We start from the raw sequence: 72089 nt of genomic DNA on the forward strand, positions 1-72089 counted from the left end.
GTGAGGCTGCCTCTCTCCGTCCTCATAACTCATCTTTACTACGTGTTATTGGTCAGCGGGCCAGTCTAAATATGCACAGGTTTACCATATTGGTGGGCTGGATGTTGGTGTTGGCCTGTCCTCGTCTCAGGCCAGCGTTGCTGACGTCTTCATCACCAGCACCAGCACACGCACACGTCTTCATACACGCACGCACACACGCACACGTCTTCATACACGCACACACGCACACGTCTTTATACACGCACACACGCACACGTCTTCATACACGCACTCGCACGTCTTCATACAAGCACACACGTCTTCATACAAGCACACACGTCTTCATATACACACACGCACGTCTTCATACAAACACACACACGCACGTCTTCATACAAACACACACACACGTCATCACACAAGCACACACACACACGTCATCACACAAGCACACACACACGTCTTCATACAAACACACACACACACGTCTTCATACAAACACGCATGTCATCACACAAGCACACACAATACCACACTGGTCGCCGACCTATGAGCTACGTTGAAATCCAAAAGGAACTGGACCTCACGTCCCTGGAGAGAGAATAAACGGGAGACATAATCACCACATACCTGATACTCTGGTAGGACACATGGTGTACTAGGACTCACTGCCCGGGGACACTAAAGCCCCGAAATCAACTCTAGATAACCTCAAGATACGTCAATCATGACGGCTTTTTAATATTACTCAACAGTATGTAAGGACTATGAGGTTGTTTATAACGATAAACTTGGGTTATGAAGTTTCCAAGCTCGTTAGCTGTTTAATAAATGTAAACAACGCCTGTATGATTAGGAATGATGTATAGGCTTCGTAAGTTTATACATAAATGCATAAATTACATAAATGCTTGATGACTCTTGGGTACACAGGAATACGTATACCAATCAATTGATGATAGTCGAGAGGCGGTGCTGAAGAGCTAGAGTTCAATCCCCCGTATACACTAGTTGAGTGCAGGCTGGTGAGGACGAGGCCGGGTCTGAGTGGGAACTATAAAAGGGGTTACAAAGGGTCAAAGGAGTGCAAGGTGCGAATAATTGGTAATTATAATCAAGTTCCCTTTTATTGCTTATTCATTTATCAGTGTGTTTGTTTAACCTTTAAGCTGCTACAGCCTTAAATATCAACTTAGCTTTTTTGTTTGATATGTATCTTAATATGTAAAGAAAGCAATGGAAACAAATTAAATGGTAATAGAAGACAATATGTGAATGCACTTTTGAGCCCCCACAAGACTTCCCCCGGGTGCTACATATCCTCTTCCTCGAATGCACTTTTGAGCCCCCACAAGACTTCCCCGGGTGCTACATATCCTCTTCCTCGAATGCACTTTTGAGCCCCCACAAGACTTCCCCGGGTGCTACATATCCTCTTCCTCGAATGCACTTTTGAGCCCCCACAAGACTTCCCCCGGGTGCTACATATCCTCTTCTTCGAGGCTGAGGGTCCCCTACAATCACAACCAGAGGTGGTACCCCCAATATACAGGGTGTCCCAAAAAATGTATGCACACTTTAACAGCTGAAATCTCAGTTGATGTTTCTTTATTTTCATATTTAATTTTCAGCAAGATGAGGCACCGCCTCATTACCATCATAATGTAAGATCCTACCTTGAAGAGATCTTGCCAAACAGGTCGAGGGGATGAAAGGGTTCCGTAGAATACCCTGGTTTACCAGACCTCATACCTCCAGAGGTATTTTAATCAGGGATACTTAAAATATAATTGATACTAATAAAATATAACTGCAACAGTAGCTGAATTAAGAGTAGCTATTGAACAAGAATGCACTTAAATACCTAAACGAAATGAGTCTTGATGTTTGCGATTCCTCTGCTTCGCGTTAACAACTGAAGCCCTGCGCGTCAAACTCAACATTCATCCAACGACAGCAGCTGCATTAGATGCAAAATACACAGCGACTACAATGATTAGAAAAGCAGTTGAGGAATGGAACTCACTAGTGAGCATTCTGCATCTATATCCGCCACCAAGATAATGTTATTAAAACAAGACTAAAACCAGTGCACTAAAACAGAAGCTGAAAATCAACGGGAGAAAAGGAGAAAACCCCACCTACCCTCTACTTAAAACTTTGACCCAAATATCACAGCAACAAAGTTATTGCAAATAACAGAACCCAATTACGGGCTCACCTATAGCCCGTGCTACATGGACATTTCGTCCAGAGTAGCTAAATCTAAAACAACAACAACAACATTATTCTCGCCCACTGCTGAAGAGGATCCCGGGATGGGATCGAAATATAAACTTTACGTTTCCTCAGGTTTTCCAAATAGTGGGTTATTATTTTCTTATAAATAAATATACGATTGGTGACTTGGGAAAGGTAAGGTCATCATAAAGATTGATTGTTGCCGTCGGAGGCGGCTAGTTTATTGTGCACCCCATACTCGTCCTGTGAGCGGTAGCGCAAAAGCATTACAGAGGGCACAAAAGGTCTTTATCAGACCTCATCTTAGATTATTACATAAACAATTTCTTCTATCCTTCACACCTTATAGTTACAATGTCAGCTAGTTACAGAGAAAGTGCTATTACAAGAGCTACATATTTATAGTAAGTCATCATACATTAATGGTAGGTCTTATCGCTAATACATAATAGTTTGGCCAATGGGGATATTACAGAGTCATAGGGGAGCTTCTGTTTATTATTAGTCCTCACAATACACTACTTGTTTCTGAATCTCATATGTCGTTCATCTACTGGAAGCGAAATGTGGATACAGTGCAAGGATTTCAGGTAATTTATCCATGGTAATAAGATAGGTTGCCATATCAGTACAGAGTGAGCTTAGATTTATCTCTAAAAGGCTCAATTTTACAACAATCCAAGATATAGTGTTCGAGTGTGTGTCCCTGTCTATGTCCACACACTTTACACTTTACTTCATCTAGATCCCTATACAAGCCGAACTGCCAGAGATACTTGTAGCCAAGTCTTATACGAGCTGTGACAACGTCTGTTAGTCTGCTGACTTTGTTACTTGCCCCATACACATGTTTTACTTCACACATTTCATTGTGATGAACAATGGACCTGCTAGTTCCAGTTTGCACTGTTCTACTGTCTTCAAATCCATCCAGGAGTTCTCGTCTAATGACACTTTTAAGGGACCTATTTGATAACTCAAGATTCCGTTCAATACTGTATTTACTGCAGCCTTAGCAAGGGCGTCAACTTTATCATGTTCCTGCATGCCAATGTGAGAAGGAATCCACAACATTTTTATATTTACCCTCTTGCTAAGTATTCTTATATATCAACGTCTAGCTTCCAAGACAAGCACTTTATTACTTGATTGCAAACTGTTTATTGCTCGTAGTGAGGAAAGGGAGTCAGAAATAATTAAGCTGTCTACTTCAGTGTTGTCAATAATTTCGAGTGCTACCAGTATTGCTACCAACTCGGCTTGCATTGTGGATGCCCAGTTACTAATTCGGATATTTCTTTGAATTGTGCTGCCATCGGGCTGATGAGCAATAACAGCACTTCCTGCCCTCCCTGTAGCTGTATTGAGTGATCCGTCAGTGTATATGGTCTGTGCAATGTTGTTTTCAGCTTGTATATTGTGAATGTGTTCTATGGTGCTTAATTTAGCAGCAAGCTGAGCATGAGGGTTGCTTGTGATTAGTTTCTTGGTGGGGTATGCAGGGGTCAGGATGTCAAAAGGTACTATCTGCCAGGGTGGAAGGAAGTGCTGTACTCTTTCATCTGTATATACATCGTGCAGTCCCGTCATTTTAATATGAGTGGCAGTTCTTTGAATCCATTTAGACTAGCTAGTTCCATTTCGTATGTGTTCTAACAGTGCAACTGACACAATGTTGTTTTTGTTATCACGCAGCAGCTTTAGTCCCATCATAAGATTAATTTCAAATATTCTATCTCTAATGCTAAGTATATTTAATTCTTTCCGCATGTTGAGAACTTTGGTAGTTATAGGACAGCCAAGTATAATTCTGAATGCTTCATTTTGCATTTTTTCCAGTCTATCAATACTTTTGCCATTCTGCAGGACCAAAGCTGGTGCATGATAGTCTATCAGAGACCTTATATACGCTAATACATCATTCTTGCTATTCTAATATTAACACCATATTTCGGGCTGTACCCCCACTACAGTTTTGAGAGCCTTGAGTTTGTCTCAACATTGTTGATGTAACTTATTGACTGCAGTTGAGGTACAAGGAACAGAGACACCAAGGTATTTGAAAGAAGAGACATAGTCTATTGGTATGTTGTCTATCTTAAGTTTTCGTGGTCCACTTTTGCGGTTGCCAATTTGTCTGTTAAATACCTTAGTTTTAGCAGCGTTGATTACAAGACCAAAGCTCTTACAAGCTGTATGTATACAATTTAAGACTGTTTGTTTGCATTTCGCGGTGGGTTTTAGTATGCACAAGGATGTCATCTGCATAGCTGATAGTGATGTTTGCCGGACGATGAGAAAGCACTAAACCGGTACGACTATTATAGCACTTGGAATGGATATGAGGATAAGGAGCTGAGATATGAGGAAGGCAACGGCTCCGCCAACCACTTGGACTTCGGGGGATAGAACGCCGACCCTGCAGTAATCAAGGTCGGCCACATGGCCACATGGACTACGGACTAGTCCATGTGGCCATTTCTACGTAGCCACATGGACTAAGGAATAGTCCATGTGGCTTACCACACGAGATGGGGTGATGGTCGCGTTGCTGGGGATCTGGTGTGTTGGGGCTCATGTTGTCATATTTACCGTGATGTTTTGGTGAGATCGATGGTGCTGATGTTTGGATGTGGGAGGTTAGGTTAGTGTGGGGGTGTTGAGGGAGGGGGTATGGGGGGTGTTATATTGTGTGGGTAGGTTCCTCAAGTGGTGGCGGTGATCCGGCTCATTGTAGCCTTCCTCCTTTTGTCATTTCAGATTTGCTTCCGTTATGTTGTGTGATAACAGGTATATTGGCGCTGTTGTGTGTGTGTGTGTGTACTCACCTAGTTGTACTGGCCTATTTGCGCCTACAGGATCGAGCATGGGCTCTTTGGTCCCGCCTCTCAACTGTCAATGTGTGTGTGTGTGTGTGTGTACTCAGTACTCACCTAGTTGTGCTTGCGGGGGTTGAGCTCTGGCTCTTTGGTCCCACCTTTCAACCGTCAATGAACAGGGTGTGTGTGTGTGTGTACTCACCTAGTTATATATATATATATATATATATATATATATATATATATATATATATATATATATATATATATACAACTTTAGAACACTTTCCCACCAGGAGACTCGAACCCTAGCCAGCACAGAAGCCTTCCAGCAACTGGCATAACAGGTACGCCTTAACCCACTCCACCACCTGCTCAGACCCTTAAAAGAGATGGTAATTTCGGAGTATTTAAATACTCCGAAATTACCATCTCTTTTAAGGGTCTGAGCAGGTGGTGGAGCGGGTTAAGGCGTACCTGTTATGCCAGTTGCTGGAAGGCTTCTGTGCTGGCTAGGGTTCGAGTCTCCTGGTGGGAAAGTGTTCTAAAGTTGTATACTTCACTCTCGTGTTTAGGAGAGTTGTGCCATATATATATATATATATATATATATATATATATATATATATATATATATATATATATATATATATATATATATATATATATATATATATATAAAATATTCGGTGTGTGTGTGTGTGTGTGTGTGTGTGTGTGTGTGTGTGTGTGAGTGTGTGTGTGTGTGAGGTGCAAACATAGCGTCACCTCCCGATCCCTCTCATATCATCAGACTTTCTCTCATCTTCAGTACTAAAGAGAAAACAGAACTGCAAATAAGTTAATTTTTTCCAGCATGATAATCCCTACTCTGAAGGACAGGTTTATCAGTCGACAACATTTTAATGATAACATTTTTGAGCCACACAGATATGTTAGTATTACTACTAGTGTTGGCAGAACAGTGAACAAGATTGTGTTGAGACTTCTCGTCAGTTAAGCCGTCATTGTTAAGACAGAGATTAAGTGAGGATAATATCAACACTAATTATTGGTGCACTTTACGTGTGTTATCTTGGCCTACTGTAGCGTGGCGGGGGGGGGGGGGGGGGGGGGGGGAGGGTTGCACGCTTGGTCGCGCTCTGTCCGTGCGCACACTCACACACATATATACACACACACACAACACACACACACACACACACACACACACACACACACACACACACACACACACACACACACACACACACACACACACACACACAACACACACACATACACACAACACACATACAACCAACACACAATCAGCCAGTTATTATGAGTTCATTAAGCAACACGTACAGTGCATCACTGAGAATTTTTGCCAACGTTAATTCGTGACTGGGCGTGCAGGAATGTGGTGTTAGAAGATGCGTGAAGCAGAAGCAAGACAAGGAGCGGGAGTGCTTGCTTCAAGACACATCTCATAAGGTCACATTTGATGTACTGAAGGTTTAAAGGCGCTCTGGTATTGGACCGAATATTTTCGGTTCATTGTCTTGCATAGTTTGAATGCCAGTGGAGTCCTCGATGAATATAGCGTCGCCCAATTTTGCTGGGTGAATGGTCTGGGGTGCAGGACGGACATTGGCTGGTCGGTATCGCCAGAATTCAAGAGCGAACAGTATGATCTTACATACTGACCCGCACAACTGATCATATATACCTCTTAGGTATAGAAGAAAGAATATAGATGGTGGGAGAGATATATTATATATTATAATATTTTAACGCATTATGTACTGATTGCAAGATAATTAACATATGTATTGTATTCATTATACTCTGCCGTAAAGGGCAAAAATGTATAAATTTATACTGAAACCTCACAATCGTAAAAGGCCTGACCCTTTCTCGACCCCAGTAGGAACTATCATATTTGTAATTGTTCATATTGCTAGGCTCCTCCCACCAACTGACCACCCGCATGCCAGTGAGAAACTATTATAATATTTTTACTAAAGAGAGAGAGAGAGAGAGACGGAGACAGAGTACAGAGACAACGATGGGCCTGCAAAGACACTTGGTAGACCCGGACAAAGACAGAAACAGACAAGGCAAAACACAGAGAACATCACCCAGACAGAAATAGGCAGAGATGAGGAGAGAAGGAAAAAGACGGAGGGGGAGGGGCAATGTTTGAAGAGAGGGGAAAGAGAGTTGGGGAGATAGGTAGAGAAGGGGGAAAAGGTGAGAGAAAGAGAGGGAGAGAGAAGAGAGATTGGGAAAAAGGGCAGAGTCACCCCCGGGACCAGCCGGGCACCCCATCCCTCCCCATAATAAATATGAAAAATCCTTATGGGATTTATTTCAGTTACTCTTTTCCAAGCCGAGTAACTGAATGTAACGTACGTAAACGTTACTTTCTCACGTAAAGTAAACCCAGCTATTGACATCTTTTGGAGTCACACTGTTAGGTAATGGGACCGCTGGTAGTGGTGGTGGTGATGACTTCACCAGACTGGCGAAGATATATAACATTAACCCAATATGTCCATGGGGGACATCTCCCGTCACGCAGAGTTCAGTCGCACCTCCACAGATCTCCAGTATCAGCTCTTGATACTGGTAATGGCTCGAAAGGGCCACCACTTACGGGCTATTCATGCCCGTGCCACCTTTTGGGTGGCTTAATCTTTATCAATCAATCAATGTCCATGGGGGACATATTGGGTTAATCCATTTGTGGTGTGTACTAGTAACGAAGGACAAGAACTCCTGAGCCGAGGCTCCACAAGTCGGGGGAATTGTACCCTTGGTGGTCCAGTGGGCAAGACCTGTGTCTCAGGTGATCTAGGACGTGGGGTTAGATTCCACCCCCCCCCATACTCCCCTACTCCAAAGACTTGCTTGTGAGGGGGGGGGGCACCTATTATCAATTAATTGCCTATTGTGAATGCACCGTGTGTGATACTCATTTGTATATGTCGAATGGGAGCTGTTGTGATGAAGGTTGCTGTATATCATGAGGGGGTGGAGGTGGGTTCGATCCCGTAGCACAACCCCCTCAGTATTCGTAGATTCGTGACGCCATTGTGCAGGGTGGAGACCCTTTGTTGGGCTTTGACCAAGAGAGCTGTCTTTATTACGTAAATTTGTCGACGTCACTCTTGGGCTTAGCCTTGTATACATCTCCCTCGGGCTTAACGGAAGGTCATTATTATGTGTCGCTTGCATGTGCAATGATGTTGTAGAGGGTAGTGATGACCTCAGAGGTAGACCTGCAACTGTTCGCCTCAGAGGTAGGCCTGCAACTGACGGCCTCAGAGGTAGGCCTGCAACTGACGGCCTCAGAGGTAGGCCTGCAACTGACGGCCTCAGAGGTAGGCCTGCAACTGACGGCCTCAGAGGTAGGCCTTGCAACTGACGGCCTCAGAGGTAGGCCTGCAACTGACGGCCTCAGAGGTAGGCCTGCAACTGTTGGCCTCAGAGGTAGGCCTGCAACTGACGGCCTCAGAGGTAGGCCTTGCAACTGACGGCCTCAGAGGTAGGCCTGCAACTGTTGGCCTCAGAGGTAGGCCTGCAACTGTTGGCCTCAGAGGTAGGCCTGCAACTGTTGGACTCAAGAGGTAGGCCTGCAACTGTTGGCCTCAGAGGTAGGCCTGCAACTGACGGCCTCAGAGGTAGGCCTTGCAACTGACGGCCTCAGAGGTAGGCCTACTCTCCCAGACGACAGAAATACTCTCCACCCTGCCATCGGTGATACCATTACCACCATCACCACTGTCTTCACGGTCATGCAATTATTAAATTAAAGTCCCATTACTACCACCACCACCACCACCACTACCATAACCACTACCTCCACCACCACCACCACCACCATTATCACCACCAACACCGCACCATTTTAAACAGTCATGGCAAGTCTCATTACTACCAGAATTAGCATCATTGTCAATAGCATCTACACCACCACCACCACTACCACCATCACTAACCGCCCCCGCCCCTCCTCCCCCCACCACCACACATACCTCCACGATTACTCTCACCTCTAGAACCACCACTATCCCCACCCTACAACCACCACCACCACCACCATTCCTTAAGGCGATCATACATAAAGTGTCAAGTTCCCCAACGAAAATAATTACCTCAAAGACAGTGACAGATTCACCAAATTTCTTCCTGGTGATGAGTCGAGGGTCCTCCTTTGTGAGGGCGGAGTGACCCCTCCAAGATGGCCGAGAGGTTATCCCGTAGTTATCTTATCCCGTAGGTTATCTTACCCCCTGCCCGCTCTTCAGATTTGCCACTCCGTTATAAATACAACTGTTTTCTCTAACCAGAAACTTAAAAAACCTATTCAACCCACAGAATCCATCGAGGCCGATGGATAGAAAACGTCCATATTCCGGTGCTTTAATTTGTATTAATTCGTCGTATTTTTTAACGGATTGGTCGATTCCGTAACAGTAAAATAAAGTGATGCATTAAGCAGGAGGTGATAGGATTCTTTTTAGTCCCACATCTCGCTTATATGGGCCATGACACGTGAAATATATGATCATGGATTGATGATAATGCTGTAATATATCTATTGTCTGATATATTTATATATAAGGGAGGAATATCAGGAGATAGCGGATGGAGGGGTGGGGGGGAGGGGCGTAGTAATGATTAGGATTGTAGAGTGAGGTAGGGGGGGGGGACCCGGGGTTATGTCTTATAGTGAACCTCATTTATATCTTCTAGTGAATCTCGCTTGACACTGTTCCTCCTTTATATCTTATAGTAAACCTCCCTTATATGTTATAGTGAACCTCACTTATATCTTATGGTGAACCTCCCTTATACCTTATGGTGAACCTCCCTTATATCTTATAATAAACCTCCCTTATATCTTATAGAAGGGAAGGGAATTATCAAGGGAAAGCGCCAAGTCATTACGACTATATAGCACTGGGAAGGGGTCAAGATAAGGAATTGGGATGGGACGAGGGAAAGGAATGGAGCCCAACCACTTGGACGGTCGGTGAACCTCACTTATATCTTATAGTGAACATAACTTATATCTTACAGTGAACGTCAATTATATCTTATAGTGAACCTCACTTATATCATATAGTGAACCTCCATTATATCTTATAGTGAACCTCACTTATATCTTATAGTGAACCTCACTTATATCTTATAATGAACCTCACATATATCATATAGTGAACCTCGCATATCTTAGTAAACCTCTCTTATATCTTATGGTGAACTTTAGTTATAACCAGTACCGAGTCTCACTTATTTGTTATTTGTATCACATTTGCCATCTTCCAGAAGTTGGGTAACTCTCCCTTCGAATTTAAATCTAAAAAATCCTAGCTAGAGATATTCTGAGGGTCTGTGTCACTTCTGTTAACAACACGGGTGACATCTGGTCCCACATCTTTATGGTCATCTAATGACACTAGTTGTCTCATTACTTCCTGCCCAAGCACTTGGGCTTATGCTGCGACGGTCTCGCTTCATGCAGGTCGGCGTTCAATTCCCCACCGTCCAAGTGGTTGGGCACCATTCCTTCTCGCTGTCCCATCCCAAATCCTTATTGGATTTGTCATCGACTATATATTGGTCCCAGTGCTATATAGTCATAATGGCTTAGTGCTTTCCCCTCATTAATCCCCATTCCTTTCATTTCTCTTATGTTATCTCTTATACCTTTTGTGTGTACTCACCTAGTTGTGCTTGCGTGGGTTGAGCTCTGGCTCTTTGGTCCCGCCTCTCAACCGAACCTGATGTACAAGTTCCGAAGCCTACTGGGCTCCGTCATATCCACATTTCAAACTGTGTATGGAGCCAGCCTCCACCACATCACTGCCTAATGCATTCCACTTGTTAACTATTCTGACACTGAAAAAGTTCTTTCTAACGTACCGGTGGTTCATTTGGGTACTCAGTCTCCACCTGTGTCCCCTTGTTCGCGTACCACCCGTGTTAAAAAGTTTATCCTTATCTACCCTGTCAATTCCTTTGAGAATTTTGTAGGTAGTGATCATGTCTGTTCATACTCTTCTGTCTTCGAGTGTCGTGAGGTGCATTTCACGCAACTTTTCCTCGTAACTCATGCTTCTTAGTTCTGGGACTAGCCTAGGGCATACCTTTGAACTTTTTCCAACTTCGTCTTGTGCTTGACAAGGTACGGGCTCCATGCTGAGGCCGCATACTCCAGGATTGGTCTTACATATGCTGTGTACAAGGTTCTGAATGATTCCTTACACAGGTTCTTGAAGGCTGTTCTGATGTTAGCCAGCCTCGCGTATGCCGCAGATGTAATTCTTTTTATGTGGGCTTCAGGAGACAGGTTTGGTGTCATATCAACTCCTAGATCTTTCTCTCTGTCCGTTTCATGAAGTACTTCATCTCCTATTCTGTATCTTGTGTCTGGCCTCCTGTTTCCACTGCCTAGTTTCACGGTCTTGCATTATGTTTCCACTTCCTAGTTACATTACCTTGCATTTACTCGGGTTGAATTTTAGTAGCCATTTGTTGGACCATTCATTCAGTCTGTCTAGGTCATCTTGTAGCCTCCTACTGTCATCCTCGGTTTTAATCCTCCTCATAATTTTTGCATCATCGGCAAACGATGAACGGTTCTATACCCTCTGGGAGATCATTTACATATATCAGAAACAGTATAGGTCCAAGGACTGAACCCTGCGGGACTCCACTGGTGACGTCTCGCCAATCTGAGGCCTCACCCCTTACAGTGACTCGCTGTCTTATGTTGCTTAGGTACTCCCTTATCCAGTTGATTATAGTAAATATTTTGCTTATGAATAAGTACATATGTGATATATTAATTTATTGTGAATATTTGAGTTTACCTGAAAAGCTGAATAGAAAACCACGACCTAACCTAACCTTCTCAGTATGTTAAGATATGCATTTTATTGCTTCTTAATTACAATTAGTACTTAACCTATACCTATATTGATATTACAGTTTTATAAAAATAATAAAACAAAACTAAAATATTTAAATAAATTGTAAAGTAACTAAGGATATTGTCAAACTTTGTATAAAATCTCTATTGTTTAATAAAACTGAAAAAGAAATTCCTAATATTTAAAACTTTTGTAAAGTAAATCGGGAGAATGAGTCAGTGCAGTGAAAAAATATAACTTTGAATATACACATATGTACTTATTCATAAGCAAAATATTGACTATAAGCAATAAGTCAAATATGTGCTGTCTTGTGCGAGAGCGGGTTGCCAATGAAGTACCTTCTCTTTGTGTGTGTGTGTGTTCTCACCTAATTGTGCTTGCGGGGGTTGAGCTTTGGTTCCGTGTGTGTGTGTGTGGCTATTTACGGTTTGTTCATGCAGAATTAAGCTATTAGCTCTTGGACTCCGCCTTTTTAACCTGTTATTCCTCTATTATGTCGACTACATATATTTCTCTCTAACACACCCACACATCCACATATCCCCAGAAAGCAGCCCATAGTAGCTGTCTAACTCTCAGGTACCAATTTACTGCTAGGTGAACAGGTGCACCAGGATGAAAGAAACTGTGCCCATTTTGTTTAGGCCTCTGTCGGGGATCGAACCGGGCCCTTAGGAGCGCTGTCCATTCAACCGCGAGGCCCCATATATGTGTGTGTGCGCGTTTGCTTTGATAGTGAATGAACCTGTCATATACACTGTATTTATAAACGTCTTTCGTTAAAAAATATTTGGAAAACGATTATTTTCGTTACTGCGTCGTTAACTGAGGGTGATTGGTGGGGGCAAGGTGAAGACACTCACTGGTGTGGAATAAGAAGCACCCGCGACTTATATATCTTGGACGCTTCCCAAGAATTTCAAGTTTTAGTTTCAACAAGTAGCTTCTTGGTCCCACTCTCAGTCCTGATTATATGTTACAGAGCACATAATGGGTTTGGACCAATGAACATATTGGTTAATGTTAACACATGTATAAATACAACCTTATTAGATACATATTTCATGACATCCGTCTGGACCGTTGGGCTGTAATTATTGGTGTTGCCCTGCGCCTTGCCGCCCCTATCTCCACCGACCACCGGTGTATTTGCGGCCATGCACGGGCAGACCAATACGGCAGCCATGGTCTCATCTGTCGTAAGACACAGGGAAAGATTGCCAGACATGAAGCAGTCAATGACATTACGAGAAGTCCGGCTATAGCCAAGTGTCCAGAATAAAGAGAACCTCAAATATGCAGACCTGACAACAGTCACAAGCACCCGGATAGTCATCGTGCAGCCGTGGCGGGATGGTAAACAGGTTGTGTGGGACTACACGTATGTGTATATTCAGTGTCCGTTACTGCTTGAACTATTCTTGCAGCAGCTTTAGCGACTAGGCGCTAAGAGGAGTTGCCTAAAATGATTTGTCAAATCCTCCCCCCCCCCCATTTGTCCCTGAGAGCACAGAGGGACGCACCAAGGGACGTTATTACAGGGTAAAAATAAGGTTGTGGTAACGTTGTACAGTATGTTTGGATGGTGGCACCGAGGACGTTGCAAGTGAGGCATGTGTTAAATCATGGGTGTTGCGTGTGGAGGTGTTGTGCAGGAGCACGGGGTGCAGGGCTCACTATACTGTGGTTGGGTCTTAGTCCCGTGGAACTGCTTCTTGATCCGGGAGGAAAAGACGATGCTTCTTTATCTTACTCATGTTATGGTTGTCACAATGTGATGAGATTGGTGTTCCAGCTACTGCTGAGATGACTGCCTTACACTCCACCCGCTGGCCGCCCGCTGCCCGCCCGCTGCCCGCCCGCTGGCCGCCCGCTGGCCGTCCACTGGCCGCCCGCTGGCCGCCCGCTGGCCGTCCACTGGCCGCCCGCTGGCCGCCCGCTGGCCGCCCGCTGGCCGCCCGCTGGCCGCCCGCTGGCCGTCCACTGGCCACCCGCTGGCCGCCCGCTGGCCGCCCGCTGGCCGCCCGCTGGTCGTCTGCTGGCCGCCCACGTGCCGCCCGCTGGCCGCCCACGTGCCGCCCGCTGGCCGCCCGCTGGCCGGATGCTGGCCGTCCGCTGGCCGCCCGCTGCCCGCCCGCTGGCCGCCCGCTGGCCGTCCACTGGCCGCCCGCTGGCCGTTCACTGGCCGCCCGCTGGCCGCCCGCTGGCCGCCCGCTGGCCGTCCACTGGCCGCCCGCTGGCCGCCCGCTGGCCGTCCACTGGCCGCCCGCTGGCCGCCCGCTGGCCGTCCACTGGCCGCCCACGTGCCGCCCGCTGGCCGCCCACGTGTCGCCCGCTGGCCGCCCACGTGCCGTCCGCTGGCCGCCCACGTGTCGCCCGCTGGCCGCCCACGTGCCGTCCGCTGGCCGCCCACGTGCCGCCCACGTGCCGCCCGCTGGTCACCTACACACCATTTGCAAATCACTAAACAACTCCGTCACATGAGGTTTAGAATATATCTGGGCCCCAGGTGGCCTCATTACCTGCCAGCGTCAGCAGGCGTGCTTCTCACAGTAACTACCTGGTGGCGCTGTAGTAACACACGCACCGCCAGCGATTGGCTATGGGTTCGAGTTCTGGCCCTGGGGGGGTGGGGGAGGTTGATTAAACCCTAATCCTTAACTGTTCATCTATGTTCACCCAGCAGTAATTGAATAGCTGGCTGTTAATAGATTGGGAGGCTGTGTTCTACAGAAAACTGCTCTTGTACCCTCCTGTGTAAAACTACTAGTGTAAGGCTTACCATGAGCTATGGGAAGGGAAAGCTCTCAGCCTCCTAACAGGAGTCAGCAGTCGACTGCTCCTGTACCCTCCTGTGTAAAGAAAGAAAGCACACCTCACTAGCGTCTCTAGGTGTGAATTACCACCACAATGACCATGAGACAAGGCGCGGGCCGGGTATAGATAACATGGGAGACAGCTGGATTGATTTTATCATATTTTTGTGGTCAAACCATTCCTTTCCGGTATGTAGTTGGGTCTGCATTTGCTTCTCTGGTTCAAGAACAATGGCGTCGCTGCACGCTCTCCCAGAGAGCTGAGGAGAGTCATGTGGAGTCGTCGCCAGGAACAATGGGCAAATGTTCGCTAGAGCGGCCCCCACTCCCTTTGTTTATTCCTGCCGGCCCCAGGGTGAGCTCGTCTCTACACCCGCCCACCACAAACACCTACGCATCAGCGTCCACTTACTGTGTACTGAAAACAAAATATTTGCTCATATATATGATTATATGTTAGAATTTGGTGTATAGTTAAACCTAAATTAGGTTAGGTTAAGTTGTTTAAGATTCGCTACCTGGAACAAAAAGTTCCAAGTAACACGGGCTATGGAGAGCCCGTAGTGCCTATTTTTTTTTTTTTTTTAGGTTAAGTGTTTAGGTTCTGTAAAGTTAAACGTTGTAACTTTATTTTCTTTTATATTTATGTATATAATAGTCCTTTTATTCTTGTAAAGCCACTAGCACGCATAGCGTTTAGGTCCTTAATCCCTAGTTTCCCCTAGAATACGATCCTACAAATCGTTGAACAACCAGGTGCACATTCACTGCTGGGTGAACAGAGGCTACAAATAAGGATTGGCACCCAGTCAATCCTCCCCGCCCAGGATACGAACCCAGGCCAATTCGCTGGTGATGCGGGGCGAGTGTCTTACCACTGCGCCACGGGGACTGCATAACTGTAGCAGTAACACTGTTACTTGAGTGAAGCATTTACAGAAGTGTGATTCAAACAGATAATTATTCATGTTCGTTAATTTTACGTACTTGTGATTTTTTTTATTACACCCCAATTAGTCTATATATTTGAACTGGTTGGCACAGCGACGGCCTAGCTTCCTGCAGGACCGGCGTTCGATTCCCGATGGTCCATGTGGTTGGGCACCGTTCCTCCTCTCTTGCCTCATATCAAAACGCTTATAGTGTCCCAGTTTCCTAGTGTCTACTATATCGTCCTCAAATTCCAGTTTGTGTTCTGCCTTATAGCAAGTCGTAGTCCCAAGGGCCCCGGGTTCAGTTCTCGGCTGAGGGAGAAACACGTGCCCAGAGTGTCTTTCGCCTGATTCCTCTTATTATAATCAGTTCTTAGTGTGTGTGTGTGTGTGTGTGTGTGTGTGTGTGTGTGTGTGTGTGTGTGTGTGTGTGTGTGTGTGTGTGTGTGGAGTGAGTGAGCCCGGTTTGTGGCCGTCTACGGGAGCACAAGCCTCAGGGTGTTATTGGTTCACCAGGTGGGTTGACGGTAATGTTGCTCAGGGCGGGCCTGTGTACCGTGCCCTGAGGGTATGCTGGGGTACACTACTCTTGGGTACACTACTCTTGGGTACACTACTCTTGTGGTACACACCCCTGGGGTACACTACTCTTGGGTACACTACTCTTGGGGTACACACCCCTGGGGTACACTACTCTTGGGGTACACACCCCTGGGGTACACTACTCTTGGGGTACACACCCCTGGGGTACACACCCCTGGGGTACACTACTCTTGGGGTACACACCTCTGGGGTACACACCCCTGGGGTACACTACTATTGGAGCGTCTAGATACTCCTCATGATTGTCTGGACGCTCGAGCTAACTAGTGTCTGGACGCTGGTGCTAACTAGTGTCTGGACGCTGGTGCTAACTAGTGTCTGGACGCTGGTGTTAACTAGTGTCTGGACGCTCGTACTAACTAGTGTCTGGACGCTGGTGCTAACTAGTGTCTGGACGCTGGTGCTAACTAGTGTCTGGACGCTGGTGCTAACTAGTGTCTGGACGCTGGTGCTAACTAGTGTCTGGACGCTGGTGCTAACTAGTGTCTGGACGCTGGTGCTAACTAGTGTCTGGACGCTGGTGCTAACTAGTGTCTGGACGCTGGTGCTAACTAGTGTCTGGACGCTGGTGTTAACTAGTGTCTGGACGCTGGTGCTAACTAGTGTCTGGACGCTGGTGCTAACTAGTGTCTGGACGCTGGTGCTAACTAGTGTCTGGACGCTGGTGCTAACTAGTGTCTGGACGCTGGTGCTAACTAGTGTCTGGACGCTGGTGCTAACTAGTGTCTGGACGCTGGTGCTAACTAGTGTCTGGACGCTGGTGTTAACTAGTGTCTGGACGCTCGTACTAACTAGTGTCTGGACGCTGGTGCTAACTAGTGTCTGGACGCTGGTGCTAACTAGTGTCTGGACGCTGGTGCTAACTAGTGTCTGGACGCTGGTGTTAGCTAGGCCCAGCTGTAGCACAGTGGTTAACGCAGTCGGCTCACAACCCGTTATACCCGAGCCTAATATTTCCTAAGGTTCCTTTCACCTAATACATCTGTTCACCTAACAGTCAAACAGGCACCCAGGAGTTAGGGAACTCTTGTGGGTTGCATCCTGAGAAGGGCCGGTCGTTGGCCTAAGAGGACCTATTCCAGAAATTGGGAACCTTTTGTACTTGCTTGTAAGATGATGTTAAAGATTCGCTACTTGGAACAAAATGTCCCAAGTAGCACGGGCTATGGTGAGCCCGTAGTTACTTTTGTAAGAGACCAGGGAGTGACGTCACACCACAAGACGTGCAAGAATCGGGTTGATCGCCCCAACATGAGCAACATGTTGATGAGGTTCGTCAAGAAGTCGTTCTCGCGTCTTAAGACGACTCATTTTTAACGTTATCGATCAGTCCGTCGAAAATGCAACATATAAAATCAATGTTAAGCGTTGTAATATTGACGGTTTCTGTGCTCCGGCATCAATATGTCAGGCCGGTTGATGGAACTGGTATGTTTCTGGCGGGGGGGGGGGGGGGGGGGGGGGGCCTGGTCGAGGACCGGGCCGCGGGGACACTAAAAAAAAACCCGAAATCAACTCAAGATAACCTCAAGATAACCCTGTCAATTCCCCTGAGACTGTTTAAACTTGAAACTGTGTGTGTACTCATCTAATTGTGCTTGCGGGGGTTGAGCTCTGGCTCTTTGGTCCCGCCTCTCAACCGTCAATCAACAGGGCGTAAAGGTGTGTGTGTGTGTGTGTGTGTGGGGTGTTTGCGCGCGTGTGCGTGTGTACTCACCTAGTTGTGCTTGCGAGGTTGAGCTTTGACTCTTTAGTGCCGCCTCTCCACTGTCAGTCAACTGGGGTACAAATTCTGGAGCCTACTGGGTTCATCAAATTTACATTTGAAACTGTGCATAGAATCAGTCTCCACCACATCACTGCCAAATGCATTCTATTTATTAACTTCTGACACTAAACAAATTCTTTCTAATATCTTTATGGCTCATTTGGGCACTCAATTTCCACCTGTGTCCCCTAGTGCGTGTGCCCCTTGTGTTAAATAAACTGTCTTTGTCTACCCTATCAATTCCTTTGAGAATCTTGTATGTCGTGATCATGTCCTTCCAACGACGTGAGGTTTAATTCCTGTAGTCTCAACTCATAGCTCATGCCCCTCGGTTCGGGCACTAGTCTGGTGGCAAACCTCTGAGCCGTCACCAATTTAGTTTTATGCTTGACGAGTTAGGGGACTCCATGCTGGAGCTGCATACTCCAGGATTGGTGTGACATACGTGGTATACAAGGTTCTGAATGATTCCTTACACAAGTTTCTAAAGGCCGTTTTTATGTTGCCCAACCTGACTTATGCCGCTGGTGTTATCCTCTTGATGTGGGCTTCAGGGGACAGGTCTGGCGTGATATCAACCCCCAGGTCTTTCTCTCTCTCTGATCCTAGAAAAATTTCATCTCCCAAATGATACCTTGTATCTGGCCTCCTGCTCCCTGCACCTATCTCCTGAAGGCCGTGTGTGTGTGTGTCTGTGTGTCTGTGTGTGTGTGTGTGCGTGCGTGTGCGTGCGCGCGCGTGTGTGTGCGTGTGTGTGTGTGTGTGTGTGTGTGTGTGTGTGTGTGTGTGTGTGTGTGTGTGTGTGTGTGTGTGTGTGTGTGTGTGTGTGTGTGTGTGTGTGTGCGTGTGTGTGCGTGTGTGCGTGTGTGTGTGTGTGTGTGTGTGTGTGTGTGTGTGTGTGTGTGTGTGTGTGTGTGTGTGTGTGTGTGCGTGCGTGCGCGCCAATGGAGTAACACATAGCTGGCGGCGCCATCTTGGGGCTGCTGGTCCCGGCTACAAGGAATCTTTTATTGCATGCAAATTAGCTTTTTCCAGTTTTTAAAACCTACAAAATGTCAATAATTCTTTGTTGCCTAGTTTTTTGCACTCGAGTCAGCCAGACAGTCAGCCACAGATACAGTCAGTCAGCCAGTCAGATAATTAACGGACAAGCAGGCAGTCACTCAAACACTCACAACCAGGTGAGTATAGCGATAGATAGATAGACACAGAGCCAGGCAGATGAAGGAAGGCGTAAGGTTAAATAAACAGACAACCTACCGCAGACAATGTTGTCTCCACTACCCACCAAACACCGCCTCAACCCCTACTCTTACCTAAAACGTCGGCAAATGTCCAAACCGTAAACAATGCGACGTATTAGTAAAGCTAAAAGCACCGTAGTAACGTGTCCTATGCGTCAGCCTCAATAGGTTAGGTGGGTTGCTTGGGTTCGTCCGTTTCTGGATAGGCAAAACAGTTGCTTTTTTAACGGAGTGGTGTACGAGAGGTCGTGGTGGACAGTTCCCACGAGGACGGCCTCGAAATTGAAATTGAAATAAGTTTCTCATATATTTTGTGTCATCAGCAAACATTGATAGGAAAGAATTTACCCTCTCTGGAAGAGCATTTACGTGCAACAAGGACATGATACATTCCTGGTACTTACCCTGTGGGATTTTGCAAGCAATATCGAACCACTCTGATATCTGGACTCTCATTCAGACTGTCAAAAGTGGCTTAGATACTTCCATCTAGTATCTTCACTTCTCTCTGTTTCTCAAACTTGTGCACAAAATTCCTTTGGGGACTAAAATTATGTGGTTTACCCGCCTTTTTCTGGCTTGCCTAATGAATGTTACCGGGTCATGCTGTTCCTGTTCAGGTCATGCTGTTGATTCGCTGTTCGAATCCTGTTCGGGATTCGTGGGGCAAGATAAGCATTATAATACATCTTCTCTCCAGATGTTCAGTCAGTCTCTTTTTTTAGGGCCTTCTCCATCACTTTGCTTGGTATGAACGTTAGGGTTAACGGTCCTTATTGGTGCCTTTTGTTTCTTTCTTTTTTGTATACTGGTGCTTCAGTGGCCGTCTTCCAACTTGTGTGTGGTTGTTACACACACACAAGTTGTGTGTGTGTGTGTGTGTGTGTGTGTGTGTGTGTGTGTGTGTGTACACTTACCTGTTAGTGACTGCGAGGAAATGCGGTGTTGCTCATGGACTTCTGTGGTGTTCCTTTGTACCTGACCATAATAAATCTATTATAGCGTCTAACAGCTAACTCTCTCGTTGTTTCCTTTGCCTTTCATTCTTCTCCTTATCCACCTTATTCTCTTAACTCCTCCTCCTTCTACCCGTCCTCCTGCTCTTCTGTCTATTACACTCTGTAACTTATAAGGGGGGAATGCACAGTAAGGTAACAGCAAGAGGGCTTATCACTACCCGCTGTGAAGGCACTGAACCGGTTTGCACAACCTCCCCTTGAGGGATACCTCCTCTCCCTCCATCTCTCTCTCTCTCTGTTATTACCTTTCGTGTGAGCCTTTGTTGTAATCTCCAGCCATTATCTTGTCTTTGGCCCTCTTTACTGACAGTCTCTTTTTGTACTTCTATCATTTAAAAGTTTTTCTTGTTGGAGTAATCTCTCGCGTCTTGTTTTTTGTGGGTATTTTCGTATATATTCCGTGCAGAAACCAGTTCATTGTAACCAAGATGGCGACGCTAGGGCGGGGTATATGTTTGTAAAGTCTTAACTCGCTTCTTGCGGTACAGCAATCTTGAAGAACGTTGTAAATCTGATGTAAAATGAGAAATATTTGTATATTGAAATTGCATGTTCTTCGCTTGCTATTGAAGAAAGTGGCAAGACCTCTCGCAGTACCTAAACCTAGCTCTCGGAGATGTAGAGATATCACTGGTCTTGTATGTGTAGAGTCATGGCAAGAGTAGTTACCAGTCGTCTCATGTTTCAGGTCAAAGATAAATTGGCTCCTAACCTATATGGGTTTACACATATGTGGTACACAAACATGTGTTGCTGAGTATTTTATACATTCCCAGGATAGCACACAAGTGGCCTTCATTGGCCGGAAGTCAGCGTTCCATATAGGCAAGGGTTAAATAATATTAGAGCAACTTGCTGAATTTGGAATTAAAAGTTATCTTCTGAATTGTATAAAAAAACTACCTATCCAACAGGCTTGCTAGTGTCCTATTGAGAGGAGTTCAGAGTACAAGAACGGTGCATCTGAACTAGGCACACCTCAAGATGATGTATAAGTCCTGTGTTCATCATACTTAAGCACAAACTTATTCATGACATACCTGTTCCACCAATGGGAACTGTTCGACTGCTACGATGATGATAATTGTATTATGACCCATTATGGCACACAGTAACACACCAAACATTACTTGATGCATCTTGCAAGACAATAGTAGAATGTGGTCTTATTATCTCTGTTGATAAAACAAGGGTTCTTGTTCCCCATTCTCTTCACCCTCATAACTATAATATTAATGGAGTGTCTGTGGAGACGTGTGAGTCATAAATATCTTGGACTTAAGTTAATGAGACACATCTCATAGGAAACCTCCGCAGGATGTTTCTTAAGCGACTTAAACCTCTCAGAACTCGTGTGGACTAAGGATTTAGCGTTAACTTAAGATATTATCGTAGCTTTTATATTGCCTTCAGACGACCTGTCGTTAATTATCATGACTTACAGCTTCTTAATTTTTCTGAAAACAATTACAGTGCCAAGATGTAGTACAAAGTGATGCCATGCGCATCCTTCTGGGGTTCCTCAACTGTCAGAATTGTTAACATGAGAAAGGAACCTTTAATTTATGAGAGATTAGTTCTACTTAGTACTACGTTTTTGTCAAAATTATTAAAATGATCCCCCCCCCCCCGCCAGAACTGTTCAAATTATATTGAGATCCATTCGTACGTTCGAATTAATATTGAGATCCATTCGTTCGTTCGAATTAATATTGAGATCCATTCGTTTTCTCTCAGTCCTCCACAAAAAGCTCCATAGAGTGTGGCTCAGTTGTTGTGTCAATAATCTTACGTAATTGAAAGTCTCTTAATCTTGGCAACATTGTTGACTACAATTCCCCTTGGAAAGATGTACAGGTTTCTAAACATTATTCAGACATCAGTCTTTAACAAATCAATAACACTTAAACTATGATATGCATAACACTTCAAGCTATCGATTAGACCCATGTTGATGGACCTGTGAAATTAAGTACAGGTAAAAAACGGCGTGAATGTCAGGTATATGCTGTCTCTGGCACCACTGGTGTGGTACTGTCTCTGGCACCACTGGTGTGGTACTGTCTCTGGCACCACTGGTGTGGTACCGTCTCTGGCACCACTGGTGTGGTACTGTCTCTGGCACCACTGGTGTGGCACTGTCTCTGGCACCACTGGTGTGGTACTGTCTCTGGCACCACTGGTGTGGTACTGTCTCTGGCACCACTGGTGTGGTACTGTCTCTGGCACCACTGGTGTGGTACTGTCTCTGGCACCACTGGTGTGGTACTGTCTCTGGCACCACTGGTGTGGTACTGTCTCTGGCACCACTGGTGTGGTACTGTCTCTGGCACCACTGGTGTGGTACTGTCTCTGGCACCACTGGTGTGGCACTGTCTCTGGCACCACTGGTGTGGCACTGTCTCTGGCACCACTGGTGTGGTACTGTCTCTGGCACCACTGGTGTGGCACTGTCTCTGGCACCACTGGTGTGGTACTGTCTCTGGCACCACTGGTGTGGTACTGTCTCTGGCACCACTGGTGTGGTACTGTCTCTGGCACCACTGGTGTGGTACTGTCTCTGGCACCACTGGTGTGGTACTGTCTCTGGCACCACTGGTGTGGTACTGTCTCTGGCACCACTGGTGTGGTACTGTCTCTGGCACCACTGGTGTGGTACTGTCTCTGGCACCACTGGTGTGGTACTGTCTCTGGCACCACTGGTGTGGTATTGTCTCTGGCACCACTGGTGTGGTACTGTCTCTGGCACCACTGGTGTGGTACTGTCTCTGGCACCACTGGTGTGGTACTGTCTCTGGCACCACTGGTGTGGTATTGTCTCTGGCACCACTGGTGTGGTACTGTCTCTGGCACCACTGGTGTGGTACTGTCTGGCACCACTGGTGTGGTACTGTCTCTGGCACCACTGGTGTGGTACTGTCTCTGGCACCACTGGTGTGGTACTGTCTCTGGCACCACTGGTGTGGTACTGTCTCTGGCACCACTGGTGTGGTATTGTCTCTGGCACCACTGGTGTGGTACTGTCTCTGGCACCACTGGTGTGGTACTGTCTCTGGCACCACTGGTGTGGTACTGTCTCTGGCACCACTGGTGTGGTACTGTCTCTGGCACCACTGGTGTGGTACTGTCTCTGGCACCACTGGTGTGGCACTGTCTCTGGCACCACTGGTGTGGTACTGTCTCTGGCACCACTGGTGTGGTACTGTCTCTGGCACCACTGGTGTGGTACTGTCTCTGGCACCACTGGTGTGGTATTGTCTCTGGCACCACTGGTGTGGTACTGTCTATGGCACCACTGGTGTGGTACTGTCTCTGGCACCACTGGTGTGGTACTGTCTCTGGCACCACTGGTGTGGTATTGTCTCTGGCACCACTGGTGTGGTACTGTCTCTGGCACCACTGGTGTGGTACTGTCTCTGGCACCACTGGTGTGGTACTGTCTCTGGCACCACTGGTGTGGCACTCTCTGGCACCACTGGTGAGGTGATTTACTGATGCATGACCACAACCCACCACTACACGCACTCTGCCACCACAACCCACCACTGGACGCACTCTGCCACCACAACCCTCCAGGTTATCCAAAGTTGCCAGTTCAGCGTTCTTGACTTCCCGGGGGGTAATATTAGAACCTTTACCTTTCCCAGTAGTTCCTGTATTATCCTTCTCTCTCTCTCTCTCTCTCTCTCTCTCTCTCTCTCTCTCTCTCTCTCTCTCTCTCTCTCTCTCTCTCTCTCTCTCTCTCTCTCTCTCTCTCTCTCTCTCTCTCTCCCCCCCCCACTTCACACTCTCCCACCCTTTATTGCCCTCTCCCTTTCTTCCCCATCCTCTCTCTCTCTCACCTTTTGTATATTGATAAATAAATACAATATCAGTACTATTAAAACAATCACATTGAGATGTTCACTTGATATATTAAAATAGATACAATATTAGACATTAATATTAAATATTAATATTTGTTAATATTACAAATATTTAAAATTAATTACATATAAAAAAATCATTAATATTAAAAAGTCTTTAATATTAAAATAGATTCAAACCCTTATTTCCTTCTCCAGTAAAACCAATGGATAAACATGTCATATGAGGCAGTAGGCGGCCTGGAAACTTTTATCCATCTAAAATGTAGTAAAGTAGCAGCTTAGCACTTTCTGTCCACAAATTATATTTCCTGAGAAAATTACCCCCTTACTCTGCAAATAATTTTCGTTTATAGCCCCAAACTACAATGATAATTTTTTGTTATCAGATCCTGCTCACAATTTGTTAGTTTTTGTTGAACTTGCAAGGCCAATTTTTTTTTTTTGGTGGGTTTAGAATTGGGGACCAGTTTTTCACTTCAAATAAGTATAGCGAGTTCTGTGTTGATAGTACAACCCAACTGTTCAGGGCCAGACTACCAGAAGGTCCAGTAGTTCTCCCGCTATGGTGTTTACCGTAGCGGGAGTTGCTTACCATAACCACCATTGGTGAACAATGGTGGTGTTGTAGCACAACTCAACTGATGTTCACCAATGTTATGTCTTTCCCCATGTTTGGCAGTCACTGGAGTTCAACTGTCTCATTCGTCCCCATGTTTGGCTATCAGGCAAGTTCAGCTAAGTTATCTTTCCCACCGTGTTTGCTTATCACATAAGTGGAACTTGTTTGGCTATCAAAGGAACCTCTCTACATTATGTGTCATCTGTTATCACACTGGGAAAGCTATGTTGTCTTCGGATAACTATATTTAAATATCCGGGGACAACTATGTTACTATGTTAACTCCCAAATTGATTAGCATGGGGGGATAAAGGTTTGCCAAATTTTCCCCTTGTTTGGCTATCGTGGAGGCAAAATCCATATCATATTGATCCCTGCTTGGCTGTCATAGGGATAAAGTACAAAGCTATATCATGGCCTTGTGTTTGTGATCGTAGTAGACGCAGACATGTCATGTGATTGTCACGAAGAAAAAACAAAGAGAGAGAAAATGAATGAATGAGTGTCGAGCGACAAGGGAGACACAGACAACTGGACAGAGATCGTATCTGACATATTGATGACAGTGGTGAGGTCGGTGGGGGTATAAGAACGTGTATCAACCCGTCCTCTACCTAATATTGCCCTCTGAAATGCACCGGCCACGGTAGGTTGAATTATTTACGGAGTGACAAATGGAGAAAGCAGGCTCATCTGTCAGTATTTTCCCCATCCAAAAACCTCTAATTAGATTTTCTCTGTCATTTTATTTAGTTTATATAGGCAGATTTAGACTCCACAATGAGAGGGGAAGACACACGTGTAATCTCTAAAAGTGAAATGAAAGCTTCCTCTAATTAATTTATAATTACAATTTGCTTAAAAAAAAGAAGCCAAATTGTAAAATATTAATTAACAGATTAAAGGAGTGACATTTAGTTTAAGACATGAGAGGTTTCTGTGAGCCTTGAGGCGCCACTCACAAGCGGAGAGTGTAAGGGGCTTAAGTATGTGATTATCTAAAGAAGTCTCCCAATTATCTCAATTATCCAAGATTATCTAAAGAAGTCTCCCAATTATCTAAATTATCCAAGATTATCTAAAGAAGTCTCCCAATTATCTAAATTATCCAAGATTATCTAAAGAAGTCTCCCAATTATCTAAATTATCCAAGATTATCTAAAGAAGTCATAGTCTCCCCAAGCCGGGGAGACTATGTAGCGCCATATGTAAGGGGCTTAGTCACATACTTTTTGCTGAATTGAAACTAAATTCAATTCAATCTCCGTATAATCCCTATGCTGGAGGATAGGAAACCTGTATTTAGGCTTATCGACTTCTCCCCCCCCCTTTTCCCCAATGGCCAATTACCGGGCTTCCCCAGGATGCTGCGGTCAACAGTTGTCAAGCTCCTTGGTACCTATTTTACCAGCAGGTGAACAGTGGTATTAGGTGTCAAGCTCCTTGGTACCTATTTTACCAGCAGGTGAACAGTTGTATTAGGTGTATGGAAACGTAGCCAACTGTTTCTGTCCTAGGACTGAACCCGGATCTCTCTTATGACAAGCAGAGGACGGAGGCCGTGAAATATTTGTTTAGGGAACATGTTTGACAGACCCTGGATCACTAGTGAGGCTAGTCACGTGATTTGTTGCTTCCATCATGGCGGCTCAGCTGGTATTCACTAAGCAATTTACGAGCTCCCAAGCGCTGAACGATTGCCCTCAACCCAGGGTTATTACTCTTGTGGACGACCTCGTAAATTGTGTGATAAATACCAAGTAGGCGGCCATGACCGACGTAAGAGATAAAGGTCTCGCAAGTGGGCACGGAAATGCTGCGTAAATCCTGTGTTTATCCGAAAAATTCTCCCTTTTACATTGACTAGTGGCTCGTAAGGGCTGATGGTGAAATATACTTCACGGTGCTCCGAGCTCCCACAACACGAGCCTCGCCGGTGGGGTGATCAGTGGGGTTTATAACCACTGGTGAAGTCTTTGATGTTAACCAGCCAGGAGGCGGCGAGAAACAATGGGCAGAGTTTCTTTCACCCTATGTCCCTGTTACCTAGCAGTAAAATAGGTACCTGGGTGTTAGTCAGCTGTCACGGGCTGCTTCCTGGGGGTGGAGGCCTGGTCGAGGACCGGGCCGCGGGGACACTAAAGCCCCGAAATCATATCAAGATAACCTCAAGATAGCCTGCACGCGCGTCAACATTGGCTCTTCTCTCTTGTTCTTGTCTTTATTTACTTATTATCACGTTTACACTCAGCTCCTTTTGTGGTTTTTATTTAGTATCTTTAATCTTGGGAGCTGCCTTTAGTCCCGACTGGCATGCTTTACTTTTTACACTTACTCCTCACCTCTTCTTACCTTTTATCGCTTTTAGGTTACCCTTTCGCTTTTATTGAAATATCGTTATCATAATTCCTTTCTGATGCTCTCCTTGTATTAATGTGTTTATTTAGGTTTGTTTATTTAGTAATTTAGGTTGCTTTTTTGCTTTCATTGCAATATTTTTAATTATTTCTTTACGAAACTCTCCTTATATTAACGTATTCATTCCTACCTCTGTTTCACCTAATCTTATTGTCGTCTGTCCTCTGTACTTTCTCCACTCCCTCCTGCTGCTCATTTTTGCTTCCTGGCACTGTCTATTAAACTATGGGGTTTTATATTCCCTCTTACTTTTTACCTTTACTGTTGGTATAAAACTCTCTTCGGCCTCCTCGCATTTCCACTTGACCAAGTCCATCATATCTTGCACTGTTTTTCCTCTTAATTCTTCTTCCTACTCCACTTCTCCCAGATATTCTCTTATCCTTCTGTAATCCCCTTTCCTATAGTCTACTCTCCTTTCCCAGACCTCCTGCCCCGTGGTCACAATTTTTAGCTCGATCTTTTAGTCAAAGACTAGGACACAATGGTCACTGGTGGTATTTCATGTTCCATATTCGTAATGTCTTCTTCATTCTGGGTGAAAATCAGGTCTAATAGGCTTGGTGTGTTCCCCTCCTCTTTCCCTTGTGTCTTCATTCACATGTGTTGGGAAATTCCTGTCTATAACTTCCACTCATTTTTTTCCCTATATTTCTTCCCCATCATGGAGATTTTTTGATTCCCAATCGATCTCTTCGTGATTGAGGTCCCCCATGACCAACAGTTTCGCTCTCATTCTGGGAGCTGTTGTTGCTGCCCTCTGCAGTTCATCTATACATGTCTTGTTGTTATCATCATATTCCTGGCTGGGCTTTCTACTGTTTGGTGGGGGATTGTAGATTATCAAGATCACAATCCTCTTCCCATCACCTGTTAGAATTCAAAGAATAAAGCTTGTCTTTCCATTAGTTCCCCAATTCTCTAGTTCCTCAATTTTCCATTTCTGCTTTATGAGGAGTGCTACTAACCCTCCTTGCCTCAGTGTCCTCTCATTCCTAATCATTTGTTATCCCTCTGGGAAGATTGCATCTGAGATCATATCATTTATTTTAGTTTCCACTATTGCAATTATGTCTGGACCTGCTTCACTAACCATTTCTTTTATTTCCTCTGCTTTATTGGATACCCCATCAGCATTGGTGTCCCAAATCTTGAACCTCTTCTTGGAAACTGTTACCAAAGTTCATATAACTCTGGCATATCTGCCTGCCTGTCTCCCTTGGTATGTGCTGCAGGTGAGAGATGGATGCAGTCCTATTTCCAATAAGTGATTGTGAGGTGGGAATTGCCCGGGAATAGGGAGGGGGGATGAGAGGCTGAGGGGATCTGGGAGCCAGGGGGCGGGGCAGCTAGGGGTGTCTGAAGGGTATAGTGGGTCTGAGGGGTAAGGAGGGTCTGGGAGGCATAGAGGGGGGGAGAGGGCTGATCTGAGAGGTAGAGTGAGGTTGGGAGTCAGAAAGAGGGTGTGCCAGGGGCAGAGGCTCAGGATGGGAGTGGTGTAAGAGAATGGGCGTTTGATGGCAGTGGAGAGGTGAGGGGTAGAGAGGCTGGGGGTCGTGAGGTGAAGGGGGGGTCGTGAGGTAAGGAGGGGGGGGGTCATACAGGAGAGGAGGTGCAAAGGGGGGGGGGATGAGGGTTTGGAGACGGAGGGAAGGAAGGGGGCTTTGCAGGGTGGGATGGAGCAGATGGAATTGGTTACAGAGGGGATGGAAGGGACAGCTAGGTATAGTTGTTGAGGGTAGAAGGGGTGGGGAAGATTGAGAGGGGTGAGTTGGGAAGGGGTGCTGGGGCCATGGTGGGTCAGTTTTCTCTACTTCATTTTTTGTTGTTCGTCTTTGGTCATGTATCTGTCTATAAACACATTATAATAGCCTTCGCTGACCATAGTAAATGTTCGTGCTTTAACATGTAGTCGACTGACTCTTCATTAGAACATTGCTCCTGAACAGGTCTGCGCTTGTTGTCATTATCAGGCCCGATACGGTGTGTGGGTTCAATCTCGTGTCCTGCCATCTCAGCAGTGTGTGTGTGTGTGTGTGTGTGTGTGTGTGTGTGTGTGTGTGTGTGTGTGTGTGTGTGTGGTGTGTGTACTCACCTAGTTGTACTCACCTAGTTGTGTTTGCGGGGGTTGAGCTCTGGCTCTTTGGTCCCGCCTCTCAACCGTCAATCAACAGGTGTACAGATTCCTGAGCCTATTGGGCTCTGTCATATCTACACTTGAAACTGTGTATAGAGTCAGCCTCCACCACATCACCCCCTAATGCATTCCATTTGTCAACCACTCTGACACTAAAAAAGTTCTTTCTAATATCTCTGTGGCTCATTTGGGCACTCAGTTTCCACCTGTGTTCCCTTGTGCGTGTTCCCCTTGTGTTAAATAGACTGTCTTTATCTACCCTATCAATCCCCTTCAGAATCTTGAATGTGGTGATCATGTCCCCCCTAACTCTTCTGTCTTCCAGCGAAGTGAGGTTTAATTCCCGTAGTCTCTCCTCGTAGCTCATACCTCTCAGCTCGGGTACTAGTCTGGTGGCAAACCTTTGAACCTTTTCCAGTTTAGTCTTATCCTTGACTAGATATGGACTCCATGCTGGGGCTGCATACTCCAGGATTGGCCTGACATATGTGGTATACAAAGTTCTGAATGATTCTTTACACAAGTTTCTGAATGCCGTTCGTATGTTGGCCAGCCTGGCATATGCCGCTGATGTTATCCGCTTGATATGTGCTGCAGGAGACAGGTCTGGCGTGATATCAACCCCCAAGTCTTTTTCCTTCTCTGACTCCTGAAGAATTTCCTCTCCCAGATGATACCTTGTATCTGGTCTCCTGCTCCCTACACCTATCTTCATTACATTACATTTGGTTGGGTTAAACTCTAACAACCATTTGTTCGACCATTCCTTCAGCTTGTCTAGGTCTTCTTGAAGCCTCAAACAGTCCTCTTCTGTTTTAATCCTTCTCATAATTTGTGTGTGTGTGTGTGTGTGTGTGTGTGTGTGTGTGTGTGTGTGTGTGTGTGTGTGTGTGTGTGGTGTGTGTGTGGTGTGTGTGTGGTGTGTGTGTGTGTGTGTTGTGTGTGTGTGTGTGTGGTGTGTGTGTGTGTGTGTGTGTGTGTGTGTGTGTGTGTGTGTGTGTGTGTGTGTGTGTGTGTGTGTGTGTGTGTGTGTGTGTGCGCGCGCGCGTGTGTGCGTGCGCGTGCGTGCGTGTGCGTGCGTGCGTGCGCGTGTGCCGACAAGTGCATTAGGCTGCACCAATAATTACCTGAAGGTTTAAACATGCAAGTCGTGTATAATGTTAATCAATACCATGTACACCTTGGCGCCAATAGACACTATGTGTTGTGTTTAGCGATAACAGTCGGTTATCATCCTGTCATGTGTGGCTAATTCTTGGGATCTTGACACATGCGATCCTCCTCTCAGCGTTAGCGGTGGCTGGGTGGATATTCTGATATCCACCCAGAATAATGAAGTGGCTGGGTGGATATTCTGATATCCACCCAGAATAATGAAGTGGCTGGGTGGATATTCTGATATCCACCCAGAATAATGAAGTGGCTGGGTGGATATTCTGATATCCACCCAGAATATTGGGTTGGCTGGGGTGATAACTAAGGCAACTGTAGTGTGAACAGTGACGAAGGTGATAATTTATAATACAATTGTGTTTTGTACAGTATTTGAGATAATATTTTGTACCACATTAGTAGGCAACTTACTAAAAAGAGTGTTGTAAAAAAGTCAGATTAAATCAATAAAGAAGGTGTTGTATAATACAACCACGGTCACTTTAACAAAGAGGGTGATGTACAATACAATTTTATTTGAACGAAGTGGGTGTTGTAATCTAATGCAGCCCTCTATTACATGCAGTATTTTTCAAAATTTAATTTGAAGCCATTTTCCTAGTAAATTACGTATTCGCACAGACGTCACAGAGAGCCAAATTTACTCAAAATCAAATCACATTTAGAACTTTGACCTCTTGATCTCACTCGACCTGAATATGAATCTTGAGGTTATCTTGAGATGATTTCGGGGCTTTTTAGAGTCCCCGCGGCCCGGTCCTCGACCAGGCCTCCACCCCCAGGAAGCAGCCCGTGACAGCTGACTAACTCCCAGGTACCTATTTTACTGCTAGGTAACAGGGGAATCAGGGTGAAATAAACTCTGCCCATTGTTTCTCACCGGCGCCTGGGATCGAACCCAGGACCACAGGATCACAAGTCCAGCGTGCTGTCCGCTCGGCCGACCGGCTCCCTGTGGCGTTAGGACAAGCAACTGAGATGACCTCTTCTAATCTCATTGCAACCCTCGACCTAGCATTTACCCAGTAGCTTGGTGGGGGTGGAGCTAGCAGTTAAGGGAGCCGGTGGCTGAGCGGACAGAACACTGGACGCGTGTTCCTGTGGTCCCGGGTTCGATCCCGGGCGCCGGCGAGAAACAATGGGCAGAGTTTATTTCTCCCTGATGCCCCTGTTACCTAGCAGTAAATAGGTACCTGGGAGTTAGTCAGCTGTCACGGGTTGCTTCCTGGGGGTGGAGGCCTGGTCGAGGACCGGGCCGCGGGGACACTAAAAAGCCCCCAAATCATCTCAAGATAACCTCAAGAAGATACCCAGTAGCTTGCTGGGGTAGAGCTAGGAAGTTACCCAGCAACTTTGCTGGGGCGTCCATCATAAAAAGATTCATAATCGATATATCGTTGCAAATGCCAAAGGAGTGGGGGGGGGGGGTGGCTCCCTTCAAACACACAACGTATCCACAATCTTTGTTGACATTGCTACAACATTTGTTGACATTGCTACAACATTTGTTGACATTGCTACAACATTTGTTGACATTGCTACAACATTTGTTGACATTGCTACAACATTTGTTGACATTGCTACAACATTTGTTGACATTGCTACAACATTTGTTGACATTGCTACAACATTTGTTGACATTGCTACAACATTTGTTGACATTGCTACAACATTTGTTGACATTGCTACAACATTTGTTGACATTGCTACAACATTTGTTGACGTTGGTACAACATTTGTTGACGTTGGTACAACATTTGTTGACATTGGTACAACATTTGTTGACATTGCTACAACATTTGTTGACGTTGGTACAACATTTGTTGACATTGCTACAACATTTGTTGACGTTGGTACAACATTTGTTGACGTTGGTACAACATTTGTTGACATTGCAACAACATTTGTTGACATTGCTACAACATTTGTTGACATTGCTACAACATTTGTTGACATTGGTACAACATTTGTTGACATTGCTACAACATTTGTTGACATTGCTACAACATTTGTTGACGTTGGTACAACATTTGTTGACATTGCTACAACATTTGTTGACGTTGGTACAACATTTGTTGACGTTGGTACAACATTTGTTGACATTGCTACAACATTTGTTGACGTTGGTACAACATTTGTTGACGTTGGTACAACATTTGTTGACATTGCTACAACATTTGTTGACATTGCAACAACATTTGTTGACATTGCTACAACATTTGTTGACATTGCAACAACATTTGTTGACATTGCTACAACATTTGTTGACATTGGTACAACATTTGTTGACATTGCTACAACATTTGTTGACGTTGGTACAACATTTGTTGAAATAGTTACGTTTGTTGACATTGGTACAACAAACACATTTGTTGTACCAATTGTTGTTACGTTTGGCATTGCTATCGCGTTAACAAGTAGCTATGTTGTGAGTGTGTTGGGGTATAGTTAACTGGTTATACCCGTTTTGTCAGAATTGTCAAATGAACTGGAGGTAAAAACTAGCAGGTTCAGGTGTTCTTAACACTGTATAGTGACTGGTCCTGATGCAGTAGTTTGGTGATACTGGCGACCATTACATTTGGGAAGAGCAAAGTCTTCTGAAACTTAATGGCCTGGACAAGGAAGCCTGTTGTCTGCACGACGGCCAAAACAAAGAGACTCGAATGCAAGAAACTCTTAAGAAACTTAACCTGTCTGCTGACTGACCTTCAATCAGGAATATAGTTCTTTGGATTCAGAATGTTTGAATTCAAATGATTTAGTTTTAATTGAATGTATTTCCCATATATTAATCTGGCTTTGTAAAAGCCCCCCAAAATTTCTCTCTTCTTTTTCTCATTATAAACCTTAACCTTCTCAGATTTGAACTTTACTCTCAAGTATTTTAATCTGTATTATAAGAAGTCATTTATTACATGTTGCTAGTTCACTTCATCATGGTGAAGCTATTCATCAGTATTGTCTCAAAGGTTAACTTAATGTTGTTGATAACCTTCACCTGGATTGTCTCAAGGGTTCACTCTAGCCAAGTGAAACAACGTATTTGGTGAATTTCCAAGTGAATGTCATCCAAGGACATCAGACTTTGAAAAGGGCAATACGAGGGGTAATGATCCTTGTTACAGATGCCAGTGAACACATGCAGGGGATGAGTTGTGATACAGTAAGGCATATAAATTATGGAACACTACAGCAGGTCTGTTGGCTCGTACTAAGGGTGGGGGAGGTGGGGGGGGGGATGGCCCGTTTAAATCAATCTCCCTCTGTTGGCCCTGGGAGGGCCAACCTAGCTAGCCTGGAGGTTCCGTTAAAATCCATCGTATGTATGTATGTATGTATGTATATATGTATGTCACTATAAACTCTCTGACGTATGTACTCATCAGCTCTTGTCACCTGTTAAACTGTTTGGTCTCGATAATGGCAGTTAGCAGAACATTCCTCTCATCTACAACCCTCTTTCTATACCTGGGCCAGGATTATTTGCAGTACAAAGCCTGTGGATTCCATATCGTGTTGGACTAGTGCTCAACGAGGTGGCGGATGACCTGGTCACACGCGCCACATTAACACCACAAGTTGACACTGAATGTGTTTTAATAATTCTGACCTGACATATAAGACGCAAAGTTAGAAATATTCCGGCACAGACAGACGTGGCGAGGAGAGGTATAATGTATGAGGGAAGTCAAACCATACACCACTACATGTATGTGAGTCAAAACACCAACATTTCACTTCTGGTAAAATGAGAAATGTTTGGAGTGACTCTGTACACAGGCTTGGGTACAAATATTACAGGGAATATGGGACAGGTGTCAATGATAATGACACCAAGTGTAAACTATGTGGTATGTTAAGGTCTCACACCCTCACCCATTATGTTCTTGATGGTCCGTTGATTGATGTATATAGAAACACTGAGATAAGAACTGTTCCTGAACAAATACCCTGGATGTGTCACAACGGAAAGATTGATGATATTCTGGAGAGATATAAGAATTTTACACCAACATTGTAAACTTTCTTGAACTATCTGAATGTCTTTTGCAAATTGTCTGTGCATCTAGTCATAAAAGTATATGTGTGAGCGTCTAGTAACATACTGCATGTGTAAAGGAAGAAATGTATATGTTTATCACACAGAATGTTCTGTAATATGCTTATTGTTTGTGAATGTATATATATATATATATATATATATATATATATATATATATATATATATATATATATATATATATATATATATATATATATATATATACAAATATTACTGGGATTACCTTTTTGCATTATTATTTTTGTATCAACCCATGTATATCTTGTAACCATCAAATGCATAATAAAGCACAAAAAATAAAAAAGGAAGGGGGTGGTAGGAGAAAAGCACACAGAAACTGTATTGGAGGGGATCTAAACATTCCCTCTAATGCGTTATGCGTGGTTTCCTCCGAGGCTATGGGTCCCCCTTCTTCCAGCTAGAGGTGGTACTCCCTATATATATATATATATATATATATATATATATATATATATATATATATATATATATATATATATATATATATATATATATATAATATGGACACACAAATGCTTGATGAATACTGGCTCACATTATAATATAATAAGTTTGCATATTATAATTCCGGTTGTGGTGAACAGAAAGCCAGTACTTAGGTTTATGGAGGTCGCTCTAGGCCAGCCATTGACCTCCCTCAGAATGCAACCCACAACAGTTGCATAACTCCCGGGTAACTGTTTAAGGTGAACTGTGGCATCAAGTGTAAGGAAATGTGCCCAGCTGTTTCTGTTCTGCCCGGACGGGGGGGGGGGGGAGGAGAATTGACTCAGCCAGGCCCTCGGTTGTGAATAAGGGACGAAGGCCACTGTTCTACACGACAGCATTTAGGAAGACCTAACTACTGAGAATAAGAATGTATCAATGTTTTCCTAAGGTTATTAACTTTAACGTTGTGAGAAAAAGGGTGATCCTCAGCTAGACTTGTACCCCATCGCTGCCGTGTTGTGTTGTGCTGTGCAGTGTTGTGCAATGCTGTGCACTGAGCACTGAGTGCTGAGGCTATTACCTTTATCCCAGGACACAAGTGTCTCGTGTCGGGTGTCTCTGGATCAGTGATCACAGTGGCAGTTCAGATATCATGTGTGTGGTGACATACAATGTCTGGTCATACTGGCAGATGGCAGTTGATACACATGGCCAGTACAATCACGGGTGGATCTCGTGTCTATACTGGATGGAGTGAGAGAGTGAAGGTGTGACCGGCTGACCTGTCGCCAACGGTTCTGGTAACCCTTCCTCCGTCACTCCCAGTGGCATCGGAGAAGCCCATAGTTTACCCAGTCAAGTGGTAAGAGTTCCATATTGTAGTAGAAACTGTACTGTGATTGGTCCTGTGTGGGGAAACCTCTGCATAACCAGACTCTCGAGTCGTAGCTACAGGTGGGCAGCTACAACACAGCAGTGTGGGCAGCTACAACACAGCAGTGTGGGCAGCTACAGCACAGCAGTGTGGGCAGCTACAGCACAGCAGTGTGGGCAGCTACAACACAGCAGTGTGGGCAGCTACAGCACAGCAGTGTGGGCAGCTACAACACAGCAGTGTGGCCAGCTACAACACAGCAGTGTGGGCAGCTACAGCACAGCAGTGTGGGCAGCTACAACACAGCAGTGTGGGCAGCTACAGCACAGCAGTGTGGGCAGCTACAGCACAGCAGTGTGGGCAGCTACAGCACAGCAGTGTGGGCAGCTACAACACAGCAGTGTGGGCAGCTACAACACAGCAGTGTGGCCAGCTACAGCACAGCAGTGTGGCCAGCTACAGCACAGCAGTGTGGGCAGCTACAACACAGCAGTGTGGCCAGCTACAACACAGCAGTGTGGGCAGCTACAACACAGCAGTGTGGGCAGCTACAACACAGCAGTGTGGGCAGCTACAGCACAGCAGTGTGGCCAGCTACAACACAGCAGTGTGGGCAGCTACAACACAGCAGTGTGGGCAGCTACAACACAGCAGTGTGGGCAGCTACAACACAGCAGTGTGGCCAGCTACAACACAGCAGTGTGGGCAGCTACAACACAGCAGTGTGGCCAGCTACAACACAGCAGTGTGGGCAGCTACAACACAGCAGTGTGGGCAGCTACAGCACAGCAGTGTGGCCAGCTACAACACAGCAGTGTGGGCAGCTACAACACAGCAGTGTGGGCAGCTACAACACAGCAGTGTGGGCAGCTACAACACAGCAGTGTGGCCAGCTACAACACAGCAGTGTGGGCAGCTACAACACAGCAGTGTGGCCAGCTACAACACAGCAGTGTGGGCAGCTACAACACAGCAGTGTGGGCAGCTACAACACAGCAGTGTGGGCAGCTACAGCACAGCAGTGTGGCCAGCTACAGCACAGCAGTGTGGCCAGCTACAACACAGCAGTGTGGCCAGCTACAACACAGTAGTGTGGCCAGCTACAACACAGCAGTGTGGGCAGCTACAACACAGCAGTGTGGGCAGCTACAACACAGCAGTGTGGGCAGCTACAACACTATTCATCAACCAGATGATTCACATGTGCATGAGTGAATGTGTGTGGGTGAGCCGGCTCTGAGTAAGTAGGCTAATTATTTGTGTACGCATATTTAAGTCACATTTTTGTGGTGCTAAGGTGGGGCCCAGGTGAGCTGAGGTGGTGTTTCTGGTCTAAGATTGTGTGCGGCCATTTTTAGCAAGGAACCCTGCAGGGTGAATGTATTTATACACGTTATGCGGTTACTTGTGCATAGAATAATTTCAGGAGCATCATTTTAAGCTTCTAATTGTCCTTTGCATACGACAATGGGTTAGACAGCTGTTATTACTAGAGGGTTGTTAAGTTAGGTTGTGTTACGTCACTTGGGTGTCGTCGGCAAGAGGCGGATACACTGCGTACATTTGCCTCTGGTTCCCCTTTCCCTATGTGTGTAAATATTGTGTTCATTTGTTGACCAGACCACACACTAGAAGGTGAAGGGACGACGACGTTTCGGTCCGTCCTGGACCATTCTCAATCGACTTGAAAATGGTCCAGGACGGACCGAAACGTCGTCGTCCCTTCACCTTCTAGTGTGTGGTCTGGTCAACATACTTTAGCCACGTTATTGTGGCTCATCACCTGCATTGTTTTCATTTTATGTTTTATAAATTGGATGTTAAGCACACACGGGGCTACTGGACATCCTGTCTCCCTCATATTTGCAAACTTTGCCGTATGGCTCCCACAAAAGGATGTTGTGCCTATACTAGCACAACATTATATAACTTGGATGTTAGGAATGTGTGGTTCCCTACAGCGCCAGGTTGAGTGAGACACGGCCTATATCTGGCCAGACTCGTGACCTTGTGCCTGTTCCTGCAGGCAGGTTACCGTGCTGATACCTGGTCTGGGCCGGTGGTATTACTGCCCACCTCAGCTGCCCACTTCAGCGTTCCTGCAGGCAGGTTACCGTGCTGATGGCTGGTCTGAGCCGGCGGTATTCCTGCCCACCTCAGCTGCCCACTTCAGCGGGCCAAGTTTAAAGTAATCTCGGACAAATATATATTATACTTCTAAATATTTAAAGTATCTCTGACATTACTAAATAAATAATAGGATTTTATTGAGTATATTTTCTGACTTATTGTATTTAACGACAGATCTTCTGTTTTACGTGAACTGTATCTAGTTTAATTACTCCACATTCCACAAAGGGTTCACAGAGCAGCACCCTGTGATAATTCCCGCCAAACACACACCGAAACTATGACGTTGGTACAACGTTCGAACAAGTTTTAACACTTCCTAACCAGTTATAACAACCAATATAGAAAGTTGTAACAGCGTTCTAATAAGTCATAAACACGTTAAGCCAAGATGTAACAACTTTATTACAAGTTGTAGCAAGCGGAAAATAGAGATAGTTTCGGTTTGTGTTTCCAGGGAAACCTTTCAACGTAAGGTATATACAGTTAAATTACTCCGAATTCCACAAAAGCTCCTGTCGGGGGAGGACGCGACCTGACATATGCCGCTTGATCTACACAAGCGAGCGTCGTCATCCAGGCCAGACTCCACGACTGGACTAACACAGTAATATTCCTGCTTCTGTCTTGTTGACTGAATGATTTACACATTGACTTGACTGCCAAGTCAGTTTACTGGCTTCATCTTGGAAACAAATAAGATGAATATAGAAAAGTTTGTTGAGGAAATGCTTCAGTAGGTATTGAGGCCAATCTCCCCAATATTGCACTTTTGTCCTCGTGGACAATATTTTCACATATTTTTTTTCACTCACATATTTTCAAATTATTGCAACGCACACATTTCCTCCTCTCCTACCTGTGATATGTAACCGTAGTTAAACATCATAAGGAAATTATGAGGACAAAACTGAAGGGCCAGTACGACTATATAACACTTAGAAGGGATATAAGATAGACTAAGAATCGAGATATGAGGACAAACTAAACCAGTATGATTATATAGCGCTTGAAAATGAATGAGGACAAGAATCTGTGTACGACGGATGGAAGGAATGGTGCCTAACCACTTGGACCATAGGGGATCGAACGCCGACCGTCAAGAAGCGAGTCCGTCCCTGTACTAACCATGCAGTTCAATTTGGTGAAACACCGCCGTTTTTTTTTACCCATATCCATAATAAAATGTTTGGAATTAGAAGAGATTGTCAGGTCACATGTGTGACAGTTAAGGGTGAATAGCTGTCAGTAATTAAGTATATCTGTCAACAATCAGGGTTGTATAACTGTGAATAATTAGGGTTGTATAACTGAAAAATTAGGGTTGTATAACTGTGAAGAATTAGGGTTGTATAACTGTCAAGAATTAGGGTTGTATAACTGTGAACAATTAGGGTTGTATAACTGTGAAGAATTAGGGTTATATAACTGTGAATAATTAGGGTTGTATAACTGTGAACAATTAGGGTTGTATAACTGTGAATAATTAGGGTTATATAACTGTGAATAATTAGGGTTGTATAACTGTCAACAATTAGGGTTGTATAACTGTCAACAATTAGGGTTGTATAACTGTGAATAATTAGGGTTGTATAACTGAATAATTAGGTAGGGTTGTATAATTGTCAACAATCAGGGTTGTATAATTGTCAACAATCAGGGTTGTATAATTGTCAACAATCAGGGTTGTATAATTGTCAACAATCAGGGTTGTATAATTGTCAACAATCAGGGTTGTATAATTGTCAACAATCAGGGTTGTATAACTGTGATCAATAAGATTATAAGATTAAACCAGTATATCTTGGCCATATGTTCTCTTAGTTAATAACACCTCAACTTTGCCAGTTGCTGGGTACAGTGTATTTGCCGGCGGCTGCGTATAGAACGCCTAGGCAAACACCGTGTATAATTGGTACTTATACGCACAAAAACGTATGTTTTCCCTTACAAGCTCACATGATCATCAGTTTCAGTGTATAATCACTGTATATATGCATATATACATATACATTCAGTTTTCAGTGAGTTTTTAGTTGCATATAGTCCTGGGGACCATTCAGGCTTGTTCGCATATATACATATATGTATATATAACATCTTACAAAATGTTCTTGCCGATTAGGCGCTTCTTATTTACAGTGAAGGTGTAGGTTATTTGAATGCGTCCATAACTCAAGCAAATATGATATTCAAATTAGTTAATCTTGATAAGGCCCGAAGAGGCGACCAAGGATAGGTTCCACTTCGGTTCTGAATATTTGATTTTAAGTCAAAATAATTACAGTTATTGGGGACAGGAAGCCAGTACTTAGACTTTCCGAGCCTCCCCTAGGGCAGGGGGGGTGGCTAACCTTTTGTTGAGAAAGTGAGACCACAATTGGGAGTAATCTCCTAAGAAAATTATCTAGCAATCTCGTGCTGCACATTATAATTTTTGCTGTTAAATTTGTGTTTTATCATTTTTTATGGAGGAAAGAGAACAGAATCCTTGAAAATATTCTTGAAGACGCCTGTTTAGGCGACCAATAACTTCTGAATTGTTTTAATGGTGCAGGTTTAGGAATAATGTGTTATTAATAACTGGTTATTCCCAAGAAGTAAAACTAATGAACTTATACCAGTAGTAAGGAACGTTTGAAGGGAAACGTATTCAGTCCTGTTGCTTATTTTCGTGTATATTTATTGTTTTATTATTAACAACAATATAACAGAATGAGTGAAATATAAAAGCTTTTTAGAAAGCCTGAAAAAAATAATATCAATGTTTTTAACAAGGTAAATGAAAAATAACGTAACTTTAAAATAGTATTTTAACTTATAAGCAACAAAAAATGTGAAAGTAAAAGTATAACCATTTTTCAGATTAAAAAACATAACCTTATTTTCCTATCTTATATTTGTTTATACAAGGATGACATATATCTGATTTGTATTGGGTTGTTTTGAGAGCTATTCACACAGCACTAGTTTCATCAGTAAGTCTACTCCCATAATTAGACTTGACAATGTTCATCACTGCTCATAATGGGTCGCAGGAATATGTCGATGGAAATACTGTTAATACTGCCATTGAGAGGTTTTTAAGACATTCAAAAGTTTCAGTAATGGAATTGCATTGCCAAAAATTAATTTTAGGCAATTTTCTGCGTTAATTCAGTCACTAACCAATCTCTTATAATATATTTTATTTCAGTTTTTAAGCCGGCAAATTTGTTGCGTCCAAATTGAGCGGTTTGTAAATTAATTGCTTCTCAAGATTATCCATTGCAACATATGCAAATTCAGCTTACTTAATGTTAATCCGCCTGCACACTTTATGAATTTAGCAGTTTCTTCAAATGACCTGAATTTAATAGAAAATAAGAGAAAATTTATCAGTTGAATTAGTGATGCTCAAAAATAGCATTTGAATGCTCTGAATGTCTCCTTTCTTATTAATTTCAAGATTTCTCATATTTTTTTATTTAGGGGGGGGGGGGGGGGGTACGGGAAATATTTAAAAGTGCCATATTGGTATAATTTTGACAAAATTTTAATATGAATAACAAGCTTTTATGTTATCAGCCATAACATAAGTGTTTTGACAAATATTTTTAATTTGGTGTGTTATTGGCTGTTATGAGGAGGCAGCCAAGTAATGCACAACTATATTCTACCCACTTCAACGCATCGTATGTGCCAGTAGGCCCTCTGCAGTTACTTCCATTCTCATGTACCCACCTCACCCAATACCCACCTCACCCAAACCAATAAAAAGCGAGGGTTATGTCAATTGTTTCATACACACTGCATCGAGTGTATCATAAGTGTAGTGTTAAGTGTACAGAAGTCTTTGAGAATGTAAGAAGCCCTTACGAAACGCTTCTAAGCGTCAGACCATTAATAAAAAATGAATTTTGGAGAATTGATATTTCCATTACCACCGACAGTGAAGGAAAACATAAGAAATATTGAAAAAATCGTGTTAGAATTATTAATCTTACTTTTTCGGTCATATTCAACAACATATATATATATATATATATATATATATATATATATATATATATATATATATATATATATATATATATATATATATATATTCTTTAAGTTCAAGCTTTTTACTTTTAAACAAGCATGTTGGATTATAATCCAAGCCAGGCTCCTATTTCTTTACTGAATAAAATTGTATATTTAAACGACAATTTTCCTCTGTTCCTCTTTTATGAGACTTATTTTACAAATTGCATAGTTCAATTAATAATTAATTATATATATATATATATATATATATATATATATATATATATATATATATATATATATATATATATATATATACACACACACACATATACTTGCCTAGACCACAAGTGAGAGGTAAACACAACTTAGACACACACCCTGCAAGGTGACTCGGGGGAGGTTATCTTGAGGTTATCTTGAGATGATTTCGGGACTTTTTTTTTTAGTGTCCCCGCGGCCCGGTCCTCGACCAGGCCTCCACCCCCAGGAAGCAGCCCGTGACAGCTGACTAACACCCAGGTACCTATTTTACTGCTAGGTAACAGGGGCATAGGGTGAAAGAAACTTTGCCCATTGTTTCTCGCCGGCGCCTGGGATCGAACCCAGGACCACAGGATCACAAGTCCAGGGTGCTGTCCGCTCGGCCGACCGGCTCCCTTGGAATGGAAATGTTGCGGAAATACTCCGAAGTTTCCATTCCTTTTGAAGGGTCTGGGTGGTGTAACGGTTAGCCTATCAGTTATGCCGGGTGCGCGAACACCCGGAATAATTCGAGTCACCTTGCAGGGTGTTCTGTTTTATTCTGCCCCGGGGGACTGAATCTGGGCACCTGGAATGTGAGCCGAGGATGCACACCACTGTATGGGAATACACAAGTGTGGTGATACAATATAAAGAAATCGATTATTTAATTTTATAATTGTGATTTTAGCAAAATTCCAAAGTGAGGTTCAGTAGTGTTCCATCAGAGGCGACTGTTACACTATGGTGCTGGCGCTGGCCGGCGCGCTGTGGACATTTCCTACTTCGTGAAAGTACATCCGTTTAACCTATCAGAAATTACAAACCCAAGCAACCCACCTAACCTATCGAGGCTGATGCATGGCAAATATTATTATTTAAGCGCTTTATTATCATTCCGTCGTATTATTATTTAAGGAATTAGTCGGGTTTGTAGAAAATGGGAGGTGTTGAATGGGAAGCCGGGAGAGTGCATGAGGTGTTGGAGGAGGGGAGGGTATTGATGGGGGTGGGGAGAGGTATGGAAGGGAAGAGGGGAGGAGTGTGGGGAGAGAAGTGGGGTTGGGGGAATAGGGGGGTGTACAGGGGGGGGGAGGGGGAGGCGCGAGGTGCCGAGTGTGTGGTTGCCTACCTGAGGTCAGTCAAGGGCTGGTCCCTCCCTGGTAAGCACGGTGTGTGTGTGTGTGTGTGTGTAAGAGTCTCCTCCTCCAGCTCCGGGGTCGGCCTCCACCCGCCGCCGCCACCTTCGTCCTGGGTCTTGTGTAGCGTCTCTTAAGGGAGCGTTATGACCGCTCCTCCCCAGACTAAGTGCTGCCCTTCATGTTCTTATACACTCAAGTGTAATAAAATATAATATTTACCGCCTTCTCATCACTTTTTCATTACGCTCATTAATTAATTGAACAAAATAATTAATTGATTGGTTATAATCGTGGAATTCTTTAAGAAGTAAATATATAAACAAAATTATGAACAGCTTTTCCTTCGCGTTCAAAAATGAGTAAAGAGAAAATGAGTTCAAGCGATACTCGAGACAATCTCCAATTATCTTCAATTACACCCTTGAGGGCCCCTGGCATGGCCCATGTACAGCCCCGAGCCACACAAACAAAACTTGTTTGTAAAGCAGCCATTGAATATATATATAAGGAGAGGCAGGGAGGGGGGGACAAGGGGGGGGGGGCTTTGGCGTAGGGAGCATATGTTCACTATGATCACCCTAAGTGCTGCCTCACTCCCTCACACCCGAGGCAGCCTAGTCAATGGCTAAACTATTCTCATGCCTAGCAACTTCCAGCTACCAATCCCTCGTCCTCCTAGCTACCTCCAGCTACCAATCCCTCGTCCTCCTAGCCACCTCCAGCTACCAATCCCTTGTCCTTCTAGCCACCTCCAGCTACCAATCCCTCGTCCTCCTAGCCACCTCCAGCTACCAATCCCTTGTCCTAGCCACCTCCAGCTACCAATCCCTCGTCCTCCTAGCCACTTCCAGCTACCAATCCCTTGTCCTTCTAGCCACCTCCAGCTACCAATCCCTCGTCCTCCTAGCCACCTCCAGCTACCAATCCCTTGTCCTTCTAGCCACCTCTAGCTACCAATCCCTCGTCCTCCTAGCCACTTCCAGCTACCAATTCCTTGTCCTTCTAGCCACCTCCAGCTACCAATCCCTTGTCCTCCTAGCCACTTCCAGCTACCAATCCCTCGTCCTCCTAGCCACCTCCAGCTACCAATCCCTCGTCCTCCTAGCCACTTCTAGCTACCAATCCCTCGTCCTAGCCACCTCCAGCTACCAATCCTTCGTCCTAGCCACCTCCAGCTACCAATCCCTCTCCCTCCTAGCCACCTCCAGCCACAACCACTCACATGAAAGAGAGAGCCAAGGGGGGTGGGGGGTGGAGGGGGTGCCAGCTCTATAAGAGGCAGTATGACACCAAGGTGGCGACGGGGAAGACCTTGGCTGTGGCACTGTAGAGGGATGCCAGTAGATACACATTATAGAGTCTGGTGACCTCCTTACGGGGTTATTCATGCCCGTGTCACCTTTTGGGTGGCTTAATCTTAAAAAATAAAATAATCAAATGGTGACCTTTATATACGTGGTGTGTGTGATAGCGTGGTTGGTGAAGGTTGGTGGGGCCAGTAAGTGTGGTGTGTCACTAGTACGGAGTGGTGACCTTCAGGGCCACCAGGCACTGTGTGGGGCAGAGTGCCACGCGTGGTAAGAACAAAAGGACAATTGTATAGTGTCTTTGGCCGCTGCAGAAACGATATAATTTACGGTATGTAAACTTCTTTTGAATTACAGTGTAAACCCTGTGTTGTTTTGGTTTACATTCTCTTGACGTAGTCAGACACACACACACACACACACACACACACACACACACACACACACACACACACACACACACACACACACACACACACACACACACACACACTCATCTAACCCGGGACCACATCCTGTGGTCCCGGGTTCGATTCCGGGCGCCGGGGAGAAACAATGGGTAGAGTTTATTTCACCGTAATGCTCCTGTTACCTAGCAGTAAATAGGTACCTGGGAGTTAGTCAGCTGTCACGGGCTGCTTCTTGGGGTGTGTGTGTGGTGTAGAAAAAAAATAGTAGTTAGTAACAGTTGATTAACAGTTGAGAGGGGGGCCGAAAGAGCAGACCTCAACCCCCGCAAACACAACTAGGTGAATACACACACACACACACACACATATATCTGCACACACACACACACACACACACACACACACACACACACACACACACACACACACACACACACACACACACCACACACACACACACACACACACCACACACACACACACACACACACACACACACACACACACACACACACACACACACACACACACACACACACACACGTCTACCAATTGACAGAGTAGATAAGGATAACACGATAAGGATAACTTCAGACACGACCATGTTACAGTTATGTCTTAAGGAATTGATGCAATTAAGAATGGTAGAGTCACTTACTATTAGTGTATCAAGTTTGGAGACTTGTACACATTTCAGTGCAAGAATCAAGGCAAATAGTTCGGTCTGAAGGGTAGAGGCCCAGTTGTTTATACGGCCTCACCACTCAAAATATAAGCCATCGCCCATTGTCAGGACAACTGCACTTCCAGCTGCACCCGTGGTGCGGTGTAGGGAACCATCAGTGTATATGGCTTGAGAGAGAGAATGTTCTGTGGACAGAGCATCAATATGGCTTAAGGCATTGAGCTTTGCCTCAAGACGAAGCTTAAACTGATCTGTAATTAGCTTCTTGGGTGGAAAGGGAAGGATTAAAATAGGAAAGGAGGATAATCTCTGACACTGCAGGAAACGGCACTTTCCTGCACCGATATTGTTGTGACGGCTTATTGCTGCCAGTCACCTTCCACTCCCCACTAAGTTTTTTTTTTTTTTTTTTTTTTTTTTTTTTTTTTTTTTTATACAAGAGTTGTATACATTCTTGTACAGCCACTAGTACGCGTAGCGTTTCGGGCAGGTCCCTGGAATACGATCCCCTGCCGCGAAGAATCGTTGTTACAACCAAGTACACATCTTACTGCTGACTTAAACAGAGGCTACAGTTAAGGATTTGCGCCCAGTAAATCCTCCCCGGCCAGGATACGAACCCATGACATAGCGCTCGCGGAACGCCAGGCGAGGGTCTTACCACTGCACCACGGAGACTGTAAAGTGGGTTGTTACCCAACCAAAGCCGAGGAAAACGGTAATTATGTAAAGGTTTTAGAATAATTAAATTTAAGGAGGCGGGAAAACTGGCAATGCATAAGCCGGTATAATATAAAACTGGTACCAAGAACTAACAATTTAACAAATATAATTAAGATGCCGGAAGTTATCTGCTACAATCTAGAGGAAGGTGCAGTAGGCACCATGAACTTCATTCCCAGACTTGGTAATTATGCAGACAAAATTCAGGTAACTTTACGGCGGAAAACCAGCATTCCTTTAAATAAGAATTCCCTTTAATATTTGAACCAACTTCTTACAGGCAAGAATTAATCACTTAAGTAATCACACTTTATTCCCACATAAAAGGTGGTCACTGCCAGGTATACACCTCACTACCTAACTGAAACACAATACAAACTTAACTAACACGTAGTGGTCCTGGTGCAAGAGACTCTGCTTCAATGGAGTCCACAAAAGGTCTGGTTATTTAGTCTACGGGCTCTCCATAGCCCGTGCTACTTGGAACTTTTTGTTCCAGGTAGAGAATCTTAAACAACAACAACAGTCTGGTTATGTTAAAGAACTACCCACCTCTCACCACACACTGCTGACACATTTACTTACACTGACTTTTCTCCTACTAGTTATATAATCGATAAAGAGCACTAACAAGTAATACTTTGCAATACGCGTGTCAACTTTTACACACACTTTGGTGCCTGCAATGTAAGTACTGGCCGCATTAAATAATATACTTAATTAAGGGTGATTTGAAATGTGACACCGCCGCATCAGCTGTTTGACTGGCAGGCGGTTGAAAGAAATCACTGACATTAACCTCCGAGGAGGGGTGGAGCTACAAAATAATAATAATTTATAAAATTAGGTTGACGGGTGTGCTGGTTGCCCCGCATGACAAATCATGATCACCATGCCGAAAATATAAGGTGTGCAACATGCCACCCAGAATGTGCAATTCCCGTTGCTCTCCTATTAAAGAAAAACCGTAAGCCTATCAGACTATTTGTGTACTCTATTTGCCTTTTATTACTGCCGAGAAAATGTTAATTAATTTCCAAGTCAACCTTGACTATCTGTCCCTATTGTTATCAGACGAGCCAAGCGGTACACTTACCTTCCAATTAACAACATACTTTAAGAACTATGAACTAAGATGCTTCTGACGCTTAGTTCTAGATCGATGGGTTTTAACCCCTCATTTTTAACATAGTATATATATATATATATATATATATATATATATATATATATATATATATATATATATATATATATATATATATATATATATATATATATTATTAAATATGACCGAAAAAGTAAGATTAATAATTCTAACCCGAATTTTCTCAATTTTTCTTATATTTCTTTTCACTGTCGATGGTAACTGAAAAATCAACTCTCCAAAATTCATTTTTATTTCTAGTCTGACGCGACAGTCTAGAAAGTGTCGCGTCAGACTAGAAATAAAAATGAATTTTGGAGAATTGATTTTTCAGTTACCATCAACAGTGAAAAGAAATATAAGAAAAATTGAGAAAATTCGTGTTAGAATTATTTATCTTACTTTTTCGGTCATATTTATTAATAATATATGTCTACAGGAAAGACTGCTACCAAAATATACCAATATATATATATATATATATGTATATGTATATGTTGTACCTAGTAGCCAGAACGTCGTACTCGGCCTACTATGCAAGGCCCGATTTGTCTAATAAGCCAAGTTTTCCTGAATCTATTTAATTTCCTAAATTTTTTCTTATGAAATGATAAATCTGTCCATTTCATTATGTATAAGTTAATTTGTTTATATTTGAGTTAAAACTAACGTAGATATATTACAGAACCTAACCAACCCTACCTAACCTAACCTAACCTAACCTATCTTAACCTAACCTATCTTAACCTAACCTAATCTAAACTATCACAACTTAGTCAATAAATTATGGTCTTAATCAAATATAATAATAATTCAAATAAACTAAATGGAAACAATTTATTGAAAATAAAGAAAATCACTTGGCCTATTAGGCAAATCGGCCCTTGCATAGTAGGTCGAGAAGTGCGTTCTGGCTACTAGGTACGACATATGTTTATATATATATATATATATATATATATATATATATATATATATATATATATATATATATATATATATATATATATATATATATATATATATATATAATATTATTTGGCATCAGCAGTTTAAATTACACAAAAATATCTACAAGCTCCGATATATTTCGCACCAAATGGAAGAGAAATAAAAACAGGAGAATGCTCCCTGAAAACAAAAAAATGGAGTCAAATGCTATATAATTGGAAGGAAATCAGGATTAGGTGGACATATATAATGTATTGGATCCTGCCAACTTCTGCACTATTTGGTTCTCGCGAGCTTATCGAGTATTGGACGGCTGAAACTTATATATGACCTTCTTATATAATGGGACGGTAATATATATATATATATATATATATATGTATATATATATATATATATATATATATATATATATATATATATATATATATATATATATATATATATATATATATATGTGTGTATTATTAAATAGATGTTATCTATTAGCTGTTATATTGATGTTATAAATAGATGTTAACTAATAGATGTATCATTATTAAAGATGCGGTAAGGCATCTACTACAATGTCGAGACTGACAAAGAGAGTGTGGGCCAACAATAGGCTGACTTAATATACTAAGATTCAGGTTTACAGAGCCTGTGTCCTGAGCACTCTCCTTTATGGCAGTGAGTCTTGGACACTCCGCGCCCGTCAGGAAAGACAGCTGAATGCCTACCACATGCGCTGCCTTATACACATCTTGGACATCACCTGGCAGGACAAGGTGACAAACAACAACGTCTTGGGGAGAGCAAGAATCACCAGCATGTACACAATGCTGAAACAGAGACGAATGCGCTGGCTCGGGCACGTTGTGCGAATGGGCGACGGCAGGATCCCCAAGGATCTCCTGTACGGAGAGCTGATGCAGGGAAAGCGTCCAACAGGCAAGCCCCAGCTAAGGTACAAAGACGTATGCAAGAGGGACCTGAAAGCCATGGACGTCGATCTTGCTATATGGGAGACACTGGCTGCAGACCGTTCAGCCTGGAGGCAGTCTGTTCAAAGAGGTCTCTCCAAGTTCGAGGAGTCACTTGCCAAGGAATCGGAGGCAAAGAGACAGAGAAGGAAAGCCGGTAGCCAGGAAGACAGACCAGAATCGGACTTCGTTTGTGCTCGGTGTGGGATGGACTGCCACTCTCGGATTGGCCTCATCAGTCACACCAGACGCTGCACCAGGATTGACAACTAGGGCGCAACTCCATAGTCTCCCGAGACTGAAGGATGCCTACTACTATATATATATATATATATATATATATATATATATATATATATATATATATTTAATAATACATATACAAATACTTTCGTATTGAATAATACATCTTCTGAAGGATGGATTTACAGATATATATATCCACAGTAGGTGTGGATATATATATATATATAGGCAAGAAAGTAGTGTGGTGAGGTAAAGTATCTTTAATGAGATTAAAGGATTGGTGAGATACACCGACAAACTTTCAAAAAACTCAGTGGCTAGCAAAGCTTGAGACCAATAAAATCAATATTCTTAAAATCTTCATCCAAGAATTCTCGACTAACAACCCGAAGAGCTCTTAGAGACATAGAGGAAAAAATATATTGTTTCACATTGTATCTATGCCCGGAGAAATGAAATATGAACGTAAGATAAATTATTCGTAGGCTTTCTGTAAACACTAAACTTTAGTGAAAAATCTGCCTTATGAATAAGTATAAGAATGGCAAACATTTATAAAATTCCGTCTCGATAGTAAATTTTATAGAGGTGACTTGATCATTATGTTTAGCAACAAATTCGTCTGAATTTGCATTGTAGGCCATATACACAATTTATCATCAACATACCTAAACCATGGAATAATTTCAGAGGTAATTAAAAAAAAAAATCTTTTCGAAGAATTCCATGTACAAGTTTGAAGGCAATGGCGATAAAGGATTCCCCATTGCCACTCCAAAAGTTTGTAAATAATACTCATCATTAAAAGTAAATCTACATTCTTTTATACACAACTCAACAAGATTGACCATAATATGAACAGGCAGAGGTAATACATGGTTTATTAATTCATCATCTAGGTAATCAAGAATATCATTCACCGGCTCATTATTAAACAAAGAACAAACTTCAAACTGATTATCTTGACATCAGGATTGATTGGAACAATATTCACTTTGTTAACAAATTCAATAGAATCGGTCAAATGAGAAGAGGAAATAGTTCCTAACAATGGGGACAGGATTTTGGTGAGCCATTTAGGGAGCTTAAGAAATGGATCCCCCCAGAACTGATGATAGACCTCATGGGATAGTTAGACTTAGAATGATATTCTTGATTAATTTTCGAGTCTTGACAAGGCCATAGAGATGTGGTAATGAAGGAGATGAGGTACTAAATTGATTAAGATCTTTGTGGTTTCTTAAAAACTTCCTCAAGCTGCTATCGAAGGACTTGATGATATCATTCATGAGGATTTTTTCTGAGTTTGGTGTAAGTAGAAGAATCTTGGAGATCATTTATTTTGGAAATATATTCCTCCTTGTTTAAAATAACGACCACAACAAATAACTGGATTTGTCAGCCTTTGTTATATGCATGGAGGGATCGGCTCTTAAGTCCAGTAAGCTTCGTCTGAACCTTTCACCTTTGTTTGAGACGTTAACATTGAACCATAAACAATACCTTTTACCAAGTTTAAGTTTTGTTGAGAGAGAATGAATTGTTTTTTCAATCTGCTTCAATGAACTAGAAATCTTAACTGCAGAAAGTTTATTTGAAATGGCAAATGACATACTATAACCCACAGACAAATTCATCACCTTGTTGGGATTAGACTTCTTTGTCCAATCACTATTTTTTATCAGACATTCTAACTTGCGTTTTAGAATATTCTGTAACTGATGTGTTGTAAGATACGGCCTTTAAGTCTAATGCTGTGTTTGTTCATTTTCTAATAAAGTTCTCACCAAATTGAGTGGGAGATGGCTTTTTCAATGACGAATTGTAAAATTATTTTCATTAGGAGCATAATTGAATCTGCTTTAATACAGAATACAAAATCATGTAATTTGAGCATTAAAAGTGGTTTGTATAATTTAGATCCATTTTATATTGTACAGTTAAAGCTATGGATGAGTAGGATCATTGATACACCCATTTATCTTACTAATCCCTTAATCTCATTAACGACATTGTACTTCACCTCACCTCTTTCCTGCTTATACATCCACAACTACTGATCTGTAAATCCATCCTTCTGAAGATGTATTATTAAATACGAAAATACTTAACGAAATTCCTGTCTTAATCCTCCCTTCGTGGTCTGACACTGTTACATTGTTCATCACGCGTTAATTTTCGTGATTTACACACACACACACACACACACACACACACACACACACACACACACACACACACACACACACACACACACACACACACACACACACACACACTTGGGGGTCTGGTAGCTGAACGGACAACGCGCAGGACTCGTAATTCTGTGGCCCGGGCTCGATTCCTGGACCAGGCAGAAACAAATGGACAAAGTTTCTTTCACCCCTGATGCCCCTGTTACCTAGCACTAAATAGGTACCTGTGAGTTAGACAGCTGTTACGGAGCTGCTTCCTGGGTGTGTGTGTGTGTGAAGGGTGGGGGGGGGGGAACATTAGTTAGTAGTTACAGTTGATTGACAGTTGAGAGGCGGGCCGAAAGATCAGAACTCAACCCCCGCAAAAACAACTAAGTGAATACAACTAGGTGAGTACACACACACACACGCCTCGGAGAAGAAAATAGAGAGTATTCAGAGTATGCTTTGTGGATTCTCAATGAACACTAACATTTTCTTCTACCACCCCCATTCTTGTGTGTGTATATATATATATATATATATATATATATATATATATATATATATATATATATATATATATATATATATATATATATGTCGTACCTAGTAGCCAGAACTCACTTCTCAGCCTACTATCCAAGGCCTGATTTGCCTAATAAGCCAAGTTTTCCTGAATTAATATATTTTCTCTAATTTTTTTCTTATGAAATGATAAAGCTACCTATTTCATTATGTATGAGGTCAATTGCTTTTTATTGGAGATAAAATTAACGTAGATATATGACCGAACCTAACCAACCCTACCTAACCTAACCTAACCTAACCTAACCTAACCTAACCTAACCTAACCTAACCAACCCTACCTAACCTAACCTAACCTATCTTTATAGGTTAGGTTAGGTTAGGTAGCCAAAAAAGTTAGGTTAGGTTAGGTTAGGTAGGTTAGGTAGTCGAAAAACAATTAGATCATGAAAACTTGGCTTATTAGGCAAATCGGGCCTTGCATAGTAGGCTGACAATTGCGTTCTGGCTACTAGGTACGACATATATATATATATATATATATATATATATATATATATATATATATATATATATTAGTGATGAGAATCTTGAATAGAGCAGTGGCTATTCTGGTTGGTGTTGTGCAAATCGCACATTAATAAAAAAAAGTAAAAACAAAGAAAATAAAACTGCTTGTGTCTTCTACACTGTGAGAGCTGCAGGTGAAAACCAGAGAATAAAAACTTCAAATATTTAATATAACAAAAATGACTTTAATTACACAAAATAATAAGCAATAATTAATGAAAAACAAAACCCTTAATCACTTGGTTTTACACAAAATTAAAAAAAAAGACATATAAATACAGGTGAGATTTTACATTAATCAAAATGGGGCATAATAACTTTATACAAAAACTTTATATAAAAGCTTTATACTTTATACGTGTCTACTGTCTCCTGGGGAGGCGAGAGTAGATGTTCCTGCTGAGAGCACGAAGTGTATTCTGATGACTGGACGAGAGAGAGAGAGAGAGAAGATTAAGAGAGAAGATTAAGCCACCCAAAAGGTGGCTTGGGCATGAATAGCCCATAAGTGGTGGCCCTTTTGAGCCATTTCCAGTATCAATAGATGATACTGGAGATCTGTGGAGGTACGACTGCACCCTGCGTGACGGGAGATGTCTCCCGTCGATGACTGGACGCCGGCAAGCCCCTTATATATGGGCCAGGACGTCTTAGATGGCGCGAATTTCTGAAGAAGCCGGCAGTTAAACAAGGAGTTTACATCTGGTCGACCGGCGAGACATCAGGTGTCTCGGGTACTATAAGGTGAAGGGTGTGTGTGTGTGTCTAGACACCCAATACGTTTTTTGAGCACGTATTGTTGTTGTTGTTGTTCAAGCATACGGATACGTTGGTGAATAGACGGTATAAGGAACAGGCAGGATCTACTGCCTAAGCAGGAGACTACCGTAACAATATATATATATATATATATATATATATATATATATATATATATATATATATATATATATATATATATATATATATATATATATATATATATATATATATAATATAAACGCTGTTTTCATCACTGCGGAGCAGGGCTAGGATGATTATGTATTTTTATATATGCTACGTTGTCACAATTAATTGTTATAATTAATCGCTTCTGTTGTTTAAATGTGTCGTCCAAAAGGCTTTTGTCATTATATATGCTGTACCAGCGCCCGACACTACTCTGTGAGCGGGGTTTCAATTAGAAAATTGGAGCGTCTAATTGCGTAGAAACTTTGTTTTTAATAATAAAGGCGAGAAAACACTTTAAAAATTCTTTGATTTATATTTATTTACGAGGTTTCTAACACCATATCCACCATATTACAAGGTTTCTAACACTATAACCACCATGAGATGTGATGGAGATAGTCGGTATAGTTAGACCAACACACAAGAACGCAAGTGTGTGTGTGTGTGTGTGTGTGTGTGTGTGTGTGTGTGTGTGTGTGTGTGTGTGTGTGTGTGTGTGTGTGTGTGTGTGTCTCACGTTGGATCCTTGAGTGGTGCTTCGGATCTGCATTAAACAAGATAAAAGTCAGATCCTTCACAAGATGGTTCGCTGAAGGATTTTCAATCTTACCCAGCCTAACCGAAACTAATGTAACAACCCAGCAGAGTCTAACGCAGCCTAACCTTAGCTAACGCAGCCTAACCTTAGCTAAGACAGCCTAACCTTAGCTAAGACAGCCTAACCTTAGCTAACACAGCCTAACCTTAGCTAATACAGCCTAACCTTAGCTAATACAGCCTAACCTTAGCTAACACAGCCTAACCTTAGCTAACACAGCCTAACCTTAGCTAACACAGCCTAACCTTAGCTAACACAGCCTAACCTTAGCTAACACAGCCTAACCTTAGCTAACACAGCCTAACCTTAGCTAACACAGCCTAACCTTAGCTAACACAGCCTAACCTTAGCTAACGCAGCCTAACCTTAGCTAACGCAGCCTAACCTTAGCTAAGACAGCCTAACCTTAGCTAACACAGCCTAACCTTAGCTAACGCAGCCTAACCTTAGCTAACGCAGCCTAACCTTAGCTAACACAGCCTAACCTTAGCTAACGCAGCCTAACCTTAGCTAACGCAGCCTAACCTTAGCTAAGACAGCCTAACCTTAGCTAACACAGCCTAACCTTAGCTAACGCAGCCTAACCTTAGCTAACACAGCCTAACCTTAGCTAACACAGCCTAACCTTAGCTAACACAGCCTAACCTTAGATAACACAGCCTAACCATAGCTAATACAGCCTAACCTTAGCTAACACAGCCTAACCTTAGCTAACACAGCCTAACCTTAGCTAACACAGCCTAACCTTAGCTAACACAGCCTAACCTTAGCTAATACAGCCTAACCTTAGCTAATACAGCCTAACCTTAGCTAACACAGCCTAACGATGCAGGCTGTTTGTACTAACAGAGAATTAGTTTTGTCGAACCATCTTCCGTACAATTTGATAATGCTTCTATATTCTCAGCTTATGTGAAATGCTGCTATACTGGCAGCTGACGCTACTAGGAGTCCCCCATTGGTGGGGAACCAATTGGTTCTCTGGGGAACCAATTGGTGGTGTTCTGTCTGGGACCCATTGGCGGAGTTCCCAGTTGGTTTCCCCACTGGAGACCTGGTCGAAGACCGGGCCTCCGGGACGCTAAGCCCCGAAATCATCGCAACATTTTGTGCCTGTATGTTGTGTGTATACTGGGGTCGGTAGGGGACGAAACCCGTGCGTCTCACGCCGGGTGATATATGCTACCGTCCTGGACCAGGACTCATCAAACACTTAACACTTACGAAACCTGTACATCTTTACTCAGTCATGGCGGCTAAGGCTATATTAAGCAGTTAATATGGATCAAAATGCTGCGAGGTGGTTGTCAAACTTATTAATGTTATAGACAACAGCGGAGCACTTCGTAGCTCACAAGCTGTTTAATAAACGTAAAAAAAAAACATAATTGGGGATAAGATGTACAGGTTTCGTAAATGAACACTTAAATCTTGGATGCAACCTGGTCCTGGTGGTCTCAAAATCTGTTTTGAAAACAAAAACACATCATGTAGCAATATCTGTGAGAAAATAACTTCAAATACATCAAAGTCAACCTCAGAACGCAAGTCTTGAAAACAACAGAGCTACTCATTGCCTCTCAACCACAGAAGGTAACCCTCTTCACCACAACTCACACGGACAAGAACATTTTTCATAATAACTTCTGTTCTACAGGGAAATGAAAAAGAAATAATTATTTACAAATATTGAAGTTTCCATGACACTTACGACTGTCGTAAATCACGGGATACGTAGACGTAAACTCGTAAGTACATATGACAGTACTTAAGATGAGGATATTGCGCTTTCTGGATAGACCCCTGGGGTGTTGCGCTCTCTGGATAAACCCCTGGGGTGTTGCGCTCTCTGGATAAACCCCTGGGGTGTTGCGCTCTCTGGATAGACCCCTGAGGTGTTGCGCTCTCTGGATAGACCCTGGGGTGTTGCGCTCTCTGGATAGACCCCTGGGGTGTTGCGCTCTCTGGATAAACCCCTGGGGTGTTGCGCTCTCTGGATAGACACCTGGGGTGTTGCGCTCTCTGGATAAACCCCTGAGGTGTTGCGCTCTCTGGATAGACCCTGTGGTGTTGCGCTCTCTGGATAGACACCTGGGGTGTTGCGCTCTCTGGATAGACCCCTGAGGTGTTGCGCTCTCTGGATAGACCCTGGGGTGTTGCGCTCTCTGGATAGACCCCTGGGGTGTTGCGCTCTCTGGATAGACACCTGTGGTGTTGCGCTCTCTGGATAGACACCTGGGGTGTTGCGCTCTCTGGATAGACCCTGGGGTGTTGCGCTCTCTGGATAGACCCCTGGGGTGTTGCGCTCTCTGGATAGACCCCTGGGGTGTTGCGCTCTCTGGATAGACACCTGGGGTGTTGCGCTCTCTGGATAGACCCTGGGGTGTTGCGCTCTCTGGATAGACACCTGGGGTGTTGCGCTCTCTGGATAGACCCCTGGGGTGTTGCGGTCTCTGGATAGACCCCTGAGGTGTTGCGCTCTCTGGATAGACCCCTGGGGTGTTGCGGTCTCTGGGTAGACCCCTGAGGTGTTGCGGTCTCTGGATAGACCCCTGGGGTGTTGCGGTCTCTGGATAGACACCGGGGGTGTTGCGCTCTCTGGATAGACACCTGAGGTGTTGCGCTCTCTGGATAGACACCTGGGGTGTTGCGCTCTCTGGATAGACCCCTGGGGTGTTGCGGTCTCTGGATAGACACCGGGGGTGTTGCGCTCTCTGGATAGACACCTGAGGTGTTGCGCTCTCTGGATAGACACCTGGGGGGTTGCGCTCTCTGGATAGACCCCTGGGGTGTTGCGGTCTCTGGATAGACACCGGGGGTGTTGCGCTCTCTGGATAGACACCTGAGGTGTTGCGCTCTCTGGATAGACACCTGGGGGGTTGCGCTCTCTGGATAGACACCTGAGGTGTTGCGCTCTCTGGATAGACACCTGAGGTGTTGCGCTCTCTGGATAGACACCTGGGGGGTTGCGCTCTCTGGACATAGAATAAAAGTTTGTTATAACCTAAGATAATGTGGGATAAACAGGCTTCAAACTGGGAATTAATGAGAAATATGGTGATAACTGCGCAGTACGACGCTGATGGATCGGGCAGCGCTGCCAGCCGTCAGTTCGAGTTGCTATTGGAAAATTAAATGAATAGCCAAACATTGCCGGATCGAACTCATAAAATTTAATCTCGAATAATCTAACCTTTGCTATATATCAGCTTGCCCTCACCTAAGCTAATCTTATCTAACCAAAGCAAATCAAAATGATATAACGTAGCTTAGCCTAGTCCCAGCCCCACTCCTGTGCCAGGTAAGTGCTCTACGGGCTCACCATAGCCCGTGCTACTTGGAACTGTTTGTTCCCAGTACCTGAATCTAAAACAACAACAACATAGTCAAGTCTAGTCTCGCTTAGCCTAGTCTTCCCTGGTCTACGCTAGCTTAAGCTAGCCAAGCCTAGTTGAACCTAGCCGAACATAATATTAATCCCGAAAAATCGAGATTATTGATCGATTTTCATATATATTCATTTAAACCACAGTGCGAGAACTCTTCAAACATTTACGCATCTACTTACGAAACCTTTACATCTTTGGTGAATCATGGTAGCTTTGTTTACATTTATTAAACAGTTGATGAGCTCCAAAGCACAACGAGGTCGTTTATAACAAAAATAACCTGGGTTTGTGATGTTGCGAAGCCCGAAGACTGATTAAATAAATCCAAACAAAGCCGCCATGATTTGGTAAAGATGTACAGGTTTCGTAAGTGGTTGGGTGAATGGTTGATGGCTCCTCGCATAGTACCGTGGCCTGTCAGAGGTATATTGTGAGTATCTATGAGAACAGCGTCAATACCGTCATGATCAGAAACATGACAGTCAACACGTACGACACATGTGTCGCTGGTGTGTCGATGCCAGCACACCTGTGGCTGGTGTGTCGAGGCTAGCACACCTGTGGCTGGTGTGTCGATGCCAGCACACCTGTGGCTGGTGTGTCGAGGCCAGCACACCTGTGGCTGGTGTGTCGAGGCCAGCACACCTGTGGCTGGTGTGTCGAGGCCAGCACACCTGTGGCTGGTGTGTCGAGGCCAGCACACCTGTGGCTGGTGTGTCGAGGCCAGCACACCTGTGGCTGGTGTGTCGAGGCCAGCACACCTGTGGCTGGTGTGTCGAGGCCAGCACACCTGTGGCTGGTGTGTCGAGGCCAGCACACCTGTGGCTGGTGTGTCGAGGCCAGCACACCTGTGGCTGGTGTGTCGAGGCCAGCACACCTGTGGCTGGTGTGTCGAGGCCAGCACACCTGTGGCTGGTGTGTCGAGGCCAGCACACCTGTGGCTGGTGTGTCGAGGCCAGCACACCTGTGGCTGGTGTGTCGAGGCCAGCACACCTGTGGCTGGTGTGTCGAGGCCAGCACACCTGTGACTGGTGTGTCGAGGCCAGCACACCTGTGGCATATGGTCACATCCTACACAAGACGCTTCAACAAATCCTACACAAGACGCATCAACAAATCCTACACAAGACGCTTCGACAAATCCTACACAAGACGCATCAACAAATCCTACACAAGACGCTTCAACAAATCCTACACAAGACGCATCAACAAATCCTACACAAGACGCTTCAACAAATCCTACACAAGACGCTTCAACAAATCCTACACAAGACGCTTCAACAAATCCTACACAAGACGCTTCGACAAATCCTACACAAGACGCTTCAACAAATCCTACACAAGACGCTTCAACAAATCCTACACAAGACGCTTCAACAAATCCTACACAAGACGCATCAACAAATCCTACACAAAACGCTTCAACAAATCCTACACAAGACGCATCAACAAATCCTACACAAGACGCTTCAACAAATCCTACACAAGACGCTTCAACAAATCCTACACAAGACGCTTCAACAAATCCTACACAAGACGCTTCAACAAATCCTACACAAGACGCATCAACAAATCCTACACAAGACGCTTCAACAAATCCTACACAAGACGCTTCAACAAATCCTACACAAGACGCTTCAACAAATCCTACACAAGACGCTTCAACAAATCCTACACAAGACGCATCAACAAATCCTACACAAGACGCTTCAACAAATCCTACACAAGACGCTTCGACAAATCCTACACAAGACGCTTCAACAAATCCTACACAAGACGCTTCAACAAATCCTACACAAGACGCTTCGACAAATCCTACACAAGACGCTTCAACAAAGCTTGATTTTAGATTGCAAAAACCTTATATATCGTTATGTTAGGATATATTAGCCTAGGTTAGGTTCGGGTGAGTTGTTTTGGGTAAGGTTTAGTAGGTTATGAAACCCGTTGGCGACCCGTCTTGTGTACGAAGAGACACACACATAGATGCAACAAAGTTTGTTTTGATATAAAATGTACACACGAGACGCAGATGTGTTTTGTAAAATTATTTTTGATGAAAGATTTGCTTCCCGTTCACGAAGGATTATTTTTATCAATATTTTTGCAACTTGTATACCTTATAATTTGGGTGGCTTTCTATTTGGTTATAATTGTCATGTTTATGTTTGTATAATAGAGTGGGGGAAGTGCCTTTCTTCCTCCCTGACAATTGGTGTCCTCGTGGCAGCGATCAAACAGTCGTTCTCTGGTGGCAGTTGTTTAACTCCCAGGTACCTATTTACTGCTAGGTAACAGGGGCATCAGGGGTGAAAAAAACTCTGCCCATTGTTCTTCGCCGGCGCCGGGAATGGAACCCGGGCCACAGGATTACGTGTAGAGCGTGCTGTTCACACAGCCACCGGCGCCCTATGTGTGTGTGTGTGGAGGCAGGTATTGTAACCACAGATTGTGCCCTGTTATTTCCTCTAATTATCCCTCTACCCTGCAGTTCGAGCCCTTTGCTGCGACATTGGTAACACAGAAGTTATGCCACGAATCACTTCGTTATGGGAGTCTGTGTTAATTACCAATTGAGGGTCATTAAGGGTAGAGAGTTAAAAGGAAATCGTTATACGACGGTCGGTTATTTTATCCAGTTAGCCAAGTGATCAGCTAGTTGGTTCTTACCTAAAGGTGCCCGGTTGAACTTCCGCGTTGGACGAAGACGTTTCGGCAAGTTTCCTTGCATCTGATGCCCCTATTCGTCAAGTTGTAATTCAGTAGTTGCCTTGGAGACCTGGATGAGTCTAGCAGACTTATTAGACAACTATGCCGTTCCTGGAGATTTCAACGTAACGTAAGTAGTGAGCCGGGGAATAGTGAGCACAATTCGATGATATTGAAACGACTGTCAGAGAAAACATTTAAATATTCAGCCCGTCCTTCTAAGGTTTCCCAACGTCAAGAAAATCATCAATTTAAAATGTCCTCTCCTAACCTACCAGAGGACCATAAACAGAAAACGGGATGTTCGTCACTTTCGCCAGCCGCTTCCATTTTCTAGTACGACAATTTTTGGCTTCGTGTAACGCATACGAGTGAAAAGCGACGTTCTTTGTAGGAGGACAGGTTGTAGGAGGACAGGTTGTAGGAGGACAGGTTGTAGGAGGACAGGTTGTAGGAGGACAGGTTGTAGAAGGACAGGTTGTAGGAGGACAGGTTGTAGGAGGACAGGTTGTAGGAGGACAGGTTGTAGGAGGACAGGTTGTAGGAGGACAGGTTGTAGGAGGACAGGTTGTAGGAGGACAGGTTGTAGAAGGACAGGTTGTAGGACAGGTTGTAGGAGGACAGGTTGTAGAAGGACAGGTTGTAGGAGGACAGGTTGTAGGAGGACAGGTTGTAGGAGGACAGGTTGTAGAAGGACAGGTTGTAGGAGGACAGGTTGTGGGAGGACAGGTTGTAGGAGGACAGGTTGTAGAAGGACAGGTTGTAGGAGGACAGGTTGTAGGAGGACAGGTTGTAGGAGGACAGGTTGTAGGAGGACAGGTTGTAGGAGGACAGGTTGTAGGAGGACAAGTTGTAGGAGGACGGGTTGTAGGAGGACAGGTTGTAGGAGGACAGGTTGTAGGAGGACAGGTTGTAGGAGGACAGGTTGTAGAAGGACAGGTTGTAGGAGGACAGGTTGTAGGAGGACACGTTGTAGGAGGACAGGTTGTAGGAGGACAGATTGTAGAAGGACAGGTTGTAGGAGGACAGGTTGTAGGAGGACAAGTTGTAGGAGGACAGGTTGTAGGACAGATTGTAGGAGGACAGGTTGTAGGAGGACACATTGTAGGAGGACAGGTTGTAGAACAGGTTGTAGGAGGACAGATTATAGGAGGACAGATTGTAGGAGGACAGGTTGAAATATTACAGAGGTGAAGACCATCAATGGAGAAAAGTTGCAATGAGAGACAATTGTGACAATGGTGATAGGGTTGTGTGTGTGTGTGTGGGCAGAGAATTAGTCACAGTAACCTGTGACTGAAAATAAGACACCCAAACCACATATACAAAAAATAGAGAAGATAATATTTCGGTCCATCCTGGACCATTAAGAAGTCGTGATAAGGGTTCAGGACAGATCGAAAGTTTGTCATTCGTTTTAAATGTGTGGGGTTGGGGATGTGTATGTGTGTTCTTGTGATCATATATGCTCCATGGAGTATTTCATAGGTGGTAAGTACATCTCCTCGTGATTTGCGCTCGTATCCTGCGCCTGCGTTCTGCGCTCCCGTTCTGCAGTCGTGTAGAGTAATCGAGCACATATAGTTTCTCCTAATAGTTCTTAAGAGTGTTTGCTCCGGGACTGGTCTGTTGGCAAATGTGGCAGTTTAAAATGAATTAGTACAATTCAGCAAGTTTTATCCAGGTGCCGTTTTAGGGTGGAAGATGTTTGTGTGTCGGGAGCAGCGTAGAGCGCCGACGCTAGTGGGAAGGTGTAAAGGTATAAATCCATTGAGGTATAAATACCTCAATGGACTTATTTGAATTTGAATTTGAAGGGGGTACGAGAGTGACTTACTGAATAATGCTCGTCGTTCATTAAATCAAACTCATTGCCTTTGGAATCAAACTCATTTTTAATTATGCTAAATTGTTCAAATTTTAAAATATTTTTTTTTTGTATTCAAACTTCATTGCAGCTATCAGAATTAATATTGCTAGAGTTGTCTTCCATGTTCTTGTAGTCTTCCTGTGGTGTATGGTAGCTCGTGTCTGCCTGCCAGCCTGTTAGAGCCAGACTTTCCGTGTGTGAGTGAGACGGAGGCTATATCAGTCTCCGTGGTGTAGTGGTAAGACACTCGCCTGGCGTTCCGCGAGCGCTATGTCATGGGTTCGTATCCTGGCCGTGGAGGATTTACTGGGCGCAAATCCTTAACTGTAGCCTCTGTTTAACTCAACAGTAAAATGGGTACTTGGTTGTAACAACGATTCTTCGCGGCGGGGATCGTATTCCAGGGACCTGCCCGAAACGCTACGCGTACTAGTGGCTGTACAAGATTGTAACAACTCTTGTATATATCTCAGAAAAAAATATGTAAGGCCTCCTGGTGGTCCGTGTCAGGTCTTGTGCTGACCACCAGTCTCAGTGACCAGTGTCGGGGTGTAAGTGTCACTCACCAGGGCTCAGACACACTTCCTAATTCATTGTCCTATAAAATAAGTCACATCAACGGGGCTGAAAATGAGACACTCCAATCCTCACGTCTGAAAATAAAGAAAGTAGCGACGTTTTGGTCTGACTTAGAACAATACCAATTGTGTAACGATTTGGTAATGGTCGTGTACGACTTCCTTCCCACGACTTGGTAATGGTCCTGGGAGGACCGAAATGTGGCCACTTCCTTTATTTTCAGATGTGTGGTTCGTGCGTCTTATGAATTCTGATTTTCAGGGTAGGCCTATGTGGAGTACATGGTCCCCTCCCTGGGCGGTGTGGTGTGGTGTGGTGTGGGTGGTGTGGTGTGGTGTGGGAGGTGTGGGAGGTGTGGTGTGGTGTGGTGTGGTGTGGTGTGGTGTGGTGTGGTGTGGTGTGGTGTGGGAGGTGTGGTGTGGTGTGGTGTGGTGTGGTGTGGTGTGGTGTGGGAGGTGTGGTGTGGTGTGGGTGGTGTGGCGCACACTGCGCCTCCAACACCTCCACCTGTACTGTAAAGCCATCCACATATAATCCATCTGGCGTGGATTATATGTGGATGCCATGTGTACATAATCAACATGATAGATGCATCTCAAATATTTCTTGTTTAACCTGATGTTTGTCATATAGGAAATAGATATACCTTTATTTCCTATATGAATCGAGCAGTCATCACATCACTGTTCCGTGATGTAATGTCGTTCTCCCGAAGCGCTGCTGTGTATAAATATAAAATTTAACACTATTGGCCATTCGTATTAGTACTTGAGTAACGTTGTGTCCGTCTGGCCAGTCTGAAATAATATGTAATCAACAAATTTTTAGTTCCGTCTCAGTTTACTCCGTATAAATATGTTCGCTGTTTCTGTGGACAGGAAAATTGACACCAGTTAATCTAATCCTAAATTTGACACAATTTGTTGGAGGAAATGAATAGTTTTAACCACTGCCCTTCGTAGACACAAGCTATATTAAAGCCAATACCGTTATAACCAGACAAATCAACATACAATGTTCTACCAAATATATGAGAAAACGTGAAATCGGTAATATAATTATAATTATTATGATTAAATGAAGGTTAAAAAGCTATCTCATGCGTATGTTGGTAATTTTACTTGGTGTGGAAGAGGCCGAGGCCCTTGTGGGTTGTGCTCTGGACGGAGGTTTGTGATGAACCTCTACTTTATTGTTGCTGTGTGCCTGGAGTTAGTCCTGGGTTAGGTCAAAGGTCAGTCACCTCGCTCTCAGTCATTGGTTGGTCAGGTGGCTTCACCTGGGCCGGGCCTGGTGGTAAACCTGCCACCAAGTCACGCCCCAGGCCTGACCTGCTGGATACCCCCATCACCAAACTATGACTTAGACGCATTCGTTAATATTATCGATGTAATAAGAAACATTCTTTATATATAGTAATATTATTATGGTTTACTGCTTAGTTTGGCCAAGTTAAGTTTGAATAGTCTTATGTTTGAATATTTTGGGGTTACGATAGTATAGGCCTTGGTACAGTTAGGAGAGATTTATGTTAGATTAGAATTGGTATAGGTTAGGTGAGGGTAGCCCTGAGTTAGATTAGGATAGGCCTGGGTTAGATTAGGATATGCCTGGATTAGATTAGGATAGGCCTGGGTTAGATTAGGATAGGCCTAGAATATTATTGTTGGAGTACACTCTGTCTGTCTTGATACACTCTGGACTTTCGCATTCATGTACTAATCTTTTCTTACCTTTTTGATGGTAATAACCTGAGCTAGGATTCATGAAGCACCTAAGTGTCCATTTACGAAACCTGTACATCTTTCCCCAGTCATGGCGGCTGAATTTGTAATTATCAGTTTATGAGCCCTGAAGCGCTACGAGGCTGCCTGAACCAATGATAACCTAGGGCCGAGAACGATATTACAGCATTTACAACGCCATAAACTGTTTAATAAATGCAGACCATGCCACAACGTTTGAGGAAAGATGTACAGGTTTCGTGGATACGTAAAGGCTTAATAAATGCTGGTCTGATGAATAGTTTACATAAATAAAACACTGACCAAAAATACTGCTGGAAGTCAAAACTGGTCCATAAGTGCTAGGAACACTCCAGTGCTGGGAACACACCAGTGCTGGGAACACTCCAGTGCTGGGAACACTCCAGTGCTGGGAGCACTCCAGTGCTGGGAACACTCCAGTGCTGGGAACACTCCAGTGCTGGGAACACTCCAGTGCTGGGAGCACTCCAGTGCTGGGAACACTCCAGTGCTGGGAACACTCCAGTGCTGGGAACACTCCAGTGCTGGGAACACTCCAGTGCTGGGAACACTCCAGTGCTAGGAACACACCAGTGCTGGGAACACTCCAGTGCTGGGAACACACCAGTGCTGGGAACACACCAGTGCTGGGAACACACCAGTGCTGGGAACACTCCAGTGCTGGGAACACACCAGTGCTGGGAACACTCCAGTGCTGGGAACACTCCAGTGCTGGGAACACTCCAGTGCTAGGAACACACCAGTGCTGGGAACACTCCAGTGCTGGGAACACACCAGTGCTGGGAACACACCAGTGCTGGGAACACTCCAGTGCTAGGAACACACCAGTGCTGGGAACACACCAGTGCTAGGAACACTCCAGTGCTGGGAACACTCCAGTGCTGGGAACACACCAGTGCTGGGAACACTCCAGTGCTGGGAACACTCCAGTGCTGGGAACACACCAGTGCTGGGAACACACCAGTGCTAGGAACACTCCAGTGCTAGGAACACACCAGTGCTGGGAACACTCCAGTGCTGGGAACACTCCAGTGCTAGGAACACACCAGTGCTGGGAACACTCCAGTGCTAGGAACACACCAGTGCTGGGAACACTCCAGTGCTGGGAACACTCCAGTGCTGGGAACACACCAGTGCTAGGAACACACCAGTGCTAGGAACACTCCAGTGCTGGGAACACACCAGTGCTGGGAACACACCAGTGCTGGGAACACACCAGTGCTGGGAACACTCCAGTGCTGGGAACACACCAGTGCTGGGAACACTCCAGTGCTGGGAACACACCAGTGCTAGGAACACTCCAGCGCTAGGAACACACCAGTGCTGGGAACACTCCAGTGCTGGAAACACTCCAGTGCTAGGAACACACCAGTGCTGGGAACACTCCAGTGCTGGGAACACTCCAGTGCTGGGAACACACCAGTGCTGGGAACACTCCAGTGCTGGGAACACTCCAGTGCTGGGAACACACCAGTGCTGGGAACACTCCAGTGCTGGGAACACTCCAGTGCTGGGAACACACCAGTGCTGGGAACACTCCAGTGCTGGGAACACTCCAGTGCTGGGAACACACCAGTGCTGGGAACACACCAGTGCTGGGAACACACCAGTGCTGGGAACACACCAGTGCTGGGAACACACCAGTGCTGGGAACACTCCAGTGCTGGGAACACACCAGTGCTAGGAACACACCAGTGCTAGGAACACTCCAGTGCTGGGAACACTCCAGTGCTGGGAACACTCCAGTGCTGGGAACACTCCAGTGCTGGGAACACACCAGTGCTGGGAACACTCCAGTGCTGGGAACACACGAGTGCTAGGAACACTCCAGTGCTAGGAACACACCAGTGCTGGGAACACACGAGTGCTAGGAACACTCCAGTGCTAGGAACACTCCAGTGCTGGGAACACTCCAGTGCTGGGAACACTCCAGTGCTGGGAACACTCCAGTGCTGGGAACACTCCAGTGCTGGGAACACTCCAGTGCTGGGAACACATGAGTGCTAGGAACACTCCAGTGCTAGGAACACACCAGTGCTGGGAACACACGAGTGCTAGGAACACTCCAGTGCTAGGAACACACCAGTGCAGGGAACACTCCAGTGCTAGGAACACACCAGTGCTGGGAACACTCCAGTGCTGGGAACACTCCAGTGCTGGGAACACTCCAGTGCTGGGAACACACCAGTGCTGGGAACACTCCAGTGCTGGGAACACTCCAGTGCTAGGAACACTCCAGTGCTAGGAACACTCCAGTGCTGGGAACACTCCAGTGCTGGGAACACTCCAGTGCTGGGAACACTCCAGTGCTGGGAACACACCAGTGCTAGGAACACTCCAGTGCTGGGAACACTCCAGTGCTAGGAACACTCCAGTGCTGGGAACACTCCAGTGCTGGGAACACTCCAGTGCTGGGGAACACTCCAGTGCTGGGAACACTCCAGTGCTGGGAACACTCCAGTGCTGGGAACACACCAGTGCTGGGAACACTCCAGTGCTGGGAACACTCCAGTGCTGGGAACACTCCAGTGCTGGGAACACACCAGTGCTGGGAACACTCCAGTGCTAGGAACATTCCAGTGCTGGGAACACTCCAGTGCTGGGAACACACCAGTGCTGGGAACACACCAGTGCTGGGAACACTCCAGTGCTAGGAACACTCCAGTGCTGGGAACACTCCAGTGCTGGGAACACACCAGTGCTGGGAACACTCCAGTACTGGGAACACTCCAGTGCTGGGAACACACCAGTGCTGGGAACACTCCAGTGCTGGGAACACTCCAGTGCTGGGAACACACCAGTGCTGGGAACACTCCAGTGCTGGGAACACTCCAGTGCTGGGAACACTCCAGTGCTGGGAACACTCCAGTGCTAGGAACACACCAGTGCTGGGAACACACCAGTGCTGGGAACACTCCAGTGCTGGGAACACTCCAGTGCTGGGAACACACCAGTGCTGGGAACACTCCAGTGCTAGGAACACTCCAGTGCTGGGAACACTCCAGTGCTGGGAACACTCCAGTGCTGGGAACACTCCAGTGCTGGGAACACTCCAGTGCTGGGAACACTCCAGTGCTGGGAACACTCCAGTGCTGGGAACACTCCAGTGCTAGGAACACTCCAGTGCTGGGAACACTCCAGTGCTAGGAACACTCCAGTGCTGGGAACACTCCAGTGCTGGGAACACTCCAGTGCTAGGAACACTCCAGTGCTGGGAACACTCCAGTGCTGGGAACACTCCAGTGCTGGGAACACTCCAGTGCTAGGAACACTCCAGTGCTAGGAACACTCCAGTGCTGGGAACACTCCAGTGCTAGGAACACTCCAGTGCTAGGAACACTCCAGTGCTGGGAACACTCCAGTGCTGGGAACACTCCAGTGCTGGGAACACTCCAGTGCTGGGAACACTCCAGTGCTGGGAACACTCCAGTGCTGGGAACACTCCAGTGCTGGGAACACTCCAGTGCTAGGAACACTCCAGTGCTGGGAACACTCCAGTGCTAGGAACACTCCAGTGCTGGGAACACTCCAGTGCTAGGAACACACCAGTGCTGGGAACACACCAGTGCTGGGAACACACCAGTGCTGGGAACACTCCAGTGCTGGGAACACACCAGTGCTGGGAACACTCCAGTGCTGGGAACACTCCAGTGCTGGGAACACACCAGTGCTGGGAACACACCAGTGCTGGGAACACACCAGTGCTGGGAACACACCAGTGCTGGGAACACTCCAGTGCTGGGAACACACCAGTGCTGGGAACACTCCAGTGCTGGGAACACTCCAGTGCTGGGAACACTCCAGTGCTGGGAACACTCCAGTGCTGGGAACACACCAGTGCTGGGAACACACCAGTGCTAGGAACACTCCAGTGCTGGGAACACACCAGTGCTGGGAACACTCCAGTGCTGGGAACACTCCAGTGCTGGGAACACTCCAGTGCTGGGAACACTCCAGTGCTGGGAACACACCAGTGCTGGGAACACACCAGTGGTAGGAACACTCCAGTGCTGGGAACACACCAGTGCTGGGAACACTCCAGTGCTGGGAACACACCAGTGCTGGGAACACTCCAGTGCTGGGAACACACCAGTGCTGGGAACACTCCAGTGCTGGGAACACACCAGTGCTGGGAACACTCCAGTGCTGGGAACACTCCAGTGCTGGGAACACTCCAGTGCTGGGAACACTCCAGTGCTGGGAACACTCCAGTGCTGGGAACACTCCAGTGCTGGGAACACACCAGTGCTGGGAACACTCCAGTGCTGGGAACACTCCAGTGCTGGGAACACACCAGTGCTGGGAACACTCCAGTGCTGGGAACACTCCAGTGCTGGGAACACTCCAGTGCTGGGAACACTCCAGTGCTGGGAACACACCAGTGCTGGGAACACTCCAGTGCTGGGAACACTCCAGTGCTGGGAACACACCAGTGCTGGGAACACTCCAGTGCTGGGAACACTCCAGTGCTGGGAACACACCAGTGCTGGGAACACTCCAGTGCTGGGAACACTCCAGTGCTGGGAACACTCCAGTGCTGGGAACACACCAGTGCTGGGAACACTCCAGTGCTGGGAACACTCCAGTGCTGGGAACACTCCAGTGCTGGGAACACACCAGTGCTGGGAACACGGCAGAATTACATAGACAAAAATGTTAAATGTTGGTAAAATACACAGGAAAATTACACGGGAAGAACAAGCTGAAAATTAGACAAAAAACAGGCTGGAAAATTAGGAAAAAACCGGCAGGAAAATTATTAATAAAAGCTGGAAAATTAGTCACGACGGGTAAGATTATTATACAGAACAAATATTTATAAGAAAAAGTAGCAAGAAAAACCAGTTGTAGAGACTAACAGCGACGTACGAACTAAATGAAAGAGGGGAATTATCAGGAGGAATCCATATGACTATATAGAAACTTGAAAAGGTCTGGATAGGGATTTGTTGACCAGACCACACACTAGAAGTTGAAGGGACGACGACGTTTCGGTCCGTCCTGGACCATTCTCAAGTCGAGTGGTCTGGTCAACATACTTCAGCCACGTTATTGTGACTCATCGCCTGCGATAGGGATTTGTGATTGGACGGGGGTGGGGGGGCGGAATGGTGCCCAATCACATGGACGGCTTGTGGGCACCCATGTGCAGACACGAAGCAAAAACAAGAAACCGAAGAACAGAAAAAATAGAGCCCTGAGGGTCCCCTGAGATTGTGATGCTGTAATGAAATATCAAACATGGACGTCTAGCTACTGCTCCGCCTTTTTTGGCAACCACCCGTACCCCCCCCCCCCTGGTGCTTTGTGCTCTGTGATTAATTCTGTTATCTATCCCAGAATCGTCGCTCTGTTGCTGGGTTGAGCCCCGGCTCTGTTCTCTGGGACGCCGAAGCTTGCTCTCCACAGTAGACATCTCCCGTCACTCAGGGTGCAGTCGCACCTCCACAGATCTCCAGTATCATATATTGATACTGGTAATGGCTCAAAAAGGCCACCACTTACGGGCTATTCATGCCCGTGCCACCTCTTGGGTGGTTTAATCTTTATCAATCAATCAATCAGCTTGCTCTCCAGACTGTCTCACTTTCCAGACCCCATTCATCCACAGATCTACAGCATCTGGTACTGGTAATGGCTCAAAAGGGCCACCACTTACGGGCTATTCATGCCCGTGCCACCTCTGGGGTGGCTTAATCTTCATCAATCAATCGATCGGGGATTGAACGCCGACCTGCATGACGTGAGACCGTCGCTCTATCGTCCAGCCCAAGAGGTTGGGCGAACTAACAGAAAGAACGAAATAGATAATGCAGAAATACCTTACAAGAAGAATAAAAAAAAATTATTACGAAAGCAGTAAACATTTAGTAGGCCTAGAAGATACAGCAGACCGTCCTCTCAACTAATAGGTCGCGTTTGTTACGTTACAGTAACCATCGTTACAAATGCAACCCGTCAAGAAGAGTAACCCCCTCTTAAACATCTACGTTTTCTATGCCACGGACTCGATAGGTAAAGTGGGTTGCTTAGGTGTGTACGTTTCTTGTTAAACAAACAGATAGTTTTGCTTGACGGAGTGGCTAATCAAGAGACGGGCGGGATACAGACGGGAAGAAACAGGTTGAAATTAATCACAATATAAAAGTATTGTATAACATGAGGTGATTTCAACGCGTCGTAGATAGAGATCCATGGCCTGTCTGGCGTGCTCTTTGTCATCATTATAGAGCCCCGAGGCTCTATAGCCGTGATCAACGTCATCATTTTAGTGGGCCAGCCAGAGGCTTAGAGCCCGCGCAGGAATATCCCTTCAAAAAAACAAGTCATCATTACGTCATCCATATTATATAATAATATATACATATACCGATTCATTATTATCAATTAATGGTATGGTTTGTTTTGACTCGCATAAGTGAATCTGCTGAGTATATTGTGATTGATACTGATGAGTATTTCCCGTCATTGTTGCGTCACGCATGTCATTGTTTCTCCCGTCATTGTTGCGTCACGCATGTCATTGTTTCTCCCGTCATTGTTGCGTCACGCATGTCATTGTTTCTCCCGTCATTGTTGCGTCACGCATGTCATTGTTTCTCCCGTCATTGTTGCGTCACGCATGTCATTGTTTCTCCCGTCATTGTTGCGTCACGCATGTCATTGTTTCTCCCGTCATTGTTGCGTCACGCATGTCATTGTTTCTCCCGTCATTGTTGCGTCACGCATGTCATTGTTTCTCCCGTCATTGTTGCGTCACGCATGTCATTGTTTCTCCCGTCATTGTTGCGTCACGCATGTCATCGCTTCTCCCGTCATTGTTGCGTCACGCATGTCATCGCTTCTCCCGTCATTGTTGCGTCACGCACATCGCATCGCAACAAAATATCACATTGTATATATAAACGCGGGAAATCACTAGGATTATTGAAATGCGCGCACACACACACACACACAAACACACACACACACACACACACACACACACACACACACACACACACACACACACACACACACACACACAAACACACACACACAC

At 44.7% G+C, this 72089-nt stretch overlaps 2 protein-coding genes across 2 annotated transcripts; one reads left to right on the plus strand and one right to left on the minus strand.

Moving 5' to 3' along the window:
• Positions 1-13665: 13665 nt before the first annotated feature.
• LOC123770113 (circumsporozoite protein-like) lies at positions 13666-21453 on the minus strand. Its single transcript, XM_069301055.1, has 3 exons — positions 21394-21453; positions 20252-20312; positions 13666-14405 (listed from the first exon to the last, which is right to left on the minus strand). The coding sequence occupies exons 1-3, from the start codon at positions 21451-21453 to the stop codon at positions 13666-13668; spliced, it is 861 nt and encodes a 286-aa protein (XP_069157156.1).
• A 5158-nt stretch (positions 21454-26611) lies between these two features.
• LOC138350420 (chondroitin proteoglycan 1-like) lies at positions 26612-38151 on the plus strand. The gene is made up of 3 exons (XM_069301056.1): positions 26612-26642; positions 31982-32960; positions 37986-38151. The coding sequence occupies exons 1-3, from the start codon at positions 26612-26614 to the stop codon at positions 38149-38151; spliced, it is 1176 nt and encodes a 391-aa protein (XP_069157157.1).
• Positions 38152-72089: the final 33938 nt, after the last annotated feature.

This window comes from Procambarus clarkii, chromosome 45, assembly GCF_040958095.1.
Source record: "Procambarus clarkii isolate CNS0578487 chromosome 45, FALCON_Pclarkii_2.0, whole genome shotgun sequence".
Classification (NCBI taxonomy): Eukaryota; Metazoa; Arthropoda; class Malacostraca; order Decapoda; family Cambaridae; genus Procambarus; species Procambarus clarkii.

Bases quoted from the DNA above. Each gene is read 5' to 3' on its own strand.
- LOC123770113 (XM_069301055.1), bottom strand. From the start codon at position 21,453: ATGGGTCATAATACAATTATCATCATCGTAGCAGTCGAACAGTTCCCA. The intron at 20,313-21,393 runs GTATGTCATGAA...TATTATGGTCAG, and splicing joins AGTTCCCATTGGTGGAACAG to GTACAAAGGAACACCACAGA. The intron at 14,406-20,251 runs GTAAGTGTACAC...GTAGGTGACCAG, and splicing joins TTCCTCGCAGTCACTAACAG to CGGGCGGCACGTGGGCGGCA.
- LOC138350420 (XM_069301056.1), top strand. From the start codon at position 26,612: ATGACCGACGTAAGAGATAAAGGTCTCGCAA. The intron at 26,643-31,981 runs GTGGGCACGGAA...CAAATGCCAAAG, and splicing joins AAGAGATAAAGGTCTCGCAA to GAGTGGGGGGGGGGGGTGGC. The intron at 32,961-37,985 runs GTTTGGCATTGC...CTGTTCCTGCAG, and splicing joins GTTGTACCAATTGTTGTTAC to GCAGGTTACCGTGCTGATAC.